The following is a 72089-nucleotide window of genomic DNA, read 5'->3' on the forward strand; positions in this document are numbered from 1 at the left end:
CTACTATCCATAATACAAAAGGTATTTTGGAATATATTCACTCAAATGTGTGGGGGCCTTCCAAAACACTTTCGTTGGGAGGAAAACACTACTTTGTTACTTTTGTTGATGACTTTTCCAGAAGAGTTTGGGTGTATACCATGAAAACTAAGGATGAAGTGCTTGGAGTTTTTCTTAAATGGAAAACTATGATCGAAAACCGGTGGCAAGAAAATCAAGCGGCTTAGGACGGACAATGGAGGGAATATAAAGTGATCCGTTCTTGATGTATGCCAAGAGTATGGTATTGTTCGACACTTCACAATTAGGGATACACCACAATGAGAATAGAGTGGCGAGCGTATGAATCGAACATTCTTGGAGAAAGTTCGATGTATGTTGTCCAATCTTTGGGTTGGGCAAGCAATTTTGAAATGAGGTGTGACATCTGTTGACCATCTTGTTAATCGTTTGCCATCATCTGCATTAGAAAGAAAAACTCCTATGGAGGTATGGTGCGGAAAACCGCTCTGATTATGATTCCTTACATGTGTTTGGATCCACCGCATATTACCATGTGAAGGAGTCAAAGTTAGATCCGAGGGCAAAGAAAGCTCTCTTTTGGGAATCACTTACGGAGTGAAGGGATTTCGTCTTTGGTGCTTAAGCACAAAGAAAATGATCATGTGAGAGATGTTACCTTTAATGAATCGCCACATTGAAAAAGGTAGCGAGATGAAGATATTCAGACAAGCGATACTCCACAAGGTGGAGTGTACTCCAAAACAGTGGAGTTTGAGCGGATGGGGATTTGCCCAGTTAATAAGTCTAATTCTCCAGCCACAATGGAGGAATTAGAGGTTGAAGAGGTTCGACCCAAGAACCATTAAGTACACGAAACCGATTGCGGTTGCAAGGCCAAGGAGAGAAATTCATAAACACGCTCGATTCTTGATATGGTGGCCTCACGCCCTTCCGTTGTTGATGATGATATTCCTATCACTTATCAAGAAGCAATGCAAAGCTTAGAAAGTGATAAATGGAAAAGCGCCATGGATGAAGAAATGCAATCTCTCTGAAGAACAATACTTGGGAGTTGGCGCAATTACCGAAAGGTAAAAGGGCAATCGGATGCAAGTGGGTATTCGCAAAGAAAGATGGATCTCCTAGTAAGAAAGATGTTCGCTACAAGGTAAGGTTGGTAGCTAAAGGCTACGCTCAGAAGGAGGGAATTGACTACAATGATGTATTTTCCCTGTTGTGAAGCATTCCTCCATTAGAATTTTGTTGGCCTTGGTAGCACAGTTGAATTTGGAGCTAGCTCAACTTGATGTTAAGACGGCTTTCTTGCATGGTGAGTTAGAAGAGAGATCTATATGACTCACCGAAGGATACAAAGATCTTGGTGGTAGAAATTGGGTTTGTAAGTTGAACAAATCGCTATATGGATTGAAGCAATCCCGAGGCGATGGTACAAGCGATTTGATAGCTTTATGAAAAGCGAAGTACACAAGAAGCAAATATGACAATTGTGTGTATTTGCAAAAGCTACATGACGGATCTTTCATTTATCTACTCTTGTATGTTGATGATATGTTAATCGCTTGAAGAGCCAAAAGATATAGATAAGTGAAGGCTCGGTTGAATCAAGAGTTCGAGATGAAAGATCTAGGTGAGGCCAAGAAGATTCTCGGCATGGAGATAAGTAGAGATAGAGCAGAGAGGCAAGCTTTGCTTGAATCGAAGCAATATCTGAAAAAGGTATTACAATGTTTTGGTGTAAATGAAAACAAAAATATGTAAGTACCCACTTGCTTCTCATTTGAAACTTAGTGCTCAATTATCTCTGGCGAAGAAGAAAGAGAATATATGGCAAAAGTCCCATATGCAAATGCAGTTGGGAGTTTGATGTATGCGATGGTGTGTCTGTGACGACATTTCACAAGTTGTTGGAGTTGTGAGCGGTATATGCATGATCTGAAAAGGACATTGGCAAGTCAGTGAAATGGATTCTACGGTATCTTGAAAACCGTAGATATTGGTTTAATTTTGAACAGGATGAAGCACTTGGTCAGTTTGTAGTTGGATATGTTGATTCCGACTTTGCTGGTGATTTAGATAAACGTCGTTCAACTACGGGGTATCTGTTTACTCTTGCGAAAGCCCCAGTGAGTTGGAAGTCTACCTTACAGTCTACAGTAGCTGTGTCTACTACAGAGGCAGAATATATGGCAGTTACAGAAGCTATTAAGAAGGCTATTTGGCTTAATGGATTGTTGAAAGACTTGGGAGTTGTTCAAAGTCACATTAGTCTATATTGTGACAGTTAGAGCGCTATCCATTTAGCAAAAAATCAAGTCTATCATTCAAGAACCAAGCATATCGACGTAAGATATCACTTTGTGCGGGAAGTCTTTGAAAAAGGAAAAATTCTACTTCAGAAGATTCCGACAGCAGATAATCCCGCAGATATGATGACTAAGGTGGTAACAACAATCAAGTTTAATCATTGTTTGAACTTGATTAACATCCTGAAAATTTGAGCACCTTCAGGTGTATGGCGCTCGAGAGCGCATTTGGAGGCACTACAAAAGATAGCTTTATCGAATTTGGGGAGTTGAAGGAAGTATGTGAAGATGTGATTATCCTAATCAAATCTTCAAGGTGGAGATTGTTGAAAAGTCAAATTAAAAAAAAAATGGGTGTTGAAAAGTCAAAATTGGGAGGTGCAAGTGGCACCGAAAGAAAAAAGTGATAGGCAAGTTGTTTAAAGTTGAATGGGATAATTGCAATTTTGGTCCCTAATTTTTTAGGCCATTTGCAAGTTAGTCCCTGAACCTCAACTATAAATAGGCCTAACCATTTCTCATTTCAACCATCCCAACCAATCTTTCTCTCTTCTCCCATTTGAGAATTCTTAAGGAATTCTATTTGTTTGTAATATTTTGAAGATAGTAAAGTTATCATCCGGTGTTAGTGCAGGGGCGTAGGTATAATTTACGAACCTCGTTAAAACTCTTGTGTTCTTTTGTCCTATTTTTTTCAATATTTGAGGGTATAATAGTAGTATTTAATTGTGCTATTAAATTACGTTAGAAGGAATATTCGACTAAGGAAAGACTTGGTATTTAAGAGATCCTTGTGATCCACCTCTCTTCCCTGGGAATTGAACTTTGTGTGATTTTTTAGTACAATAATTTACACGCTTCCGACCCTATTGGAACAACAATTCACACAAACTACAATCATGCATTAATCCTCAAAATCATTGATATGCATATAATATATATACACACAATTATAAAATACAAAATAATACTAGTTTGCCTTACATATTTCATGTAAACTCAAATTTATATTCATGACTAAAGACATTATCATAAAACTTCTTTATACGCACAAATACTTAAAAAAAAATCCATAACTACCAAATATAAAAAGAATCTCATATTGTATAAAAGCTTTCATATGCTAACTACTTATGAAAATTCATAGCCACCATATAACAATAAAAAAAAACTCAAATCTATTATTCCTAATATTTGAAACATACATTTCAAAGATATTACCATAGATAATCAAAATTAAAAATTGATTCTAATAGTTGAACACATATTATTGCAATTGAAGAATAACAGTCAAACCAACTTTCATGAAATCAAGAATGCACAGATTCTTAGTTTTAGAAATTCTAGAATAATAAGTTCACTTAATTCCTCATTATCGATTAACAATGAAAGAAGATTAAAGCATAATTGAATTTAGAGAATCAACAAATAATATCTGAAGCTGTATGAATACTCAAAATATACATGCATGCAATTTCTTTAAAATATATAATAATTGACTAAAGAAAAAAACAACCTGCATTCAATGCACTTCAAAACGAAATTTGATTCTCGTTTGTTTTATTACAAAGAATATATAACACAAGCAAAACCTTTATATATATATATATACACATGTATCACATTAAAAAAAGAAACCCAAAGTAATACTGCTGAAACATTAATAATATATTCATATTTTAAATTCAATTGTTAGACTTCAATTCCATTAAAACTTACCTTGATTCCTTCGAGATTCAAAACTTTTTTTTAACAGATTTTCCCTTTAAAACCAACACCTATATAGTTTAAGTTTTCTGACCGAAAGTGAAAAGCCATGATAATTTCATATTAATCCAAAAATTCAACATTGAATGAAAATCAAATTAAAAATAACTCTAAAAAGATTGAATCGTAATTAATCAAAACCTAAAAAAATTATCTAGAATTTCAAAGATTCAACATTATATATAATTGAAATATCATATCTATAAAATCTAAAAAATGAATCAATCAAAAATAATAGAAAATAAATTCATTCTCAATGATTCAACATGACGAGGCTTTAATACCACTTGTTAGAACCGTAAATAATATCTAATATAAAATTAGTATTGTAAATCAAGATTTGTCATCTCAAATCATCAAGAATAAATCAAGAATAAAACTAGATACGGAAGCGTAGCTGAATCCATGAATTCATTGAAATTTTTCTAGATCTTGGGGATTTAATCTTCCAAATTAGCACATAAGAAATTCAGAGAATATTTGCTCTCTTTTCTCTAAGGATGGGATATTAGAAAAAATATCTTGTATGTAATTTAGGGGACCATAACTCTAATATTTATAACTTTACCATATTAGCTCTAATTCCTAATTAGGCCATCATTAATTAAAATTTGATTAGAACTTAATTATTAGAGTATCTACACATATTTATAACATGTAATTACCTTTGTTATATATTATATATTGTATATGTGATGTCCATATTTTCCAACAAGGTTCTCTTTCTTTCTTTTTTTTAACCATTTTCTTTTCCTTTGTGTTGCCTTTGCCTTTTTTTTTTTTTTAGTTTTCTTTCTGGACTTAAATTTTGCCTAGGTTTTACAGATGCACAAAATGAAAGTAGTCCTTCTATTTTGCATTGGACTGTTAGATTGTTTCTATTGTTTGCTTAATATTCTGTTTAATTTAGGGCTTAGGGTCTATTATGTCTGCAGTTTTTGTAATCATTTTTCCTTTCTATATTACTTTAAGCTTTTCGAATTGCTTATTTTTTTTTCAGCTAGGTTTGCTGCTTCTTGATAACTTAACGGCATTTACTTCCTCTGTGAAAGGTTAAAAGATTTAATTTTTTTAGTTGATGATTGGTTACTTGTGTGATTAATAGTAATTTTTGTTTGTAATGATCAATTGGGATTTAAGTTTTTCAAAAAAATTCAGTTTATGGTTTCTGATTTAATTAAAATCTGTTGGTTTTGGTGGATAATGAAGGAAGATGATAACAACTTGGCAGAGCCTGACCATGCTGGACGGCGGGAGCTTGAGCTTGAGGTTGTGATGGGGAATGAGCATATCTCTTTCACTACTTCAAAGATGGGGTCCCTCGTTAATGTTCAGAGCAGTAAGGATCCCGAAGGTCTTCGCATATTTTGTTATCTGGCTCAAGTAGGTTAACATACATTGTCAATCTGCTATTTTACATTGTGTCATTAATCGTGAGAAGATAGCTTTAGTTTCCTGCTTCTACTTGCTTGTTTATTCCCTCTCATGTTCACTGCCTTGCAATGTGAAACAAAGATGATTTCGTTTTTGGTGATGCATGCTCCTTTCTAACTGATTTTTGTTAATGTTGTTTTCTGCTTTGATACTTTGATCTCGTGTTTGCATTTAAATTGCAATGCTGAAAGCATTAAAGCAAGACTGAAGTTTATTTTTGCTCCATTTTCCTCATGCATCTGAAAATTAACTACAAAATTAGTTAGGGTCCTTGTTGGTTCAATGAAAAAGTCATGAATCTATTATTCTTACAACCCTAAGACCTCACATCATGTTTGTTTGGATGTAATCCCATAAGTTTTACTTGTCTATTCAGTAAGCCCAATTTATTACCTTTTTTGGTTAGAGGTGTTGGCGAATCGGCCCGTAATGAAAATCAACTGTATTATGGGAAGGCCTGTAATAGTCATTCTGCCATATGGGTTAAGAATTGCAATTCCATTCAAAATGGAATGAAAATGAAACCATGGCTGGACCAAAATGTCCTCTCTTACTTTCCCCAATTATTTCCCCAAATTGAAACATGGGTTGAAATCAATGATTTGCATAAGCTCACTAGCTTCAGATTGTTTATCCCGATTAAAGGTATATTAAATTTTTCATATTATTTGTTCTTTATCTTCATATCTCTTCAAAAGATTTACTTTTTCTTTTTGAGGATTTTTTGTTTCCCCAAATTTGGCTTAATTTGGGTATGATTTTTTCTCAAATTAACAAAGAAATTTGAAGATTTAAAATATAAATTTGTTTTTTTTTTAACCTTGTTTTCCCCTAACTATTACTCTGCCAACGTGTTTTTAGATGAACCAAAAAATTTGTAGAAATAAAAAACTTTTTATTTTATCAGGTTTTTTTCTTTTTGTTTCCCCCAAGTTTTAATTAATCCGACAATGTTATTTTTTCTAGATTTAAAAAAACTCAAGATTTCTAGAAAAAATTTGACTTGTTTCAGGATTTATTTATTGTTTCCCATTGAATTTTCCTTATATGTTTCTTAATTTGTAAAAATTTCGCAATTGGCCTGTTGCTTATTTTGGAATTATATGTCATTTTGCTTTTATTTTGCAGGTAAGCAATCTGGAAGTTCTACTAGTTGATTTCCAAACATTTTAACATTTAAACATGCATATTGCTTATGTAAAAAATGATTATTTGCAGGTATTTTATCAAGGCTGGATATAAGGTTATCTTTTTGTATTAGAGGTGAATTTTATTTTTGTTGATTATTTATTTGTATGGTTGATTTTTTTTTTTTTTGTGTTCAGTAGATATTTGTATTGATTTTGCAACTTGTGTGTGTAGGGTAACCTACCAGCCGTATTGTAGGTTTCTTCCTGAGGATCCTTTGCTGGAATGCTTTGAGCTCGTTGATGATTTCAATTTTTAAGGTTTGTGGATTATCTTTCTCTCTGTTTTATAATCTAACATTGGTCATGACCCGAACGCATTAAATTGGCTTTGGATAGGTTCTTTTGTATAGTATGAGTTATTCAATTACTTCATTAAAGAATTTTATAAGGGGAGGGTGTCATAATTTGATAGAAAGGTGCTTCTTTGTTTCATGTTGTTTTCTATATATGTTAAGACATTTGATGTTGTTCAGCTTGTTTTAGAGGAGTTTTGTCAAAGCATCGGTGAATTTTTTTAGAATTTTGATGTAAATCCTCTCAGTTTTGCATCAATCGCACATGTATTACTTTTTCATTTCTTTACCTAGCTCAAATTTTTATATGAGCATGCTAGGAAGGGTATAGGTTTATGTATTTAAACATATAAAATCTTTGAAGGCTAAACGTTTTCATTAAATAAGCTTCATGCTTGCCAACATATAGCAGGATATGGCACATTTGTTGTTTTAATGCTACCATAAAGTTTAACAGTTTTGGGAGGTTCTCGGGCTCCAGAAATAGGATAATGCTTATAAGAATCGAATGGATATACCTTAACATATGTTCGTATCTGAATTAGGTTCATCAAGCAAGATTAAGAGGTGATAAGATAGATGTTGTTAACGTAAGTCCCCTTGAAAATGATTTTAAAGCGTCATATGTCTATGTGATTTTGACCATTCAAGTTTATGGCAGGTGTAACATCTGAGAATCCAGGATCTTATGATGATCGACATCCGTAACTTGCAAGCATTTGCACTATACATTCAGCGTCGAAACCTTTTTAGAAATTGACTTTTATTTTAAATCGAGAATGGAGTCGCCATTGATCCTTTTTATTTAGTGTGATCGGGTCACCTTGAAATTTAATCATTTTAATAAAAGGTTATATTTACCAAAATGATAATTTTTTGCCTACAAAGTCTAAGAAAATGGGCTCGGGAGTCGATTACGTATAACGAAGGATTAGTACTCTTATAAAGCCCAAAATTGGTACCTAGTTGATTACTTAATGTTTTAATATAAAAAATTGGAAATTTGAAAAGAATTTAAAATACTATTCCTCTTTGCATGTTGTTATTTGATTAAAACATCGCTTAACTAAATTAAATTTTACGGAAAATGCCTTATTTTGAGTTAATCGAGAAGAAAAGATCATGCCTCGTAAGTTAGGACGTGATGCTTTAAACCCCCGAAAATCAAAATAATCACCATTCGATCATTATCTAAATTTTATTTTTTTTTTAATTTTAAAAAGGATATTCGATTACTTTGGTTCTAGGAAAAAGCCATACTACATAAGTTAGGAGCGCAACTCATCGAATCCCAAAAATAATGAACATTGCCTTGGTTTTAAATACTTCCTATGTGTTAGGTAAAACGAATGTAACATTTAAAGTGATATACACTTAATTCATTTGGGCATAATATAAAATGGATAAATATATTTTAACATGATACATGGCATGGAGATTAGCAAAATAAAGTAAAATAATAGTGGGTAAAAAATGAAATGATGATATTAGAATGAGAAATAAATAAATAAATAAATAAAAGACAAAATAAAAATGTTATGTTAGTAAATAATATTAATACAATTATAATAGTAATAAGAACATCAACTCATAGTGATAATAGCAATAATCATATCATGGTTATTTTGTAACGACCAAAATTTATTGGTATTAGAAAATTGAATTTTGGGGTCATCATTTTTGTAAAATGAATTCATAAATATTTATTAGAAATATTTACGAAGCTAGTAGTGTAGTTAATTAGACTTTAGCTAAGTGAATTAGCTTGAATTAAAGCTAATTTAGTGAAAGGACTAGATTGAATATAGTGTAAAAGTTTAATTATAGATTAAAGAAAAGTCGAAGGACTAAATTAGTAAATAAACCTTAAGTGACAAATGTGTGGTAAAAATTAATTACATGTGTATAAAGCATAATACATACATGTGTAGTATAAATATATTTTACTTATATTATAAGTAAATAATAATAATAATAATTACTAAAATATAATAATAATATAATATAATAATTAAAAGTAAATAAAAGAAACAAAATAGAAAAAGGGAAGAGGGAATGAAAAGAAAAGGAAAGAAAAGAAAAGGAAAAATTAGTGTTTTAAAGTTTGAAGCTTATTTGATAAGTCAATTTAGTCCATTTTTTGTAATTTTGATGTTTTGGAATCTTAGAATAAAGCCCTACTTGAATTATGTTGAAATTTAAAAAGTTAGTGAATTGTTAGATGTTAACTAAATTGAACAAATAGATAAATTATGAGATAAAATGATAGAAATTCAAGTTAGAAGTGGGAGAATGATTGAATTGTAAAAAAAAGATAAAATTTTTGTTATAGGAGGGACTAAATTGACTGAATTGTAGAATTAGTGTTTTATGAAGGAAGTTAAATGTTAAAACTTGTTAAAGATGGGTTAGAATGAAAATATGAGATTGGTTTTTGAAGAAAAAGAATTAGCTATGGCTTAAGGACTAAATTGAAATTTTGTAAAAGTTACATGGAAAATATAATAGTGTGTTATTAAATGATATGTATTGATGATTTTAAATGTTAATTTTTCTGTAGCTAACGTAGCACCGGAAACATCATCAAAGAAGGGAAAAGAGGAAGTGAGCGAAAATAACGAATAAACTCGAGAACCACAGTTTGTATTTCTATTAACTAAGCTTTTAAATTAAATGTTGTATGTATTACTTTACTATGTATGGTAAGTAAGTTAAAGGTGAGTATCGTTAAATTTGAAATGTAATAACTGTTATACGAAAATCCTATTAACAGTATCGGGTTAAGTCGGATATAGTTGGCATGCCATAGGATTGGAAGTGTTCAAGGATATTCTGACTTTGTGTCGATAAGGCACTATAAGTGTCAACTCATCATTCTTGTTTGAATTCGTTCCGATAAGGTACTCGTGTACCGCTCATCGCTATTATTATTATTCTTATTCTTGTTATGGTGTATTCCGGCTTCGGCCGATGAAACACTGTATACTATCCTGGTGTGTGGGTTGAATCCGTGTATCCGTCCAGGTCCGAGTTATGTTAATAGGGGTAAATTACTACACTGAAGACTGAATGATACTGACTGAATTGAATATCTTACTGGTTTTGATTCTAATGATAAATGTTATTATGAAATGAAGACAATTAATTGAATGTTCATGATGTGTTTATTTATTGGATTCTATGGTTTAAGTATAGATGCATAAATTAAGTATTGGTTTATAGAAATACCACTGAGTGTATACTCAGCGTACGGTTTGTTTTCGTGTGTAGGTTATGTACAAAGTAAATAACGTCTCAGCATCCAAGCCAACTCTCGAACTCAAATACTTGGTGATGTATCTTATCTTGAGGAATGGCATGTACCTAGGTTATCTTAATGTTATTTTTAGTATGAATATTACTAGTGTAAGGATGATAAAGGTTAATCTATATAAGCAAAATTTATGTTTATAAAATAGTCACTTATATAGTTTATTTTGAATTGATTTGGATGGTATTTAAGTATAATGTTTGGAAATTCTATGTTAAATAGTTATTGAAAATACATGAGTTAAATCGTTATACTATTGGTTTTAGTGTATATTAGATATGTTTAATCATGTTTTGGACTGGTCGAAAGATTGTATTTTAAATTACTTGCTATTCAAGGTGTGCAGGGTTGGTAAATTTGAACTATAAGGTTCATTTTGAGTCCACACGGCATGTCATACGGGCGTGTGATTAGATCGTATGAGACACACGGCTTGCATATGGGCATGTTGATAGACCGTGTGCCCCCTGTATCTTTAAATATAAAGTCAGGATAGTACACAGGCAAAAGACACGACCGTGTGTCTTGGTCGTGTGAAGGTCACGGGTTTTAAGCATGGTCGTGTGTCAAAATCATGTGAAAATGGCTTAAAAATGGTGAAAAATCAGTTTACCAGACGACCTAGCTACATGGGTGTGTACCCCTTTGATGCTTAAGAAATTGCAAGTCAGAATTGCCCACGGGCTGGCCACAGGGGCATGTGCCCCTAACTTCAAGAAAAAATTTTCAAAGTTTTCCAAAGTTACTGGTTTAGCTCCAAATTATTTCTAAAGCATGTAATGGGCCCCGTAGGCCTATATTAGGGACTTTCTGGTGAAATTTCAAAAGTTTTGATTTGGAAAGCAAATTTATGACTCGATTTTGTATAAATGCTAGCGTATAAGTCAGGCAATGCCTCGTAACCCTATTCCAGTGACGGATACGGGTTAGGAGTGTTACATATTTCTATAATACTAATATAAATAATAAATAATAATAATAATAACAAACAAAAATGCATCATAACAAAAGGAAAATATAAATAACATAAATTTGAGTGTTAAAATAAAAGAAATAATAAATAAAGAGTTAAAATAAAAGAAATAATAAATAAAGAGGCAAAATTAAATAAATGAGGATTAAATTGAAATTTAAGTAGAACTTAAAGCATGAATTACGAAATAAATAAGAAAAAGGAAAATAAAGCACTAAATTGAAACTATAATAAAATTTAGCGCTTAAATTATAAGGAAATAGAATATAAAGGATTAAATTAAAATGGAATATAAAAGTTTAGGGATTGAGAGGGCAATTAATCTAACCCAATACATGCGTCACTCCCCAGAGGGTCAGCAATCTGAGGACCAAACTGAAAATGAATCTAAATTAAATGGTATAATTTCTAAAAAAAAAGCGAAATTAGGACCACATTGCAAAAGGCTCAAAGGCGGAAAGACTAGGGCGAAAATTAGATCCTTCCCACGAAAACACGCAGATCCCAAAGGGTCTGGATCGGGTTGTCTGGTCAAGATCAAAACGACGTCGTTTTGGGACTTCTAAAGCTAAGTCCAAAACGACGTCATTTTGGGAGCCTATGTAAAGTAAAATTTATTAAAAAAAATTCATTTCAAACCTGCTTAAAAATAATTTTCTTTCCTTTTATTTTTTCTCTCAAGCCACCCATATGTCCAGCCATGGGACAGTGGGTCTCCGCCGTGGCCACCGGTCATTGGCGACGGAGATCATAGCCTCCCATGGCTTGGGTTCTCCAAAATGGCCTCTTTTGATCCTCTTTTCGAGTGAAATGTATATTTGGGGTTTAAATTCCCAAAAAATTAACCGATGTTTGGTTGAAGGAAAAGAAACCTTTCGGTTTTTTCCCTTTCTAATGAGGCCCTCGACGGAACCCTAAGGGTTCTAAGGTTTCTCGAGTCGGGGGAAAGGGACTTGTGATGGCGTTTAAAAGGTAAAAAAAAAATATTTGCTTGTTTCTTTTTTATTTTTGCTTCGAAATAAAAACAAATAAAAAAGCTTTTTCTTTTGAACTTTGTTCCTTTTTTTTTGTATTTTCGATTTCCTCTTTTTTTTTCTATTCGATTGCTTGTTGAAAAAAATACATGTGTTTGTTATGGCTTTTATAGCCAAATAGATTACAATATTTTATCGTTTATTTTTTTGCTTTTCTATTTTTTGCTTCTATGTTTTTTTTCCTCTTGCAAGTGGTGGTGGTATGACAATTGGGAGCCGAGTCTTTGCCATTTCAGTGGAACGATGGCAGCGGCAGGCCTTGAGCGACGTGCCTGCTGATGTGGAGAGGAGCAGCGACGATTGGTGAAGTCTTAAGGGATTAAGATTTTCTTTTTGTTTAAGTTTTGGGCTATTGAGCTTTTAGGGATTTTTTTGCATTTGAGCTATTATATTTGAAAATGGACTTTGATATTAATGGACCTTTTATTTGTTTATTTTTTGTTGGGCCAGACGAAATTGGATCTCTACATTCAAAAGAATGATATCAAATTTGATTTGTTTTTTGTTACCAAGGAAATGGAAAAATAGGCATTTGTATTCACATTGATGTTTCTTACCAAACACATCTATCCTTCTTTTACGTATATTTCAGATGATGTAAATTGAGAGTAATGTTCCACTTGAAGTTGGATTTCTTATTTTTTCTGCATGTCGTTAATTATTTATCCTTTGTGTTGTCAAGATCGGATATGAGTTTGACTTTCTAAGAGAAGTCAATGCTATGGAGAGAATTTTCTATTTCTTATGCGAGAATAACATAAAAAATTATGAGTTTTTGAATAACATAAAATGAGGAATGACTTTTGAGACAAAGGGATTATGGATCTCATCTCCTTTTATATTTATGTCGAGTTTTCTTCATGTTTTGAATAACATAAAGAGTTATGAATTTTTTAATAAGATTAAATCAAGGACTATGGTTTTGAATAACAAAGGACTATGAGTTTTGATTTTTATTTCACATATGAAAAGAACTAATGTTAATTTTATGTAAATTTTGAAGGTTTTATTTCACCAAAAGATTGCCATAAATAATTAATGTATTAAAGAGTATACCTTATAATTAATTGTTGTTATCATATTATTTTAAAGGATAAGATAAAATATAAAAATCTGCCTTCCATTAAAATTGACTATTAAAATAAAATGTTATTAGGGATTATAATACCATATGTTAAACTCATTTTATATTGGCGATTGTTACCTCTTTGTAATTGAAGAGGCGAGAGGCTAGATTGAAGCAAATATATTAGGCATTGAAATATTCCTAATACTAATATTATATTAAAATTATTATTAAATTATATTTAATAATAATTATGTTAAAATATGATTAAATTATTTTTTATTTTATTAAAATATATTTAACAATAATCTTATTTAAATTCAATAACAACAATCATCTACCTACAAAAATTCTGTTAATGATACTTTGTCATTTAAGTCTTTTTTCTTATACTATTACAACATCTATTCCATTCAATCAAACAAAAGAATTTTATTACAACTCTGTTCCATTCCATTCAACCAAACAATTGAATTACTGATTACATCTCTATTCAATTACAATCCTATTCTATTACAGTGAACCAAACATACCCTCAGTTTAAAAGAACATTAGATGTCACCACCCAACCCGTTGTGCTGTTTTTCCTTATCCGGAATTGTCATCTTTCGGTACCCACAAGTCCTTCAAAGGTTTTGTGACCCTTAAATATGCCTCCCTATATTCAAACCCAAAATATCACACACATGAAAATTACCCTTAACAAGTGGATATGAAAGTGCTCTTTGGGTGACAAAAATCTTTGGGTACCTAAAGAGAACAAATCTGGATTAGGTATCATGCATGATACAACTCGACATGTCCGGGTCAGGTTGTGACATTAGATGCTTGAAATCTAACCTGACTTTCTTCCTAGAGGTGGAAGAGCTTTAAAAATGTAGTCTTTAGTAGCAAGTCGGATTCGTTGTGCTTGCACTCACATTGATACACAAATCTTGGTTCTTATTCATTTAGTACCTTCCATTGTGCTAGAATTTAACAAGCTACGAGTTTATTGCTTCTACTGCTTTCTGCTAATCAATATTGATCTGTCCTCTGGTATTTTTTGCCATTTCATTTACTGCAGGACTTGAAATGCTTCGTTTTCTCTCTCATCTCACTCCACTTCGAGATCAACCCTATATGAAGAATGATGAATAATCCTCTGCAATACAAGGGTGTCTCTGGTAAATGTCTTAAGTTAAATGTGGTTGTATGAGTGTTTACAGTGAGTTGGTAACTTGTGAAATCCATGCCTGTTAAGAAAGCTTTTATTGTTCAAAATAGGTAAAAGTACAAGGCTCTTGTTCTAAAAGTCAATTACATTTTACTCCCTTTATTAAAAAAAGTAAATTAATCACTGTTCGTTAGATCAAAAATAAATTAATTTTTTTAATAAAAACCATCCACTTCTACTATTAAAAATTGGTCCCTATATGTTAGAATGAAGTACAAGTAGCATGCTACATATAATTATTTGGTTAATCTATTAGTCACACCAATTTTTAAGAGTAAAAATGAATGAAATTTTATTCGAAAAAATCAGTATAGGAACTAATTACTTATTTTTTTAAGTAAAGAGAATAAAATACAATTTGACTCTTAATATAGATAGTTTTAAAATATTTTCTTTTTATTGCCCCACATATTCCTTGGACTATATAAATATTGGTACAGGAATGAAATCCCTCCAAGTTTGATTATATCAGTACCTAATTACCTACCTGCCGTTAACATCATCCATAAAAGTTTTCAACATCCTAATTTGATGTCCCTTTTTACAACTGGTAATTGGCTTGTCATTGTATCATTTTTATTCATTAGATTCTATAGTTAGGTCAACCGAAAGTGTTTCTATGACTTAGATTTTCATGAAAATGTTTTAAAGTAGTTTAATTGATAAGAGTATTATTATTAATATAAGATGTAATTTTGAGTACATTAAAATTTATTATCCTTTTATTTATAGATTCGAGTGGGATTATTGATAATTTTAAGTATTATATTAAAAAAATATAAGAACATGTAAAATTTTTTTAAGTAAATTATAAATTAAGAGGTAAAAATATGCCGTCCTACTTAACCTTATATCTCCTACAAAATAGAATAGGGTCTGTTAGCTTATAAAAAGAAATATATTTATGTAGCAGCATATCTTGTTAATTCAATTACATTGTTTTTATTCAAAGGCATATTTGCAATATAAATCATTTCAAGCGATACCTTCAAAGAGGAGTATCATGTAATATATATATATATATATATATATATATATATATGCTTGATGAATATATATACTTGATGAAAAATCAAAGAATATAAATCTAATCAGTCTTCTATATTATAACACCCATTATAATCGTTAATTTTTTGTTTTTTTTGAAGAATCTACTTTTTTTTATGTTTTATTTTAATAATTATAACAGATTTTCACTTGTAATAATAATATTTATAGTTATGAAATATTTTATTTATTAAATTAGTTCGTATAATAACATATGATTTAATTTTTTAAGTAAAATTATAACTATTTTATATAAGCATACCTATTATTTATCATTTATTAAATGATATAATTAAATAAAATTTATTTTAATTAAAATATTATTTCAATAAAATGGTAAAATTTAATGTGAAAAAATTATTAAATGAATAGAATTAAATATATCAATCTGTTAATTTAATATTTTACTATCAATTTGGAACATCATAAACTTATAAGTTGATTAGTTAAATTTAGTAACTCGTGATAAATTATTTAAATTAATTTGATAACTCATTAATTCATTAAATTTATTATATTTAAGAACTTGATAATTAACCATGTAAGAGAATGTAAAATAAAAATGTATAAAAACAATAATGCATGCACATTTTATCGTCTTTTAACGTTTTTCTTTGGTTCTTACTTTTTTCTTTGATTCTTACTTTCTTTATTTGATGGAAGTTTGCTATATAAATTCTATGATAAGTTTACAACGATTTTTTCCTATAATAGTATGTTGTTATAGGTTATAACAATCTCTTTATAATATGTAAAATTTGGACGAATAATAAAAAATTATAGAAATGATTGATTATAAATGACTATAAAAATATTTATGAATTTTTTATTATTTTAAATTAAAATAAAAACACTTAGTTTTTTTCTTGAAAAACATTCTTATTGGAGCCAATTTTAATTTTCACCCACAAACCATTTAATAAAGTAAAAGCAATATATGTGTATATATATATAAATTATGATCCGATGTATAATATTAAATCTATGTAAACTTTTATTTTATTCAATTTTTATAACACAACGATAATATTATCAAATTATTACTATTTTACTTTGACATATTGTATATACAAAAATCATATTTATTTAATATTATATGTATTAATTTTTAAAATTTATAAAATTAAATTAAAATAAAATTCCATATATATATATATATATAGAAATCATAATTCAATTATTATAATTATAATTACACTAAATTAAAATTATTTAAATATAAATTTGATATATATATATATATATAAACTATTTCAAGGCTTGACGAACCGTACGTACATCCTCTTGAAACTAGGGTTTGGGTTGGGGCAGTGCTGTATTTTATATAGTATATAAGGACATTTGTTCTCTTATTTCGACAAGCGCCGAGACAGAGCAGAGCAGACAGACTAGAAAAGAAGAGAAGATGGAGCAAACATTCATCATGATCAAGCCTGATGGGGTCCAAAGAGGCCTGGTATTGCTTCTACTTCACTCTTTCTCTTCCCCACCCCCCCTTTTGGTTCTTTGATTCTAACTTCACTGCTACAAAAAAGAAAAATTAAAAAAACAACCTTTGGGTCGTGTTTCACTTTTAAGGACAATTAACTGATTTTCGGTTTTCAGTTGCTTTAGCTAAGATTTAGTAGATCTAGTAAACAAAAGCAACATGCTGTTTTTGGTTTTCAACTTAGCTTCACTTACAAAGTATTATCTTAGTCTTATTTTGGTTCTTTTGCATGTTCGATTGTGGGTTAAAAATGATATCTTTTTTGGGTGTTTATTGAGGTTCATGTATTTCTTTTCAGGTTGGTGAAATCATTGGCAGATTTGAGAAGAAAGGCTTCTATTTGAAAGGCAAGATCTATCATTTTGCCCCCTTTACTTAACAAATAGCAAATTAGTTCCTGTATCTTAGATAAAAGAGCAATCTGTCTCGTACCTCCATGATATTTTTTCCTAAATTCCTCTGCTTTTGCCTGTGTTTTATATTATCAAGTGTTTGTTTCTTTGGATTTTTGGAATTGACTCTATGTACTTTGAGGTCTACAGTTTTGAGTGGTATGCAGCTTATCTGACATTGGATGTGCCTAATTTAGGGTTGAAGCTCATCAGTGTGGATCGATCTTTTGCCGAGAAGCACTATGCTGACCTGTCTGCAAAGCCCTTCTTTAATGGGCTCGTAGAGTACATTATCTCCGGTCCGGTCGTTGCTATGATTTGGGAAGGTAAGAATGTTGTTACCACAGGTCGCAAGATTATCGGAGCCACAAACCCAGCTGAATCCGCTCCGGGAACAATCCGTGGTGACTTTGGAATTGACATTGGGAGGTGTATTTGGTGTCTCCCTTTCTTTACTTTCAATTGTTAGGATACTTGCATGTTATTGACAGTGGAGCTAACACTTTTCCATGTGATGAAATGGATTCGTTTCTGCAGGAATGTGATCCATGGGAGTGATTCCGTCGAGAGTGCAAGGAAGGAAATCGCCCTTTGGTTCCCTGAATGCCCTGTTAACTGGCAGAGCAGCCTTCACCCTTGGATCTACGAGTAGAAATCATTTGGTAGAAGCTGTTGACCGTCATGGCTCTGTCCCGGTTGTTTGTTGTTGTTGTTGCCAGCCCTTTGATATTTATGTTACTATTATAGTTTGAAGTGGTGAAAGCTTTGTAGCATTTTGGGTGTATAGGTTAAGTTGGAGTTGTGTTGAAAGCTCCTATTACAACGCCACAGTGGAGGTGAACAGTGTTTGAATAATCAAAGCTATTTTGTGTGTTTGACATATATATGTTTTCTTTGCTTTTACAATGCCATTCAATTGCTATCATTATACATACACATATATGTATATGTAAAAGGGTTTTATCTTCTGGCTCACTTCTGTATAAACTATAAAGCTATATAGATTGAAAAGGCTACACAAAAAACAAGAGTTAATATAACTTTGAGATAGAAAGGAAGCTTCCTGGTGGCCTCACAATTTTATTGGGCATGGTATGGCATTTGGAACACAAGTATCATGAATGGTAAAACAAGACTTGAAGAATGCAAAATGATAAATTTAGCTTTTAAATAGTTAAAATGAAAGTTAAATTTTTAATCATGGTAGTTCGAATAGTAATTCAAGTTTATTTTATGGTTTTCTAAATGTTTTATTGATATGATTCGTAAAATAAATAGTTGATTGTCGTTTAAAAATTGTTTTAGTTGTAGTTGACATTTTTATTAAAAGTAAAGACTAAATTGATAAGTTGACATTTTATTAAAAGTAAAGACTAAATTGATAAAAATATAAATATTGAGGGTTAAATTTATTATTATGTAAAATTTGTGTTTTGAAAGAATGTCCTAGACATGGATGAATATGAGAATTGGGCTAATGCAACAGGCCCTTAAACTACCACTCTAACTGCTGCTATTCCTAGCCTGTGTAATCAGTGTGAACAAATTTATCCATCTCCAGAATATGCAATCACCATGTCTCCACCTCTGCAAGAATTCTTATTTAGGTTTCCACTCTCACCGACCATATTCTCAAAACCTGTTCTTCTCCTCCTCCTCCTCCCTGTCTCTTGCTTCGAAGTTTCCTGAAAGATTTGTAATATCCCAAAGCCAGAATCGACCCAGCGACAGTCATAACAAGACAACCCCGAAGGGGAAGGTGACAGTAAAGGGAAAGAAAGAGAATGTTTGGAGCATTGACAACGACATGGCCAAAGCTGAGAAAGAGAATGACAAAGGAAATACAAAACAGAGGAGGAGGAAGAAAGGTAAGAAAGTGGTTAAAGGCAGAAAGAACAAGCTTGGTCGAGTTTTGGTCTCTGGTTCTATGTTAATGGAAGTTGAAACTGTTCTACAAACTCAGGTATTTTTATTAATTGCTCTTTATATTTATGTCTATTTGGGATTATTTGTTATGAATTTTTTTTGGATATTAATTTGAGCCATAAACTAACTGGAAAAGGGTACAATTACAGTATTTGGTGTTATGCTACTGGATTTTGTTTCAAAATTTCAGCTTGTTTTGAGTTTCATTTATGGAAGTTCTTCACTTTTCTTTTAGTTGCTTTGTAAATTTTCAAGTTTACAATTTTCTTGATATAATAAAAAAAAGAAGAGTTTTTTTTTTTTGTAGTTTTCTTGGGTTCCATAGGAATATATATACACACACATACTAGATTCATGTTTTCTAAAGAACTTGAGATTTGATAGCTCTTAGAATGGGGGAAATGGTTTCTAAATGTTCAGTAAAAATGAATTTATTTGATTTAGTTGTTTGTTTCTTTGATTCTTATGTCTTGTTTTAGGAACCTGTAATAAAACCAGCATGGAACACATTTGCTAGTAGTGTGAGTGGGATATGGAAAGGGGTTGGAGCTGTATTTTCACCTATTACTGCTGAAATGGAGCCGATTGAAGTCGGGAGCAGGAATGAGTACCTATATGACTGCTACATGCTTACTCGTGTTGAGGCGGTTCTACCTCCTACTGGAAAGACATCTGAAATCCATAGGAAGATAAATTGGGTGACTTTGAATCCACACGGTGAAGTTCCAGAACATGTCGGTGTCAGAGTTGGAAACAAGGAAGAGTCCGGGGTTGAGAAACCAACTTTACCTCCGAAAGGCAATGACGGTACAATGAATCATGTTTTGCCTAGGTTTGGGTCTTTTGACTTGACAACTAGTGATGTTATGGAAGAAGATGTCATGGGGATTGAACCCGGTCTCGTTTTCTTTGAGGTATGGAACGAAATGAGCAACCTTCATGTTAAGAAAATGATGTATTTGACTTGTTTTCATTGTTTTTGTTGATTACTGGCATCTTTTACTTGTTGTTCTAATCGATAACTCGCAGGATGGATCGTATTCCAGGGGGCCGCTCGATATTCCTGTTGGTGAAGTTGATGACTCTAATTATTACCTTTCTCCAACTTTTAAATTTGAACAAGTAAGTTTTGCATGGCGTGTTGTTTTCTTTAAGCATTTACGGCAAATTGACATCATAATATTTTTGCTGTCATGAAATTTTAATGGCAACAATCGGCATACGTTATTCAAGCTTGTTCTGTAAATTGATTAACTGAAAGACATCTAATATTTATTTGTCTGTAAACTGAATTGTGTCTACGTTCATTCAAGCCTGTTCTGTTGTGCAGTGTTTGGTCAAAGGTTGTCACAAAAGACTCCGTATCGTTCATACGATAGAGTTTGGTAATGGGGGTTCCGATGTACTGATAATGAGAGTTGCTACCTATGAAGAAGAGTGGGTGAGTCCCGCAAAAATTCAACTTGAAAGGTATTCTGTTTCAATCCGTATTTACATGTTCGATAATTCTTTTGCATGATATTTGCAATGAAACTTATTTCATGATATTATATGTAGTGTGAGTGATCCGGAGTTTGATTTGAAGCCATTTTCTCAACGGAAAAGAACCCAACCATCAGAGCTTGTAGGGCCATGGAAGGTGTTTGAAGTTAGTGCCACTCCTATATATGGTGATGAGACAGTAGCTGCGGAAAGCAACGGTACCCCGTACGTGTACCTTTGCACCGAAACCATAAAGAAGAGGAGCTTGCCGGAGAGTTCAGTGTACTTTAGAGAAGAAGAGGTGCTAGACATGCAGGATGTTACGGTTCTTTGGCTACCTGGCGGTGTTACAAGTTATGTGGATGTAAGTAACGATGGCACTCTTACTATCGGAGTCGGATGGTACTCAGATGAGGGAATCAACCTTGTTATGGAGCGAGATTACGGCATCGATGGGAAGTTGAAGGAAGTTAGATGGAAATCAGAGGTCAAGAGACGGTGGTCTCATCCAGTTTCTTTGTAAATTTATTACTTTTTGTAATGCTAACTTCTCAACAGCAGATGGTTATATGTATTGCAAGCTACATGTTTGAATAAAATGAGATAATGCTAGAAGCTTTGTCATCTTGATGGATCACATTCCTTAAGATGTTTAATGTTGCACCAGGCCTGTCAATTAAAATTATCCAAACTAAAAAATTATTCTAGTTGAATACGTAACCTAAAATGACCTGAACCTGAAATGATTCGAATTGATTGATAGGCAAACTCAAAATGACTCGAAAAATGTTAAAATCTTGATCCATGTTTTGAACAAAAATATATCTAATGGGCTAGAAACTTGCATGACCCAATAAGCCCCATATATTTTACTTTTTACCTAATGGGCCACCGCTAGATAATAGATTGAAATGTTAAAATGGGCCATGAAATGTTAATAAAAACCTTAAATAAATATTTTTTTTAAACAATCTTATTATAGGTTTTAATCATATCAATTTTTTTTGACACAATACCTAAACTATCCATAACTCCTCGCTAACCCATAAATAGGAGGATAACGCGTTTCAGCGCACTCGAATCCACATACTCTTATATTAACATCAATATTCATAATAATTAAACTAAAACTTAATCGATAAACCTTAAACAAACACTTAAACAGAAAATAAAGTAGGTGAAGATTGTTAAGTTTTACCTGTATAAGTAACAAAGGGGGTTAAAAATTCAAAACCCATTTTATAAAAACAAACCAAATTGAAGAAAGAAGGAAAAGGAGACATAAAAGGGATCCACCAAATATCAACCCATCATGATTGGAAGACTTTAGAATATTTGATTGAAATGCTATGATTATTGCATGGAATTCAGCATACATATTGCCTTTAGCTACTTCCTCTCTTATTGCTTCAATTTCTAATCCTTTCATTACACTTTTGAATCTTCAATGTTGAAATCATTTACATGTCGGTTCCTTTGCCTTTTTCTTTTTTCCAATCTTTTCTCCTTTGTTGAAAAATTTGCTTTAACTTAAAATATAGAGGATACGCAAGGTTTTAATTGTGATTATATATAACAAGGATGATCAATGGCATTCGTCTCCAAAAATGATAAAATTGTACTTAAACAACCTTTAAAATTATGAAATGAGTTAAATCGTTATTTGGAGATCTGAATTAGGCAACAACTCCAATATTGGGCTTGAATTTTTTTTGTCCAATTTAGTCCACGAACTTGACCGTTGTTCTTATATTAGAGCTTGAACTTTAGGATTTTCAATGAAATATCAAAAACTAACTAAGTTCATGCCCCAATGTGGGAACAATTATCAAGTTCAAGGACTAACTTGAACAAAAAAAAAAATTCAAACCCTAACGTAGGAACAATTGCTAAGTTCAGGAACTAACTTGGACAAAAAAAAAATTGGACCTTAGTGCTTGAACAATTGTCAAGTTAAAGGATTAACTTGGACAAATAATGTTTAGATCCCAATATGAAAATAATCGTTAAGTTCAAACCCCAAAAAATATTTAACCATTAACACAATAGTAATTTGTACACAGAAAAATATTTAATTTAGATTTTGGCGTCTTTTTAATGAAAGTTTGTAAGTAAAGACAAAATGTTTACTTTGGAAGTCGACAATGGCATAGAGATATCCTTTTTATCTCTAATTCATTGTGTCTTGCTCAAGTCCTTTTCAATTAGTCTTATCTAATTTTGATGTAACTATCAAAGAGTGTAATGTTGGACATGTGTTGTTATCTTAGAAATGAAAACTTGGAACAATTTCCAACTGTTTGATTAATTCAGAGAGAGACTATCTGCAAGTTGTTGTTTGCAAAACAAGAAATTATATAGTTTCAGGCTTTGGCTGAAGTTTATGGCTTCGCATGGTCTGTTTTCTGGTTGGGGTTTCACAGTGTGTTGTAAGCTTTTTGTGCCTTTGCCTTTCTTCCACTCACTTTTCTTTCCTTGTCTTTTGTTGTTTTAACACTGTAAGAAACTGGTCTTCTGTTTGTCTGACTGTTTTTGGTAAGATTAAGTCTTAACTTGATTGATATTGATATTATTGTCAGTATAAAAGGTTGTGGATTCGAGTATACTAAAGTTTATTATTCTCCTATTTAAAACTTGGAAAGGAACTATGAATATTTAAAAATTTCATTCTAGGAAAGCCGCTTGCCCCCTCCCAAAAAATAATAAATTATTATTTTAGTTCCTTGAAGTTTTTAAATTATAAGTTGGTTATATAAAAAAAATACAAGTTCACCCCAACAATGAAAAATTTTCAGTTTAACCCATTTAAAATTCTATAAATTAATTTTGATCCCTAAAGATAAACCATTTTACCAGTAAAAATAAATAAAAATTTTAATAAAAAATCATTTTACTCTTTAATATTCTAAGCATAATTTAAAATGCAATAATCAGTGGGAAAACGTCATCAACAGTCATAGTTTTGCTTAAGCAAAAATGTTTTAACAGATTATTCCCTTTTTAATTTGTCATAAACTATTGATCTTAAGCCACTTTGCACTTTTAATAGCTTTATCTATTTAAATTGGATGGAAAAAGAAGTTAAAATCACCAATGTACAACATTATCCTCCAACAAGGGTTTGCAGTCACTAAATGGTAGTACAATTGGTTCACAGTAGCTAACTGGCTGAAGCATGATATGACTAAGCAACAGGGTATATGCCTCCTTTTTAGTTACTCCATTTTCACCTTTTAACACCATTTTCTAAACTAAACTCTTTAAAATGTACTAGGGTTAATTCTGATCTAAGTTTTATTTGGATTTTCTATCAAAGTTAGTAGTTTGATCAACATGTTAAATTAATAAATTTTGATAGAAAATATTTACAATTTCAATGATTAGATTAAGATTTTTTTAAACTTTTAAGTATAAGAACTAAATATCAAAATTTTTCAAAGTAAAGGGCTGACTCTATATTTTAATCTAAATACTAGTGTGTTTAAAATATATGGATTAAATTATAAACATATGTGTACTATGGAAAAAGTGCTTCTTAAATTTATTGCCATTGTCAAATTTTTAACACGTAAAATTACATTTGTCTCTGTGGTATAAATATAGATATATTTACAATTTGATTTATATATTTTAAGTATGATCTGGACCACGATTTAATGAGTAAATTAATTGGAAGGGTGATGGAAGGATAAAATGAAGATAATTCAGAGGCAGATCCTCTTTTTAACAATGTTCCAATAGCCATATCTTCCTAGGAGAAAGAACAGGGAACATAAAAGATATGGTTTGAACCGACCAACTGCAATAGCCGCATATAATATTCTCCATGATTCCTTATACTTGTATTTCACTTCACAGTATCCTAATTTTTCTCTTCTTTTTTGCTTTTTTACCCAAAACCCTGAAATGAAGTCTGAAAAGAATATTAAATCTCAGCTTAGCTTTTGGGGGAATATGCCTATTTTCATAATATTGTGAGAAAAAGGGAATAAGTTTGGGTGAAATTTAAGTAGACATTCCATGTTGATGTAAGAAAATGATCAGACGCTTTTACAATAATGAAGAAAAATGGACTGGGGTTAGTGGTAAATGGCAGTTGAAACTTTTAGGACAAGATCTAAATGAAGCTACTGTTTATGGAGTAGTTGATTGTTGGTGTTGTGGAGGGAGTTGAGAGGGTGTTTTCAAGGGTAGAAAGTGAAAGGAAATTAAGGGACTGTGGGTGAAGTAACAAGTGGTGAAAGTGAGTGGAAAAGGGTGATGATAGTTTTTTATGTTTGGGCAGGGTGAAGGAGGGGTGTGGTGTGGTGTCCGAGTGGACATGTTTTTTTTGTTTTTGTTTTCGTATTTTGGTAATATTGGAAGCTGATTTGAAAGGCTCCATCGTTTTCCATCTTTCAACTGCAATTTGGGACATTTCTTTTGACATGGATGGAAGTTTTGATGTACCCCACCACTCATTGCCTCCATGACTTTTTTTTTTTAAAATTTCTTTTTTGAAATTCTAAGTCTTTTTTATATTTATTTTACTATCCATGAATAATATTTTTTTTGAGATCTATGATTGTTGGTGATATGGGTTATTAATTAGGAGGAAAAAATGGTGGAGAGGAGTGTATGTATTAGGAGAAGGAGAACAAGAGTCTTCTAGGATTGCTATGTAGGGGTTGCCAGGGAAAAAAGCAGATCGTTGGTCCCTCATGCACTCAAGTTAATATAGGGGGTTACTAGTTTATTGTGTAGTGTCATATAGTTGATAGTATAATATCTTGTATGGTTGTACGAATTGGTCAGGTGATCACAATGTGTTGCAGGTTAGTTGTCTTTAAGGATTGTATTATATGGTCTTGTTATGACATTCTCGTCTTTAGAATGGTCCCAGTGAGAGGTGCGTAGTTCAGTACTTATAGGTTGACTCAGATAGGGTTCACGGAGAGATTGTTCTACAAGAAGAGTTACTTTTAGATCGTTTTTTGCGGAGGATCATTCATGGATTGTCCAATAGCGTGCAATGTGTCATACTACGCACTCAATCAACTCTTATTGACGGTTTCATGACTCACTTCTCCCTATAATATTACCTCTTTTTAGAAAATGACTGATTAAATATATTTGTGTTGGTTATATCTCCATTTGACACATACGAAAAAAATAATGCTAGTGTAGATTTTTCTACTCAACTTTCTTTAAAAAAAAAAAAAAGCTTGTTGTATTGCTTTTTTCCCCTATTACTATGGCAACCTAAACAATATCTATTATATATCTAACAGCAAATGACCTTTGCTTGAAAAAATGAATAAATCATATTTTAAGTGATTAGGAAAACATAATCAAGGCACATTAACCATATATCACTAATTTAATTTGTTTTAATATTGTTAACTTCAGGTATTGGTGGACACTAAATTAATTAATTAGGTGAATCGAATTTTATCACAATTAATACAATTATTATTACAATAATAAGGAAGATGTGTGTTTAAGTATGTTTAAATGCATATTTTTCCTGATTTAAGTATGGAGGCTAATAATCAAATTTGTATAGCCAATTGAGTCTTAGCTCGATTCATATGGGCATTATTATCCATACATGAAGACGTGAATTTGAGTGCACTGAAGCGTAATATCCTCCTATTTATGGGTTGGAGAGGGGCTATGGGTAATTCTAAGCATTATGTTAAAAGGAGCAGATATAATCAGAACCTATAATGAGATTGTTAAAAAAAGATTGTATATAAAAAAACTAATTAATTAGTCATTATTGATGACATGATTTACGTGTTACAAAAAATTATAAATAATTTTAAACTAGAAACATTCATGAAAAGATTAATTTTCATAAACTATAAACTTTTCAAAGATAATTTTGTTGAATTTACATATATAGTTAAAATATGATAACCAGTTTATTTATTTCTTAGAAATATTCCATGATAAAGATTAAAAGATATATATTGTGAATGAGGATTTGGGATCAATTGAATGATTTTATTTTTAAAAATATTTATTATAAGATTTACGACATTTTAATTTTGAGACAAAAATGTACAAATAAAAGCCTAAATTATAGTCAATAGTAGAAATGATATATGTTCCTTCAACCTGCATCTCTCCTACACTTTGCTCAAGTTAAAGAATTTCATAATTATTCTGCAGCTACTTGATAAATAAAACTCATAAAAGTACAGAAAGTTAAATTACATTTTGCTCATTCTATTAAAAAAATGGATAAATTAATCACTGAGTGTTAGATAAAAGAGCAAACTGATCTTTCTATTAAAAATTCAAGCCATTTCTACCGTTAAAAATTAGTTTATGTATGCCAGCATGAAATACACATGACACGCCATATATCATTGTTTGATTATTTTGTCAACTATGTCATAATAATTTTTAACAATACAAATGGATGAAATTTTTAAAGAAATAATCAATTTACTATTTGATTTAATTTACCTATTTTTTAATAAATGAAGCAAAATATAATCGACTCTTAATACTTAAGCCTACATAATACTTTTATCAATAACAAAATTACATCATTTAAAAAAACTATATATATATATATTTACCGGTAAATAAGACTTAAAGAGTCTCCTAGTCTACTATTTGATTTTTTTTCCTTTAGAACAATTTGATCATACTGTGCATGCAAGAGAGAGAGAGAGAGAGAAAGAGCAATTGCAGTGGAAGTCTTGTGCACGCTCAACAAGATGAGAAGGGAATAATTTGCAGGACAAAGTATTCCATCTTACACCGTTTACTAGTTGACCTCAATATATATACTGCGCCCCCGTCTGGTGGAATGTGTGGAGCACATATCCATGAACACTATTAGGACCTACCAAGCTGCAACTATTCATATATATATGTGTGTGTAAAGTGAAAAAGGAGAAGAAGGATTTGAAGGAGAGCTTCCGGTATTTTGTTTGGGGGTTTCAAAAGAGAAATGGAAGGAGAACGGGGAGGAGTCCATAATTATGAGCTACAAGTTTCTTTCTCAACTCCACAACCTATCAACGAAATGGGGTTTGTACAGTTTGAAGAAAACCAGGTTTTGAGTTTATTGGCTCTTGCACACTCTTCTCATCATCATCAAATATCTCAGCCTCTTAATACTACCACCACCACCACCAATTCCACTGCCATGGGCTTCACCACGCATAACAACAACCAGGTAAGTTAGGTTTTAACGATGCAAATGATGAAGCAACTGGGGGTTTTGCTTATCTTTGTATGTTTTTTTCAGGTAGTAAATACTGAAGATCCCAAAGCTGCAAACGATGAGAACAACTGTCCTAGTAAAGCTAATGATGGAAACAACTCATGGTCTGTATTCTTTTATCTCTTTAAGTACTTACTGATAGAAATTCCCACCAAAACATAGATAGATATGCACGCTTGTCTATAGGTTCTTTTCAAGACCTAAGAATCCAAGGAAATCTGATCTGCCCTTATACACATGTTTGCATATTAATTGGTCTGAGAAAAGTAGATATTTTTCCAGAATCTATGGGAGATAAATAAGCCCTTACATGGAAGAGGGTGACTCCAGCTTGCTAATGGAGTACTTTTCGTACAGCAGAGGCATATATATATATATATATATATATTAGTGGGCATGGAGAAGTTAGTGTTTGGTCTGAGAAAAGTCTTGATATGCATTGATACCCGAGTCCGCATGCATGTCAGTCCATATAGATCTTACTTTTGTAGTTACATTACTGGGATTTTTTCACAGAAAAATGTTAAGTAGGTTTGGAACCTTGGCAGGTGGAGGAGCTCAGCCTCGGAAAAGAGCAAATTGAAGGTAAGGAGAAAGCTTAGAGAACCAAGGTTTTGCTTCCAAACCAGAAGCGATGTTGATGTGCTAGACGATGGTTATAAGTGGAGAAAATATGGGCAGAAGGTTGTGAAAAATAGCCTTCATCCTAGGTACTTTCTTTTTTTTCTTCTTCTTAATTTCCTTGTCACTGTGCATGGCAGCATGGGGTAACCCTCGTTTACTGCACTTCCCTATTTATTAATCTAGTTTAAGTAACCTTGGTTATACACCAAAATGCATGAATGGAGGGTTTCTTTAATAACCATTATATTGCAGGTTTAGAGAGTTTATGCATCGTTCTCCTATAAACATCTCACAACTTGTAAATTTACACAAGTTTTTAGTGTGGTAATAGAATAGTGAGATGATTTTATGTTATTACTTCAATTAAATGAATCATAGATATTCTAGGGCTAGAATTAAACAGTACTGTTTAGATGCATCTTCAAGTAGTTTTGAAGATGCTAGAAAATGGGTGAATGTAAATCTATTATACCTACCTCCAGTATTATTAAAAGAATCAAATAAGAATAGAATTAACATTTATTGTATTAAAAAATTATAATAAATGGGCTAATTTAGACTTTATTATAATTTAGAGATTTATTTTATTCTTTTTAATAATACAGAGACTAAATTGATCCATTTAATAATAAAAAAATTAATTTGATACTTTCATACTTTAACCCCAAAAAATGTGTCATCAAAATAAGAATATAACCCCATAATTGATTCATGCAATCACTATTGAACGGTGATAACTACCTACTCTTTCGTGGAGAATGAATTGTATGAAACTATAATTCCATGTCATCCTTATCTCTTTTCAATAGGAAAATGACAAATAAAATTTTTCCTCTTGATTTTTTATTCTTGAATTAGGAAGGGACAAGGATTATATAGAATCTCAGTTCCATATAATCTTTTCTTATATATATAATCTTTCATTAGAATCTATTCCATATTATGAATCTCTTACATTAGGTTTCTTGTTTGAGTTGGTGGGCAGAAGTTATTATCGTTGTACGCACAATAATTGTAGAGTGAAGAAGAGAGTGGAGCGACTGTCGGAGGATTGTCGAATGGTGATAACAACTTACGAAGGTAGACATAACCACACTCCCAGTGATGATTCTAATTCATCTGAGCATGAATGTTTTACATCTTTCTAAATTTGGAATGTTTTCAAAAAAACCCAAATAGTAAATATAATGAACATATGTATATGTTGTAATATTATCTTCCTACAGCTTTATCCAAATAGTGATCATTTAAGGACATCCGTAGCTTACATGGACATTGTGTCTTTTATTATTAATCCACTTGAAGACAAGAGTAGATCCTTTGGTCTATAATATTTTAGTATATCTCTCCTTGACGTGTGTATATATATATATATATATATATATATATATATATATTCTCGATATATGGTATAATGCACTTCGTAGTTGTAAATATTGCTTTCGTACTTATCCACCCATCTATATGGGTAAACAAATGAAGAGAATTGAATGTATGTTAATGGAAATTAAGGTAGAAAATGTTTTTGTATTAGGAGGTAAACATTTTTATTCAAATAATGATAAATTAGTCTATATATGTTAGACTTTTCATCTTTTTAATGCTAAAATTGATATAGCTGATGGAATAATCATGTATATTACACGTGACATATCACATGTATTTTATTTTGATATAGATGGACTAATTTTTAAAAGTAAAAATAGATGAAAGTTGTAGCAGAAGAATTGATTTGCTCTTAGATTTGACATATATAATCTAACTTACCATTTTTTGAGTTAAAAAACAATTCAATTCTTAATATAAAAGTTTTTACAATACTTTTACTGAATTTATGCTTGTAAAGCTATTAAATATTTTTTTTTGGGGTTAGGGTAGATGGGTTGTTTTAATTTTCTTGCACTATGGATTTTTTAAATGGGCTATTAGGCCCAAATTCAAAGGTGAAACATTTGAATCTCAGGACTTTGTAAATGGATATGCTTGGCAAGGTACACTAAACAGTTGATGGGAAAGCATTGGAGCACATCACAAGTAAAATTAGAATTTTATAATTGTCGGATGAGTTTTATTTCAATTGGTATAGGTAATATTATCAGTATAGGAGAACATGAGCTTGAGTACACTGAAGCCCATTATCCTCTAATTTAAGGGTTAGGAAGAGGGCTATAGGTAGTTCTAGATATTATATTAAAATTAACAGATATGATAAGAACTTATGATGAAATTAATGTTAACAAAAATCAATAATTATGAGGCTACATTTTAGTTAAAAATTTTTATTTTTAAGTATGGTTTACTTATTATTAATGGTCAATAACTAGTTGTGCTTTCTCTTTTACATTGACTATTCTCTCATTGCTTTGCTCCATCTTTCCTTTTCAAGCCGACAAGTCAGTACCCTCAATTAATCACATCATTAATGAAATAAGTATTATTTTTTTGAAACGTAAATTTATTAATTCATTCAATGAATGGTATCATACAATTTAAAGAGGAAAAAATAGCAAATATTAGTCGTAGATGGTGAAGGACAAACTCCATCAACACAACAAAAGCTTTAACTTCAATTTCAATAAAACATTATAATACATTGACAATTGACTTTGTCACAACTCAAGCACGACATATCTGGAGTGATTGCAAGCACTTAATATGATAATAAAATTAGCTCCGGATGGTCCAAAGCGGCGAGCAAAAATCGACGAAAGAATCGAGCATTCACCAAACTAGAGAGGATGTTAACAAAATCATCGCTAAAATCACTTGTAAAACTAAAATTACATACATAAGCAAGACTAAAAAATGTGTTACAAGAACAGACAAACTTCTAAAACTGAAAACTTATTAAAGAATAGAAAAATAAACAAAAAAAGGTATAAAACTTAAGACGACACGGGTCTAAATTGACATGTGAAATCATTTATTATTCTGAAATATGCTCAAACCAGAAACAAATTAAAAAGTTGATGAAAAGTCACCCACTTTCCAAGAAAAATTACTGCTGGTCGGTAGAGTTTTAGTAGACAACAGACACCGTCATCTGTCCATCGCAACTTATGAAGATAACAAAGATACTCACAAAATAGATATGCAAACTGAAAAAAGAAAAAACGTGTGTAGTGAATGAGAAGAAGAAGAAAAAAAAGGGTTGATGGGTGAGGAAAAAGGCGGGCGATAACCAACCCAAAAGCTAACACCGCCGCTAAGCAAAACAAAAGAGAAAAAACAAACGGCTTAAAAAAAAAGTTTTTAGGGTTTTTAAATATATTTTTTAATCTTAAATAAAATTATTCATCTTTTTCTTTGCTTAATTAATGAGACGTAACCAAATTTGCCATAGAAGAAACAACAGAAACACAAATACAAGCCGTCGGTGATAATAATATTCCTTTTTTAAGAGATTCCTTAAACCCCCAGGCCAGACCCTATAGGCCTATAGCATGTGCAACACCCATATCCATTTTTTATGGATAATATACACTTCGGCTTCTCATCTATGCCCATATTTATTAAAATCTTGCAGTGTGAACGAAAGAAAGAAAGAAAAGGTCACATTACAGCACACCCATTGTCGTGCCATGCATTAAGGACGATCCGATAACATGGGGTCTCACCTTATTTCTCTTTCTATTTTTATTATAATAAATATTATATTATGCTATTAGTCCAATCAATTTTACTCCCTTCACCTTTTCAAATTTTCAAATTTATAATTTTGATCTAAACACTAGAAGTTAAATCTGTTTGTTTAAACTCAAATATTACTTCTGTACTAGACTTGTTTATGATCCGGATTATTCGTCTAAAATTTGGGAAGATTTGGAAAAAAGTATTAGGCTCAAAAAATGGGTTTTGGTAAAAAAAATTAGATCAGTTTAAAATATGGGTCAGGCTCAGGCTTGAACATTCAAAGCCCAAGTCTGGTTCGACCCATTTTTAAGTTTATAATATTTTAAATTATGTAATTTAAAACACATTAGAAAAATAAACATATACTAAATATATAATACAAACATTAAAATAATATTAAAATGACTATATAAAATTTTCAATAAATAAAAATCTATAAAATTATTAAATATTAAAATAATATAATATTCATATTTAAAAAAACTAAAAATTATATGGGTGGGCCTAAAATGGGTTTGGATTAGTGTTTTGCAAATATAAATGGGTTTGGGTAAAATTTTAAGCCCATATTTCAAGTTGGGTCGAGCTTGAACAAGTATAAAGTATGTTAATATCATGTTTAGGCCGGACCTGATCCATGAGCACCATATTCTGTACTACGCATACAATTTGTAGATTTGGTATATATTATCCAATTGGATAATTCTATATCTCTATATTTTTAAAATTTTAAAATTTTAGTCTTGACACAAATAATAGTTATTAATCTATTAACTAGACTTTTAGTGAGTGTTATATGAAAATAACAAGTTGACATGTTATTACACATATGATAATGTATTTAGCATGTCAGATTTTAAAAATAACATAACTTAATAAATTAATAGTAACAATTTGGTGAGGATTGAAATTTTAAAATTTTAAAATATAACAAATAAAATTCATCTAAATTTATAACTTTTGCAAACTACATACATTAATAATATAATTTAACCAAGAATATGAAGATTAGATTTATGTTGTTTTGTGGTACCAATTATATGTGTGGGTCGCAAATATGTATATGGAGAATAAAGGGGAAAAAAGGTCTCACATGGAAAGCACATGGGTTTTTTTAAAAAGACAAGACCACAAGACACCCTTTTTCTAGTACTGTTAGTCCAATTGTATGAATTAAAAGCTCTAGAATGTGGGAGTTTACTTAACCAGACATGATTTTCTTCTAACCATAACATGCTTCCAGCTTGGCACTGTCTTATTGACTGTTAAAATGAATGTAATAATATTAGTGGGGCATGCTTGTACCTAGGATGAAGTTAGAAATGTACGTATTTGTACTGCTATTTCAGAAGATTTTGGGGGCAAATTGGATATCATATCATTTTCTTTTGTCATCAACTAGAATCGATCCGATCCTTTTTATTTGAGTAGTGATAGCTTGCATAGTTCGTTTACATGAGTTCACACGTGGTGGGCATGCATCATCATGCAAGCGAATCCATACTTAAAGAACATATGTTAATCTTAAAATAGGGTATGTGTTTATGTATATAGAGATTTACCTACGACGCCACATCCAAGAACTTTATCATATAAATAGAGAAATTAAACTCCTTAAAGAGAAGACTCACGAAAATACTCAATAATTTTATATTCAGCGAAAAACTAAGTGTACTCAATGAAAATTCATGGAAACATGATTTTGACTGATTACATGACAATGGGTCTTGTTCATGTTAAATGTTATTATATGTGGTTGAATTTTAAAGACAAAAATAAATGCAAGATCCCTAATTTAAGTCTAGTTGCCAAACATAACTTAAATACAGCCCAAAACATTGGAATCTTTAACCTAAAAAAAAGAAAAGAAAAGTAGCATATGTAGCTTTATGGACCAAACAAAATAAAAATGCATGTTAGCTATCAATTTATGTAGTTTTCTACAAGATATGCAAAGGATCTTAATTTTTTTTAAAAAGGACAATCAAAAACAATTTATTTCCCACATGTACTCACATGATGGGGTATAGCTACAAATTAATTACTGAAAAAAAAATGTAAATTACACCTAAGATCACTAAATTATGATTAAATTTACATTTTAGTCATTCAATTTTAAAAAATTACAAAATGGTTATTGAACTATTCAAAAATTTTCTAAATGACGATTCGACAAGCTAAAATTTTCATTTGAAATGATTATTTAAAGTATCACATCAATTTACCGTTACATCGTTAACATTACTTAAAATGTTATAACACAATAACGTGACTAAAATGTAACCTGAGTCAAATAGAAGTGACTATTTTAACAGTATAACTTTTAATTTTTGTTCCCTCTTGTACAAGTTGAGTTTTTGAAATTTTGATTATTACAATCATTATAACCCCAAAACACAAAAGACCTTAGAAACCCTCCACCAAATGGAGGATGGGGACATCCATGTCTTAATTATAAAATTCCTAAGGCTACCCTTTTCATTTAAAATACCTACCCTTTAACGACCACTCTCCTGTTTTCTAACATTCAATCCTTTTGGTCCAAAATTTTCAGCTATGGCAGAGTTAGAGAACCCAAGTCTGATGCCAAATCTCATAACATACTTGTCTTGTCTTCTCCAAAAAGTAGCTGAGTCCAACGATGTAAACTGCCGGTTCCAGCCTCAGAAAGTTTCAGTCTTTCATGGTCTAACTCGACCAACTATCTCAATTCAAAGTTATTTGGACAGGATTTATAAGTATGCAAATTGTAGCCCTTCCTGTTTTATCGTTGCATACATTTACCTTGATCGGTTTGCTAAAAAAAAACCCACTTTGCCCATCAATTCATTCAATGTTCATCGCCTGCTTATTACAAGTGTCATGGTTGCTGCCAAGTTCATGGATGATATGTAAGTTCTTCGATTTTGAGTTTTCCTTAAGTTTTTTGGTTTGCTTTTATTGGAACTGTAAATCCATTAAAATTCCCAGAAATTCAAACTAAGTGCAGGCAGGTGAATCCTGGTTTTCATTGTGATATGTTAAAGGTATAACAATATTAAGAGTTTTATTTTATTTATTCAAAAAACGAGAAAATTAGTCTTTGTATGTTAGATCAAAAAGTAAATTAATTTTTCTCCTAAAATATTTTATCCACTTTAGCATAAGGTAAAATATGGTATGTCACGTGTCATTGTTTAATTATTCTTTCAACCTATCTATTTGCTGTGTTTACTGATTTGGAAAAAAAATTGATATTTCAGATATTATAACAATGCTTACTATGCAAAAGTTGGAGGAATCAGCACAATAGAAATGAATTACCTTGAAATGGATTTTTTATTTGGGTTGGGTTTTCATTTAAATGTAGCCCCCAATACTTTTTACACTTACTTCACTTACCTACAAAGAGAGATCATGTTGCAACCACCACCAAGTATTGCAGAATCATCATTAAGTCTTGATAGGTCATTAAAAGTCCACTTATGTTTCAATGAAGAAGAATCCTCTCATCAAAATCAACAACAATTAGCTGTTTAAGGACAGCCTTTGTAGAGGTAGATGTAGAGATAGTGACTTTGTTATAAGCAATTTATGCATCACCTGTGCACTAAAAACCCACATGTTGGCCTCTCTTTCTTTCTCTTCTTTTATCATTTTGTTTGTATTGTGGTTTCCTTTTTTGGGTTTTTGGATCTCAAATTGTTTATGTAATGTACAGATGGGAGTTTCTTCTTTACAGTCTGTCTGGGCTATATATCAAAAAGTGTCATTATCAATCAATTTCTCCAATTTCTTTTGCTTCATCATTTTTTTTTTATTCTTTTTAGTGCTGGGGAAATTCCTATATAGCTGTAAATTACATCTTATAATAATCTCATTATACTACTTGATCAACTTCAACATCTTGGACTTGGATTCTCATATGGAAGTTTCCTTTTTCATTCATGTTAACTGCTACTTTTGGGATAAAACTAATATGGAAGTACTTGTTCCTTTATGTTATATTAATCTCTGTATATTAGATAAAAAATAAATTAATCATTTTGTTAAAAATTTATCTATTTATATTATTAAAATTTGTTCTTATATGTCAATATAAATTAAGTACACATGATACGTTACGTGTATCATTAATTTACTCAACTTTTAATATAAAAATAAAATACAATTTAACTTTTAATATTGAAATGTTGCTTTTAATATCTTCAACCAAGCTAAGATTCTCGTAAAAAACCTTTATTGGAAGGTGGCATTGTGCATGACTGGACAGCATTAGGGTAGGGACAGTGCTGTATTGGTGTGGCTACAAATACTAGGTAGAGGATGACAATGTGGTGTATTTGGCACTTGTCATTTATTCATTTTGGAAGGGACATGAGACAAGGAACATGTGCAACCAGCTGCAACAACTATGATGGTCCTCAAGATGGATTCAAATATATATATTATATATATACAAAAGAAGTGTGGCAGCTGCTAATAATGTTTTGTATTGGCCGTACACTACAGGTTGAGCTATTAGGCTGCCAAATATTTGTCTGTCATTGTTAGATATGACAAAAGTTTCATGTGACTGTCAAAAGATAGGTTTAAAATATTTTAATAATATCTTCGTTTGAATGGAGCAATGATCGTATACTTATACTCGTTTGACACAAATTTAAATCGTGTTATTATTATCCCCTATCCTTTAATATTGTATAAATAATAATAATTTAATGATATGATGATGTATGTTATATAACTTTGAAACTGAATGCTATTTGTTAAAGTTCCAAAAGAAATTTTTAGATGGATCAACATGTAAAAGTTGCAAGATTTTTCTCAATTGGTTTGGGGTAAGGTTGGCTGAAATGTGGATCATGGAACCAAAACATACCCATTTTCATGTTAGTTAGCCTAACTAGCCCATAGTCGTTCACCCTAATAATATTGGGGCCTTACCTCAGCAACCGCATAACTTAGCCCAACTGGTCTCGAGCAAGACCACAGCATTTGCCCATATCTAATATTAAAAATGGGTCTCCTTCACTTTTGTGTCATAAGCTTACCATGCATGAAATCAGGTTTCTAGCATTACTCTCAATGGATGGAATAAAGCTCCAGGGAGTGATGTCTATAATGCCAAGTTTTAGTGCAATATATATTTTTTGATATTAGAAATCTGCTGGGATCTTTCAATTCTACTGTGCTTCTCAAGGTACTGATTTTAGACTTATTTCTTACTATTCAACTCTTTATAGTGCATTATAAAGATAATTACCAATGGAATGAAAGTCTGTCTGCCTTTTATCATAAATGTAAACTAAAGTGCATTTATGGAGAGTAGAATTTAGTTGATAATGTACTTCTTGCATTAATGGTTAAGAGAGGAAACATTTATCTTCGAGAGAAGCTATTAAGGTGGATATTAGGAAGGCTTTTAACTGTTAATTGGGACTTTATTTTTCAAGTTTTAAAGGTGTTGGGGTTTTTCGATGTGTACTGTCAGTGGATTTAGTAACTATTAACGGTGGTTTGATAGAAGATTTTTCTAGGGAAAAGGGTATTAGGCAAGGTCTCTTTATTTCTTTACCTTTTCCTTATTATAATGAATGTACTACCCTGGGAGCACAAAGTTTTTCAGTATTATCTAGATGTCGAAAGCTTTAACTAACACATCTGTGTTTTGCTGATGATTTGTTGGTTTTTACAAAGGGAACAACTGAGTCTATTGCTGCCATTAGTAATGTTCTTTGACTTCTTTTATAATATTTTTTGGTCCATAAGGGCTAGTAGAGAAAATCACAACTTTAACAGTCTTTTGTTTGCTGCCAGACTTCAACTTTTGCAGTTGGTTATCCTTAGTATTCAAAATTCTCGGTGTAGGGTTATGTTTCTTCCTACCAAGGTTATTAAGAAAGTAAAACATTTTCTTTGGAAAGGTTCAGCAAAGGAAGCAAAAGTGAGTTTGGACTGGATATGTCATTCCAAGGCTGAAGGAGGGCTTGGAGCTAAAAACCTATTTCTTTGGAATAAAGTTTGTATGACGCAAATTTCGTGGTTAGGGTGGATGAAAGCAAGATTCCTTTGGATTGCTTGGGGTTCATCTTTACATTCTTAAAGGTTGTAGTGTGTTGCAAGTCCAAACTCAATCAAGTCATAGTTGATGCAAAGTTCCTTGACATAAGATTATTTGAGGTAATTTTACTATTCCTTGACATACTATTGGTCCATATATCAAACCTAATTTTGATATAACTATTTGTCAAAAGGAGACATTAGCAATTAATTGAAGCCACCTAGGGTAATTGGGTACTACTTTTGGTTTAGTTATGGTCTGATGAAAGGAATTAAAGTTAAAACTAATCCATGTGGGGGATTAGGTTGAAAGTTTAATAATACCAAAAGGAGGTTAGTTCTCACTTAACACCCTTTTACCAATACTTTAAACAAAACCCAAAGAAAAAGACAGATAGCTAAGCTGGAATAATGTTACAGCCACTGACTAAACAAAACTTAGGCAACCCAATGTTAAAGATTATGTTCTGTAACAACATATGCCTCTTACATACGATCTGATGTACAATAGTTACTCCTTTTTGAAGACGATGTTGAAGAGCTGAATCAAACACCGCCGTAAAAAAGGCACGGAAGCTGCCGCTATGACGTACGGGAACCTGACCGATTCGTCGGGAGTAATGGCGAAAATCGCCGAACCGTAAGTGACGATCATGGAAACGGTGGCAATAATAATTTCAAAATGGAAAGGGAATCTATGAGTGAGATACATGATGACAAGTATGGAAGCAGAGAGAGCGAAGGTATTGTAAATCAAGAAAACATAGTAAGCTGCTGACTGAGATGCATAAATGGCTCTGCCGGCATGGTGTCCGTTGTCGTTATCTTGCCATACACCGCCAGGAGGGTTGACACCAGCTTGGAAAGTAACGGAAGCTATGAGGGTAGCAACTACTAACATAATGTTACGGACATCGCCAGGCTTGTCTCTGCCGTCCTCGTACTGGAAATGCTTGTACCAGCTCTTGCCTGTGCTTAAGTACCGGTTTAACATTTTTGTAGTAAAGTGATGGGAACGACAAGGGAGAAGATAGTTGTGTATATATAGCGGCCACGATGGGATTGAATGGGTCAGTCAACACGGAGGAAAGGTTTTATATATGGGAGAAAAAGGGGGAAGGTTCTCCCCCAGAATAAGCTTTCATCCTCCACTCTTGACTTTTTGGATTAAGGAACTATTTCAATAAATGAAATATCAAGCTGCTTTCGTCACAATTTCCTGCTTGCCAGTGCTCGCCCAAAGTACTTGCCCCATCCAGTCCTTGAAACAAAGCCAATCCCCACAGCTTGTTTTGAGATTTTAATTAAAATTTTCAAGAGTTTAATAATATTTCTTTTCAAAATTTCAAACTTTTTTTTTCAAAAAGTATGGATCTATTAGGAATGAACAAAACCTTGGGGGTGTTGGATATTAGTTTTAAGGATAGTTTGTCCTATAAAGTACTCAAGATTCAACCTAGGTTTCACGGGCATGAGTGAACCTTCTCATTCGGCTCTTAATAAACCTTATAAGACTATTATAGGATGTGATAGTTTTCTTTTAAAATATTCCTTTATTTACAACAATGATATTTCTATAAGCCTTTTTAGATTAATTATACAATTTCTCTCATAATTAATACTAACTTTATATTAATACATGAGTTATCTAAATTAAAACCTCTCATCCCTTCTTCACCTCCGGACAAAGTAGAGAAATTATTTTATGAATCTTTCTCACCATATCATTTATAGTTCATTTCCAATTATTTAATACTATTTCAACAATTTTTTTCATGTCACTATACATAATGTCGAAATGTTTTTTTTTTAAATCGACTTTTATTTTAAAAAACAACAAAAATAGAATCGCCACCAATCCTTTTTATTTAGGTATGATTGGATCACCTCAAGACTCGTTAGATTTTATTAAAACAGTAATCTTTGATCTTACAAATTTAGAAAATGGGTTCGGGAGTTGGTTAAGTACGAGGAAAGATTAACACCCTTATAACACCCAAAATCGGTATACCTAATTGATTACTTGATGTCTTAGTGTCGATGATTGAAAATTTTAAGAGAATTTAGAACACGATTCGTTATTAAGATATTACTTGACTAAATTAAATTAAATGGAAAAGGCCTTATTTTAAGTTAATTGAGAAGAAAGACCATGCCCCGTGAGTTAAGACACGATACCTCAAATTCTCGAAAACTAGAATAATCGCCATTTGATCGCTTTGCTTTTCTTTGTTTTAAAAAGGATATTTGATTATTCAGTTTTAGGAAGAGGCCATACTCCGTAAGTTAGGAGCACTACTCTCCGAATTCCAAAAACAATGAACATTGCCTTGGTTTTAATTATTTCCTAGGCATTATATAAAATGAAATAACCTTTAAAACGATGTGCATTGAGAAAAAAACGACTAGTATGTTGTAATATGACACATGGAATGGTGATAGCAAAATAAAATAAAATGACCATGTAAGTAAGAATAAAAGGATGATATTAGGATAAAAATAAAAATAAAATAAATAAGTATATAAAAAATGCCATGTTGATAAATAATGATAATAATGCAACTATACTAGTAATACGAATATCTTATAACAATAATAGCAATAATAATATCATAATTATTATCATAATAATAATAAATAAATAAAATAATGATAACAATAATAATAGGGATAAAATAAAAATAAAACGATAAATAAAAGGAAACGTAAGTGACATAAATTTTAGGTGTTAAAATAAATGACATAGAAAATAAAGAGGCAAAACTAATTAAGTGAGGGATTAAATTGAAATTTAAACGGAAATAAAGTTATAAATTGCAAAATAATTAAAGAAATGTGAAATAAAGGACTAAATTGAAGGTCCAATAAAATCTAATGTCTAAAATTAAAAAAAAAAGATAAAAAAGGCTGAATTAAAATGCGATGGAAAAGTTTAAGGACTCCGAGGACAGTTAATCCAAAACAGTACACGTGTAATTCCCTGAGGGGTCAACGGTGTAAGGACTAAATTGGAAGAGAATTAAAATAAAAAGGTATAATCTAAAAAAAGAAAAAAAAAGCGAAATTAGGACCACATTGCAAAAAGCTCAAAGGCAGAAGGACTAGGGTGACAATTAGACCCTTCCCTCGAAAACACGCGGATACCAGGGGATCCAGATTGGGTTGTCGAGTCGGTCCTCAAAAAGACGTCGTTCTAGGGCGTTTTGGGGCCTGGATGAAAAGACACCGTCTTGATGACCCTATTTAAGTAAAAATAAAAATAAAAATAAAAATGAACATTTTAGACTTTATTTTTTTTTAAATTCTCACATCTTTCTGTTTCTCTCTAAAGCCCTTCATATCCGGCCATAGGGCTGTTGACGCTTCGCCATGGCCACCAATCATCAACGACGGCGACCGTCGCCTTTGGTGGCAGAAGTTAAAAAAAATTCCCCTTTTTTTAATACCTTTGAATCTCCAAAGCTAGATCCGAAGGCTAAGCCTTCTAAAAGAGAAAAAAGAAAAAGATGTTCGACTTTTCGCACCTCACGCGTCCCTTTTCGTCGAAGCTTCGAAGAAAACCCTAACAGGTTCGGAAGCATCTTGGGTCAGAGGAGCTCTCCGACAACAATGAGTGGCGGGACGATCGATAAAAAAACTTTTATTTCTTATTTATTACGCTATTTTTAAAAAAAATAGAAGATAAAATGGACTACCTTTTAATGTTTTTATTTTTGTTCTTCTATTTCAAAAAAAAAAAAAAAACCTCTGTTACAAATCGTTTTCGGTCTTTATAGCCGAAATAAAATACATGATATTATTATTTAGTTTTGTCTTTTCTCTGTTCCTTTTACTATTGTCTCTCTGTTGTCTTGCAGGTGATGGTGGCAGAGGTCAACGACGATGATAGGAGTCGCACCTTGCCATTTCGGTGAAATAAGGGGAAGGGACCTCGGGCAACGTGTCTGCTAAAGTGGCGAAAGAGCAGTGTCCAAACATCTTAGGGTGGAATTAAAGTTTCTGTTAGTTTAGGATAGTTGGACTATTGGGCTTTGGGTTATTAGGTATTAGGTTTAGCAGATAGGTTGGGCTATTAGGACTTTTTTATCTTCTTCTTCTTCTTTCTTGCTTATTTTCCAATTACTTTTTCTTCTGTATCGCATCTGGTTTGTACTCTAAGCCAAAGCGGTCTTGTTTGTCCATCAGTATTGGTGCATTGACTCTTCCTTGAAGGTATTTCCCCAGTCTTCTTCCAAGCAATGCTCCTTTCCCGACCATCAACTACAAACCCATTTTCGTGGTTTTGGATATTTTTCACACTGGGATCTTGTTTCCTTCGACAATGAAAGTTGCATTAACAAATTCCAGTGATCGAAAGGAACATTCTATTGCCTCCTAATCTACTCCTATGTATGGTACGTCACTAGTTACGGATGCAATGATATCATCTTTAGCGTTTATTGTTACCAGTCGAACCTTCGTTACCAATTTTAGTTTTTAGTGTAATGACGACAGCATTCCCCCAGCTGAATGAATCTAAGGCTTACCCAGCAAGCAGTTATAAGAGGGTTTGATATCCATTACCAAAAAGTCTACCTCATATGTGTTTGGACCAATTAAGAGAGGTATTTTAATCCTCTCCATCACCTTCCTTTTTGTACCATCGAATGCTCTCACTATATTTTGGGCATGTTTTCATGTGCGAGCTATCCTTTAGCAGCCTATTCAGTGTGGATAGAGGCAAGACGTTTAGTACAGATCCATTGTTGGTTAACACTTCTGGCAATGTATATCTTTTGCAGCGGGTAGTAATGTGTGGAGCCTTCGTGGATCCTATACCCCCTAGAGGTATTTCTTTATAATTAAAAAAGATGAAATTGTCGGCACCCAGATTGTTAACCAAACTATCTAGCTTGTTTACAGAGATATTATCAGTGATATAAGTTTCATTTAACACATTCATCAACGCGCTACGATGCGTCTCTAAGCTCAAGAGCAAGGCTAATACTGATATGCAAGCTGGTTGTTTGTGTAGCTGTTCTACAACACTATACTCGTTATGCTTCAAGAATTTCAAGAATTTTTTAGCCTCGTTCTCAGTTACTGGCTCATTAACAAGTGATTCAAGTTTAACCGTCTTTTCTTTCTTATGCTCAACTACCAGGGTTTTTCCTTTAAAGGGCTCGGTTCTTACACTTGAGGGTCATAGCACCTCCCACTTCACGTGAAGAATCCAATATCCTGGTCCTCTTTTGAAGTGCCAACCGAGTTTTTCTCTTCTGAGATCATCACGTTGCAATTATAATTCCATGAAACCCTTTTGCTATCCTTGTAGGGAAAAGCCACGGACTCTTGACACAGCTTGTGTTCTCGCTTCATTACTTCTTGGTCGTGAAATAATCACCATTAGGTGGTTAACCTTGTAGACTTTCTCCATCAATCCTTCCTCTAAGCGCAAACATCTTCTTCTTCTGAGCCTTTGATATCTTCAAAAAATTCCAACTCTTTGTTATCCATCAGACTTTGCATTAGAGCTATGGATTCAGTGACTCCTAGATCTCATGACCTTCTTTAGCGTGGAACTCACAGTAGCTCCTTACTCCTTTGGGCATCTCTTCTAAATTTTGAATGATTAATCCCACGTCTATCAGTTTTTGCCAAACCCATTTAAGTGGGGATTTCACTTTCGCAACATCAGTTTTGGTCCTCTTTTCTCCACTCTCAATTATCGCGTTTACCCATTGGTCAAAATGACTATGTAACGGATTTCCTGCCACATTAGGTCCCGATGGATCATCGAATATTACAATCTCCATTTTGATGAACTTCTCAGTCAACTTTTTAAATACAGTGTAATTCTCAATTGAGTGTCTTGTTATTCCTGCGTGGCACTAGCATTGAGCATTCGCATCATACCATTTTGGAAATAGAGGTTGCATAAGTTTTAAGTAAAATGGAAATATCATATGTGCATCAAAAAAATTCTGATATAACTCTCTATATAACATCGGGATAAGTGAGAATTAGAGTTTTTTCGTGTTTGGCCTTAAGTTAGATTCTTGTCTCGAAAGGACTTCATGGCTAGTTGTCATAGTCTTAGTGACTGGTTTTGAATAACTTTTATTATACACACTTACAATGTTTGCTTCATTTTCTTTCTTTCTTAGGGTTGACCTTTTAGCGTTTTCCCCTACTCTATTTTCTCACTCCTTACTGTATTCTCAATCATTTCTTTGGACACTACTATATCTGAGAAGCTCTTGGTAGCACTACCCAACATATGGTTAATGAATGGAGCTTTCAAAGTATTTATGAAAAGCATTGTTGTCTCCTTCTCCAGAAAAGGTGGCTGAACTTGTGTTGTCACCTCTCTCCATCTTTGAGCATATTGTTTAAAGTTTTCACTTTGATTCTTCTCCATATTTTGTAGTGTAATTTTATCGGGTGTCATATCGGTCACATTACTGTATTGTTTCATGAAAACCTGTTCCAAGTCTTTCTATGAATTGATTTTGGCATGACTTAGTTGATTGTACCATTTGGCAGCTGACCCAATCAAACTATCCTAGAAGTAATGGATTAACAATTGGTCATTATTGACGTATCCCATCATTCTTCGACAGAACATTGTGATATGGGCTTTAGAACAACTAGTCCCATTGTATTTTTTACAACAATTTGGTTTTAGTTTTACTGCGGGTACCATAACGATATTCGATTGGTAGACTATTATTGGTTTCCAGGGTAACTATTATAATTTTGATTAATTAGGGCCCTTTTTATGAAATTTAATGCATATGATGAAATCTAATACTGATAAATGAATGAATGCAAAAAGAGGTATTGATTTTGATTCAATTATATTAGAATAACTTTGCTAGAAAGCATATTTATTTACATAAAACGAATACATTCATATATACAGCCTTGCCCTAACACTCAAAGCTTTGATTTTCCTAAGAAGCCAAGCCAATTCTTGGCCCCGATCTAATTCTGATTCATATCTCAAGCTCAGTAAGTCAGCTTGAATCGCTAGGGTTTGCAAATGGTCAGCTACTTCTCGTACTTAAGTTACAACTTCACCCATGATGTGATCTCTATCCCTGATCTGACCTTGAGAGTGTTGGAGTTGTTCTTTCCAATGTTCATTGTTCATTTCAAGAAGCTCGATTCAAAGTTCACAATTTTACAGTGCGGCCTCGAGCTCTTCTATCTTTCCCTTCAACTCTTTAATCTTAGTCAGCTTGCTTTCAACTCAATCACAGAGTTGCGATTATGATATGGATGCAGTGACCTTTCTAATTCTACTACCCGGGTTCTCAATCCAACCTTTTTATTTTGGCTTTCTAAGAAATCCCTTTTTAGAGCATTTTCTCAGGCTCGAGCATCTTGGAATTTCTTTTCCCACTGATTTTCTCTAATATTTTCTTCTTAGATTTTTAGCCACCATTGTTTCGATGTTTTACTCAACCCAGTAGTCCTCATTGACAGACGTAGTTTCTTATAATCTATTTTTAAACTGTCGAAGTCTTCCTCAGCCTCATTTTTTCCTTTTCTCATTTTCTCGGCTTCTAACTTTTGGACATCGACGTCTAAATCTAGTTGAATATTTTCCTCTTCTAACTTTTCTATCCTCTTCCCTAGCTCCAAACTCTTCTTTTCAAAGTCTTGCTTTACGATCTCTAATTCAGACGAGATCACTTACAAGTGTTCTTCTATCGGTCGAGTGTTTTCTTGACTTGATGAAAGGATATAGTTATTGTCTCTTTTACCTCACACCAATCATATTCCAGGGTCATTAGGGGATTTACGGAAAATTTCTTCATTTTGCGAGTTTGGTTCCAAGCGTTCAATATTTCACGAACCTTCTTTTTGTGATTGTCACCTTCGTATACAAACTCGCATTGAGCTAAACCTTGCATTGTTGATATAAACTGCATCGACCTATACTGTCCCAATACAAGTAGAAGGGCATATCCAACAGCTCTCCATATCCCGAGTAGAGGGACCCAGTCAAAATCTCCACATCGGTATAAAATTTCATCAATGATCATCTAAGGAGCCCTTCATTCAACGTCTTCATCTTGGAGACTCTGGAGAATTGCCATCCACTTTTCTTCAGAAATGTTATCTCGCCTAGGGGTAGCCACGAATTCTTTTAATGGAGAGTAGTTCTTGGAGAATACTCGATAAGAGACCTTTTCTGTGACAGCCCTAAAGTGACCCTAGTCGGAAAGCAGTTTCGGGACCGCTAAACCGAGTCACCAAATTATTTGAATATGATATTTATTGTCCAAAATATGTGAATATGAATGTGTGAAAGTTTTAAGCTTCGATTTAGTAAATTGCATGTGAATTTAGTCAATAGGACTTATGTGTGACACTTTTGAAATGTGATAGGTTAATCTATAAGGATCTATTAGTGCATGTAATCAAAGGGTGGACTTGCATGTCAATTTTCCCCCCCTAATTAGTAGTGGCCGGCCATGAGCATGAGGGTGGACAAAATGTTATGGCTAAAAAACATGTCATGAACATGTTGGGTTAATGCTTTATGTTAGGAAAAATAAAATAAGGAGTATGGGCAATAAAATAATAATGGGAAGGTAAATGATAATGAAAAAAAAGAAAGAAAAAAAAAGCTCTCATGTTGTTCTTGGCCGAATAGAAGAAAGAAAAAGAAGGAAAAAGAGCTTTGAGGAAATCGGCTATGGTGGTTTGCTAGACTAATGTATGTTTGATGATGTTCCATGAGATGCATGCATGTTTTAGTTGTTAGCTTGAGTTCTACCTAGCCCATGGTCTAAATCTTGCTATGTGATGGAGATGACACTCGGCCATGGATGTATCATTCTTGCTTGGTGTTGATGTTGTGTTGATGAGATATCAAGTTATTTTTGTGATCCAAGTTGAGATTTGGATTTTGGAATGAGTAAGGTTTTCGCCTATGGTAATTATAAGGGTGATGGATGTTGTTTCATGCTAAATCTAGATGAACAATGTTAGTGCTTATATCTCGATATTTATGAGTTTCTTTCTTGGTTTTACCTCAAACCCATGAAGTATTTTTAATTGGTGTTGTTAGAGGTTTCGGTCATGGGATTATAAGCTTGTTAGTTTTGATGGTGAAATTTATGCCTTGTAAGGGTAAATGGTTCAAAGGAACATTCGGCCATGATGTAAAAATTATGGTGAAGTGATGTTAAATACTTTGAATATTGAATATATATATATTGTTATAAGTTGAATTTAAGGTTTGCTAAATTGTCTTTGTCGTTGCCGAATGTGTGTATAGTTAAAGAGAATTTGTTTAAGTGCTTAGTTAATTGATATTGAGTTAATGATCTGTGTATTCGGTCATAAAGTTGCACATGAGGAAATGTTAGATTAATGGTATTAAATTGCTTAATGTGATTAAAAATGCGTATGACCATTTTGTATTTGAGCTAAAGGTGGCCATATGACCTATCAAATTCATTGTCATATTCGGCCATAAGCTAGCATAATGAGACTTTAATAAGTTAAATTTGTTTGAATTAGCTCAAGATCTTATAGGACCAAAGTTGGATAAGAGAAAGGAAAAAGTGATCGAATAGCCGTCGAAATCGTTTGACAACATCCGAGGTAAGTTTTCGAGTAATGAAACTTAGATTATGATTCGATTAGATTATGTTATAAGCAAATCAAAATCATGCCCTTTGTATGTAGCTATTGAGCCGAAAATGATAATGCTTGATAAGTGAATTGTGTTTGAATTCTAGTTATGAAAATGAAATATTGATGTGTCATGATTTATTGATATGTGCATGGATATTCGGATTGATAACCGGGCTAAGTCCCGAAGGCATTTGTGCTAGTGACTAATTCCGGGCTAAGCCCGAAGGCATTTGTGCGAGTTACTATATCCGGGCTAAGTCCCGAAGGCATTTGTGCGAGTTACTATAACCGGGCTAAGTCCCGAAGGCATTTGTGCGAGTTACTATAACCGGGCTAAGTCCCGAAGGCATTTGAGCTAGTAGCTATATCCGGCTAAACTCCGAAGGTACTTGGTTTGGGAATGAGCGATCTTGCTGTAAATTTCAAATTAATATGCTCGTAAAATCCCAACGATGAGGTACGTTTCGTATATGCATTTGAGTAGTGATTCCGTTTAAATATTATTCTCTCAGTCGATTAATGAGCTTCCGGCCTTTGGTTAAGTTGATCCCTTATGTATGAATATAAGGGATGGAAATGTGAAATAGGACTGATTTTTGAAAATATGTGTATATGAGATTATCCGTTTAGTTATATGAGTGCTATACTTCAGTTGTGCCTAATTTCATTGCTCAAAACTTACTAAGCATTAAATGCTTATTCCGTTTCTTTGATTCTCTGTTTTATAGATTTTGGTTCGTCAGCTATCGGACTTGGGATTGTCGAAGTCGAAGTCGTCCACACTATCAAAGCCCCCTTGGTACACTTTTGATTGAACTCTGAAATGGCATGTATAGGACTACCCTTTTTGTTGTTGGTCATGTACCCTTTGGTTTTGTATAAATTTGGATAGCCATGCGAAAATGGCTTATATACACTTTGAGCATAGCATTATAATCGTCTTGTATGTTGTTCATTGAGAGGTATGGAAATGTTTGGTAACGATTAGCCATTGGGAATGGTTAATTATGATTATTTTGATGCTATGTATGACAAACTCTAGTTGATTCATGGAAAACCATGAAATAGGTAAGCTTTACCTTAAAAATAGATGCTGACAGCAGCAGTGGTGTGGATTTGAAAAATCACTAAAAATAATAAGAATGAAATTAAATAGTGAATAAATTATTTAATCGAACCTTGATGAATCTACTTTCATATGGAAGAAACGAAACGGTCATATGAGTCGTATTTTAAGAGATATTTAAGTTTTCATGGAACAGGGCCAGAACGATTTCTGGATCCCCTGATCCGACTTTGGAAATTCACTATAAATTAACCAGAGATAATTAGAAGTCATACCCTATATGTACAGATTCCTTTTCGAGTCTAGTTTCTTTAGAAAGAAACGGCATAAGTATTGAAGCCCTGTACAGGGAGATATATAAGTCGTAATGCATGAAGGTCAGAGCAGTTTAACCCTGTAACAGGGGAGACTTTAACTAATAAACTGTACTAATTGGCCTGACCAAAAATTCTAGAAAAAAACTTTTAGATGGATATATGAGTCTAGTTTCAGGTAAAATTTACGAAACTGATTTTCGAGTTTTGTAACTCAAGATATGATTTTTAAGGTGACAGTGATGCAGTTAGCCAGCTAGTCTGGAAATTTTTAAAATGGACTGTAAAAAAATAAGGGAATTAAGTCTGTTAACCCCTCGTGTCCGACTCCGGAAACGGTCTCGGGTACGGGGTGTTACATTTTCTATCTTCCAAAAGTGGCTATGAAACCAGGCTAGCAAGAGTTGTGCACACCTGATAAATATTCCTTCACTCGCTCTCTAGCATGCACTTAAAGATCTGAAAGTTTCAGCCAAACTTGTTGAGACGGGCATGTCCTTTTTGTCAAGCCGATCAAATAGATCTAAAATTGTATCATCTGTGTGCCCTAGTGCTTTGGGGAAGATGACTAGCCCGTAAATACTCAAGGTAAAGACGTCGACCTTTTTTCTCATATTTGGATGTGCCAAAATCTAATCCCGCAAACTTTTCCAAGTGACGCATTTACTATCTCCCTTTTGTTTAATTTAGGTTGTGATCCATTGCTTGCTCATCCCAGTTATGCTCATTAACCTCTTTAAGAAAGTCAGGACGTTGGTGGCTTTAGAATAAGCTTTGTCAAATTGGATCCTCGGGTAACAGAGCAAAGTTGTATACTTTTCTACAGTGGGCATCAAGTCTACCTTCCCAAAAGTGAAGCAGCTATAGGCAGGATTTCAATACTGGGTAAGAACTCAGAATAAGTGCTTATCCACTTTGACATCGAGTAAATAAGGCAAATCACCATATTCACAGTAGAATAACTGTTTGCTTTCGTCACCCCATTAGTCTCATATTTCTTTCAACTCTTGAAGGTTATTCTGAGTTACACTAATGTGTATGAAATCCCATAATTCTGATATGTACCCTTCCTTTAGGCTATCACCTTTCTCTTTTTGTGTTTTCTCGGACCCATTTCGTACGGATACATTGTCCTCCACTTTATCAAAAAATCTCTTTTCCATGACAAGCTCTCTATTTAGCAACTAAACACGAATCAACACCCTTTTCTATAATGAAAATGCAATGCAATCACAACCAAAACAAAACAAAACAAAACAAAACAAGTCAATACATTTCATACAAAGCTAGAATACAAAGCAAGAAGTAAATAGAACATCTATTCGGATGACCACTAAGGTTTGACATGGTTCTACCTAGGGTAGGTTCTTTAGGGCTCATTATATGCGGTTTGGTTCTAAAGTAAAGGTACCTGGACCAACAGATTCCTCAATCCTCACCTTTTATAGGCTCATACAGACTGAGTTCAGTTTAGGGGAATACATTTCCCTATGGCTATACGAAGGTGAAGACCTCACGAAGATATAGATACGGATGTATCCCGAAAGCGATCCTCTATTCTATATGGAGGTGAAGACCTCACAAAGGAATAACTTCTCACTCTCACTTAAGAATGGAAAAATGGAACGATTATGCCATGCAATGTGTAAAAACATACCAATAGAAACTCGAGCCAATAAAACCTACATACTAAATCATTGTGTAACCCGCTATAACAAAGGCATTATTTACCATAAAAATAACATAAAGGATGAAATACAAGAAGGGATTGTCAATTTTAACCGAATTATCAATTTTCAACAAAAGACCAAAAGAAATCAACTCACGGCTTGACTTTCTTATTTTGTTCCCAGCGGAGTCGCCAAGCTGTCGGAACTTTTTTTTTTAAATTGACTTTGATTTAAAAAAAAACGAAAAAAATAGAGACCAATCCTTTTTAATTAGTTGTGATTAGATCACCTCAAGACTTGATAGATTTTATTAAAACGGTAATATTTGGTCTTACAAATTCAAAAAATGGGTTCGGGAGTTGGTTACGTACGAGAAAGGATTAACACCCTTATAATGCCCAAAATCAGTACCTAATTGATTACTTGATGTCTTAGTTTCGAGGATTGAAAATTTGAAGAGAATTTAGAACACGATCCCTCTTTGCATAATGTTATTAAGATATTACTTGACTAAATTAAATTAAATAGAAAAGACATTATTTCAAGTTAATCGAGAAAAAAGACCATACCCCGTGAGTTAAGACACGATACCTCAAATTCTCGAAAACCAGAATAACCGCCATTTGATCACTACCTAAATCTTACTTTTTGTTATTTTAAAAAGGATATTTGATTATTTCAGTTTTAGGAAGAGGCCATACTCCGTAAATTAGGAGCACGGCTTTCCGAATTCCAAAAACAATGAACATTGCCTTGGTTTTAATTATTTCCTAGGCGTTATGTAAAATGAACATATCCTTTAAAACGATGTGCATTTAGAAAAAACGGATAGTTTGTTGTAATATGACACATGGAATGGTGATAGCAAAATAAAATAAAATGACCATGTAAGTAAGAATAAAATGATGATGTTAGGATAATAAGTAAAAAATAAAATAAAATAAATAAGTGTAGCAGGCCCAATTTGCTCGGCCCGCAATAAACTAGAAAAATAAGTGATAAACCGTAATTTATACATATTTTTACCCAATGTTTAATGCATTTTATGGATGATTTCCCATTAAAATTGGTGAATTCGATGCTCCTAATGCTTTAATTTCATGTTTTATACTTAGGAGAGCATAGGAGAGCGAAAGGAACGAGAAACGGGCTAAAAATGGAGAAAATGGGCCAAAGTATGAAATCAACACGGCCTGGACCTCTTCACACGGGCAGAACACACGGCCGTGTCAATTTGGTAGGCTCGAACACGGCCTGAAGTAATCGAACATTGGCGTGTGCCACGGGCGTGTCCCTGCCGAGCCCAAGTTGAGTCCAATTCAGAAAAGGCCAATTTTGAGGGCTTTTAGGCATTCCAAAGCCTATAAATACACTTAGAGGAGGAGGAAAAGGGAGACTGAGAATAGGGGGTAAGGAATTACTCCAAGGAAGCCGATTGATTCATCTCAGAAGGCGGATTCATCATCAAGACTGAAGATCTCTCCTCAATTCCCCTTCAGGAGTTTTGGGTTTTCTTTATGTTTTGTATTCTTTATTATTTTGAGATGTTTTCTTATTTAGTTATGAACTAAAACCCCTAAATACCTAAGGGGAATGAAACCTAAGACGAATCTTGTTATTATTTTCTGAATCGTATGATAAATATTTAACTTGTTCTTAATTATGTGCTCTTAATTCTTGTTTTGATATCCCAAGATACTGATTCAAGACAAGCTCTTATTCAGAGGAGGAATAGACCCTGTCTAAGAGTACATCTGTGATAATTAAGCGGAATTGATTGTGCGTCTAGACATAGGGTGACAAGATTTTGCCGGATTAGGGTGAAACCTAAAAAGGGGATCCATAGATCGAGTTAATGCAACCCTAGGGTGTTAATTAGAGAAAGGTCTTAATTATTCAATCTAGGGATTAGACGTTATTAGTCTTGAATAGGGATAATAACATAACTTAGGGATCTCTACGGAACAAGTTAAATGAATAAATCATCCGATTCGGAGCCAGAATAACAAGTACAGTCTAGGTGGATTTTTCCTTAGGTATTGTCTTAATTCAATCGATTTCCCAAAAGAAATTCCCCAATTCTATTCTCTGTGAGTTCTTAGTTTAGATAATTAGTTAGTTAAAAACAAAACCTTTTTATTCCTAGGCTAGATAATAAAAAGACAGTCATTACTCATACTTTTAGTTCCTTTGGGTTCGACAATTTGGTCTTGCTAAAACTATACTACTGTTCGATAGGTACACTTGCCTACATCGCGATAATAGTTAGTTTCAAGAACGATTAATTATAAATATTTAAAACCTATCACGAAATCACGCGATCAAGTTTTTGGCACCATTGCCGGGGAATTATGATATTAGGAACGCTCAATTTTTATTACTTTAGCCATTTATTCTTCTTGCAAATTAATTTAATTTAATTTTTTATTATTATTCATTAATTTTATTTTTCTTTCTCTTGGTAGGTTCTTATAGTTTATAACTAGAAGAAACCTGTCAGGACCACTACTTTTTGACGAAGAAATCGATCGTACACAAAAACCAAAGAGAAATAAGGCAAAGCCTAAGATACACAAAGACCGAGCAAGAAGATGATTATCAACCCTCGACCGAAGAGATGGCTGAAAACCAAGACAATCAGCTACCTCCTGCAATTGCAGCTAATCAAAATCGTGCTCCACGTACTATGTATGATTATGCTAAACCTTCTTTAACAGGAACTGAATCAAGCATAGTTAGACCTACTGTAGCTGCAAATACTTTTGAACTGAAACCTAACACAATTCAAATGATACGACCGTTTGTTCATTTTGATGGTTTGCAGGATGAAGATCCCAACGCTCACTTAGCAAACTTTTTGGAACTATGCGATACATTTAAAATTAATGGCATTTCTAACGATGCCATTCGTCTTTGGTTATTCCCTTTCTCATTGAGGAATAAAGCTAAACAGTAGTTGAACTCGTTACCACGAGGGTCAATTACTACTTGGGAACAAATACCAGAAAATTTTTACTAAAATATTTTTCGCCGGCTAAAACGGCTAAACTACGTAATGATATCTCTTCTTTTGTGCAGATGGATTTAGAAATACTTTACGATGCATGGGAGAGATACAAGGACCTTTTGAGAATGTGCCCTCACCATGGGTTACCGCTTTGGCTTCAGGTTCAAACATTCCATAATAGCCTGAATCCTTCAACTCTGCAAATGGTTGACGTAGCTGTTAGCGGAACCATTAATAATAAAACAATTGAAGATGCTTATTAGATCATAGAGGAGATGTAATTGAATAACTATCAGTGGAAAGTCATGAGGACAAAGCCAACGAAAATAGACGGTGTTTATAACGTCGATTCGGTCACCATGCTCTTTAATCAGGTAGAACTCTTGAATAAGAAATTGATGGTTTTCTTAGTTCTTCACAAGTTCACCCAGTAATGCAATGCGAAGAAAGTGGAGGTGGAACAAGCCATTCAGAATACCAACCTTATGGCCACAACATGGATAATGAGCAATTAAATTATATGGGTAATAATCCTCGACCTCAAAAAAATCCATATAGTAACACTTATAATGCAGGTTGGAGGAACCACCCAAATTTCTCATGGGAGGCCAAGGAAATCAGCGACCACCTCCGGGCTACCAACAGCCACCCTATCAACAGGAAAAGAAACCAAACCTTGAAGAGATGCTTACAAAGGTTATTTCGGTATCAAAAACCCGTTTTCAGAACACCGAAACGACACTTAAAAATTAACAAGCGTCAATCTAAGGGCTAGAAACTCAGATAGGCTAGCTTTCTAAACTAATCTTCCAACGACCACAAGGTAGCTTGCCAAGTAATACTGAACCTAGTCCAAGGGAACAGCTCAACACGATTAATGTTCAAAATGAAGAAGGATTTGTTGAGCCTGAGCCAAAACCGAGGCAAGAAACGGTGGTAAGCAAAGGTAAAGGTGAGGTAGATTATAATAAAAACAAACCAGTGATTGTCGAATATAAACCTCGTGTGCCATACCCCAACTTGACAAGGAAAGACCGCTCAGATGAAAAATTTGGTAAATTCCTTAAACTCCTAAAAAAATTACATATTAACTTACCGTTTATTGAAGCTCTATCGCAGATGCCAAACACAATGAAATTTTTCAAGGAACTTTTAGCAAATAAGCGGAAGCTGGACGAGGCGTCACATGTGGAGCTAAACATAGTTTGCTTAACTATTCTCCAGAAAAAACTACCCAACAAACTAAAAGATACCGGGAGTTTTACGATTCCTTGCTTAATTGGTAGTTTAGATGTTAATAATGCATTAGCTGATTTAGGGGCTAGTATCAACGTCATGCCTTACAAAATGTTTAAGTAACTAGGTCTAGGGAAACCCAAACAGACTAGGATGAGCATTCAATTAGCAGATAAAAGTATAAGATTCCCTAGGGGTATTATTGAAGATGTGCTAGTTAAAATTGATAAATTTATATTTCCCGTTGACTTAATTATTCTAGACATAGAGGGGGATAGCAACACTCCTTTAATTCTAGGAAGGCCCTTTTTAGCAACTGCTAAAACGATCATTGATGTTGGCACATGTGAACTCACACTCCTGGTGGGAGACGAAACAATCATCCTTCAAGCTCGCAATTCTGGCAACACATCAGAAATTAAAGGTGATCGTTTAACCCATTCTACTAAAATTGACAATATGATACAACCTACTTTGCAGAAAATGAGTCTGAAGGAAGCACATGAGTCATTCTCAAGCAATAGTAGAGGACCTACTCATGAAGAACGAAGACTACAAACAGAGGAGCTAGATGAATGGCGAACACATAAATCAAGAACACACGATAAACCAAAACTACGCCAGAATGAGCTCGATACCTTTCCATACCTCACATTGTCACTGCCAAACCGGATGAAGAAATCCCTTTTATGGTACTTAGTATTTTTCCATTCGGTACAGTTAAGGTAAGTCACCCCAAGTTCGGCACTTTTAAGGTAAACAACACCCGTTTAAAACCTTATTTTGATGAGATAGATAGCAGGAATGAGGAGTATAAACTCCTCGAACCACCATGACCATTCCATGGAGAGGTAAGTCGAGCTTAGACTATAAATAAGCGCTTCTCGGGAGGCAATCCGAGTACTAACAATTTAATTTCTTTAAATTTTAGTATTTAACACCTAATTTACTAATAGAGATCTTGAATACAGGTTTTTCCATAAAGACACAGCCAAGCACACGAGCGTGCTTAGGGCCGTGTGAAAACAGGGCAAAAGATTTCCCCAACACGGGCTACAATAAAATGCCACGACCGTTCGACATGGCCGTGGACGAACCTGCCAAAACAACACGGGCGTGCGACATGCCCGTGTGGAAGAACCGTGGGTTAAGTTGTTAAAATAGTACGGGCGTGCGACACGCCTGTGTCTAGTACCCGTGGTCGAACCTGTTAAATTAACACGGGCGTGGACCTTGCATACACGGGCGTGGGAGAAGCGAACGAGGCTAGACACGATCGTTCAACACGGCCGTGTGTACCCACTCGCCCAAGGAACACGGGCGTGTACTAAATGTCAGACGCGCCCAAATTCAAAATTCGCGAATCACACTAGCTGAAATTAGGGAACACGTGCGTGTTACCTGGCCGTGTGCCCCAAAATCTATAAAAAAACCCTGTACTATTCATTGTCTTCCCCACCCAGAAACCCTAACCCTAGCTGCTGCAAGTCTACACGACATCCCCGCCACGCCCGTACGCAGCATCCAACTCCATTTTTGCTGCTCATTCTCCCTTGTCTAGCGTTTGTTTACTTTTTTCCCTTTAATTGCACTCATTTTTCATGTTAGTTATCATAGAACTATGCATTTTTCATGATTATTTTCATCTTTCTATCACTAACATTTTATTCATAGAATAAGCTGACATCTTTTTCATGTGCAAATTCTTACTCTTTATATGATTTCTCTACTTTATTTGATTAGTTAGAAGTAAATATTCATGATTAGAACAATAGGCATACTCATGCCTTCAGTATTAACATTTTTCATCCGTTACACATGTTGCATTCCATGAAATTCGTTGCCATTTTCACGCTATACAATTGATTGCTTTGATTAACTTGTTTGTCTTAGTAGTTGCTGAAATTATGATTGTTATATATAATTTGTCTTCATTTTACTTTGATAATTCCTCAAGATGAATTAATGGTTTTGATTGTAGGTACCATGTCATCTTCACGAGGAAAGAAAATCGCCGTACCTGTTTCGAAGAAACAGAAGGGAGTGTCATGTTCTGCAGGTCCAACCGTGAAAATTCGTCACCCTCTCCTACAGTTCCCCTGTGGGCCTCAGGAAGTAATTTTCCAAATATTTCAGGCCCGACCTTTAATTACGGGCCACTGCATCGACTGGGCTACCGTAGAACAAGTTCAGTTGGCCAATGCGATTCAGGCCCTCCTAACCACCGACCCTTGAGAGCTTTTTTTGGGATCATCGAGCCAACATACCTCGAGCTCACGATGGAACTATGCTCAACGTTCCATCTTCAGACCGTAATGATGAAATACAATGATCCCAGCACGGTCCAATTTCGCCTAAGTGGATTAATCCGCCAGCTAAGCATTCCAGAGTTCGGTGCTACACTGGGCTTATATACGGAGGAGTTCAATGAGGAGAATGAACTACATGCTCTCACTCGACACAGACACTTCTCTCTCTCAAAGTACTAGCACACTTTGGCCCCTGACGTGGCCTCCTACAATCCTAGCCGCTCCAAGGCATCAGTTATCCCACCTTCCCTGAGGTACCTACACGCCATTTTAGCTCACACGATTATAGGAAGGCGAGAGAGCACTGGCGTCGTCAACACTCACGACGCCTACTTTTTATGGTGTATGTCGCACGGGCACAACATCGACCTTAACTATTTTATCGCCCTCGTAATTAAAAACCATACGGAGTGGCATAGGAAGGGGGTCAACTCCATTGGCCTCTACATGACTAGGTTGGGTCGACATTTCAGGCTCCTCGACACCGCGGCCCAAGAATCATCCTTGACCCTCATTGGCCAAATGTCTCCACAAGGCATCTTGAGCATGCTTAGCATGAGGATGATCGAGAGGCATCGAGGAACCTACCGTCCTCAATATCATCTTACCCAATCTACCGAGGAGGAGGCCTACGAGGACATTCCTGATGATGTCCCTCCGCAGCACGAGGACCCACCATCCCAGCCACTACCACCGTCTCGTCCAGTTCATGCGGCGGCTTTATATGCTGACATCTCTGAGTGCCTCACTCGATTTGAGCAGTAGTGTTTTCAATGATTTGACAACATTGATGCTACTCTATAGCAGATTTGTCAGCACCTCCACATCTCATCGCCAGTCCCACCTCGTGAACCATCCAGCGATGAAGATGTTTAAAAATATTTATTTATTATTTTATATTTTTAATTTTTATTAAAAATACTTTTTATTTTTATTAGATTTTAGAATTTTATTTTTAATTATCAATTTCGGTTATTTCTTTATGAGTAATTATTCTTCCTAATATCCCCTAAAAAGTTTCTGATCTTATCACAGTTATATAGAGCTCTTAAGCTCATCATCGCATAGGAACTAAAAACTCCACTGGGAAAGGTTCTCTACGACTGCCATGTCCTGATTGAAAACGATCATAGCTACCACTAGATATAATTTTCTTTTGGTGCAGGACTTATGGACTAATGAACCTCTACTACTGCAGGAGTATCCTCTTTTACTCTCGCATCGATTACTCTCTAAAACTCCAGTTCGAGGAATTCATCATACAGGAAGTTTCACTTCTCTCCCTATCTTATTTTTATATTCTAATATCTATCATTGTACATTGAGGGCAATGTACATCTTAAGTGTGGGGGGATATTTATTTCATTATCAGAAAAATCCCTAAATGACTGCCTTGTTCTTTTGGAAAGCTCTCATATCGTATTTAGGATAAATTTTGATTGATTTATGATTTTGATTGATATATCTTGAATTAAAACATAGGGATTTATGCATTGATTGTTTAAACTTTAAGACATTAAAGAATCAAGCATGATAAGTTGATTTTGAAGAATTTAAAATCTTAGGTTGTTTCCCCAAAGTTTAGGTATTACTTTGAATTGGAATTCACTAGTTTTAAACATCAAAAAACCATAATTTTTGTGAGATTTTTTAGCCTTTTGAGCATCTATTAATTCTTTCATACTCACTTTTATTATTGCTTTGAGTGCGTCAATATCGAACTGTTATTCTAGAACTTGCTTAATTATGCATGTCAAGACCACACCATTTGATTTGATATGTCAAAATGATTAAGACACTTAGGATTAACCCACTCATGCCATGAAAATCCTACCTCCACAATTAACCCCTAGTAACCCTCTTGAGCCTAACAAGCCATTTCTTGTATTACCCTTAATATTAACCCTTAACCCATTATTGTTGAAATCCCCTAAATTAATCCCTATTTTTGTTGAGATTTGAGTTGAAGAAATTGCTTAGCTATGTCTTGTTCTTAATAGTTAGTCTATGTTATTTAACTTATTCTTAAAAAAAAATGTATACACATTAGTAATTCCATATTCTGAGAAGAAGCCCTGTTGTACGCAAGTGACGATTAACCCTTTTTCTAGTTAGGCAATTTTTCAATTCAATCTCGATTCTAACCCTTTCTTTCAGCTTGTGACCACACCCCCTAACCAAGCCTCATTACAACCCTCTAAAGACCTTTTGATTGATGTATCATCTTAATTTATAGTGGTGGAGATTTGATTTTCATGCAAGCCTATAGTAATGACTTTTCATTATTGACTATTGAGTGCTTCATTTATTATCCTTAAACACCTCGAGTGAGTTGAGTGAATATGTAGTGAGGATGTGAAACTCTGTGATATTTTGAATCAATGGTAATTACTTAGATGAGGGGAGACACCTATATTTGCATGATTAAATAGTCAACTTGGAATGTTTGAAACTTTTATGTTCTTTTAGTTGAATTCTCAATGTATGATTACCTATGGATTATTTTGAGATATTATCGATAGAAATTATAAGTTGAGAATAATTTATTTTGAGTATGAGTTGAGAATTTTACTTAAGGACAACCAAATGCTTAAGTGTAGGGGTATTTGATAAACCGTAATTTATACATATTTTTACACCATGTTTAACACATTTTATGGATGATTTCCCATTAGAATTGGTGAATTCGATGCTCCTACTGCTTTAATTTCTTTGATAAACAGTAAATTATACATATTTTTATCCCATGTTTAGTGCATTTAATGGATGATTTCTCATTAGAATTGGTAAATTCGATGCTCCTAATGCTTTAATTTCATGTTTTATACTTAGGAGAGCATAGGAGAGCGAAAGGAACAAGAAACGGGCCAAAAACGGAGAAAATGGGCCAAAGTACGAAATCAACACGGCCTGGACCTCCTCACACGGGCAGACCACACGGCCGTATCAATTTGGCAGGCTTGAACACAGCCTAAAGTAATTGAACACGGGCGTGTGCCACGGGCGTGTCCCTGTCGAGCCCAAGTTGAGTCCAATTCGGAAAAGGCCAGTTTTGAGGGCTTTTAGGCATTCCAAAGCCTATAAATACACCTTAGAGGAGGAGGAAAAGGGAGACGGAGAATAAGGGGTAAGGAATTACTCCAAGGAAGCCGATTGATTCATCTTAGAAGCCAGATTCATCATCAAGACTAAAGATCTCTCCTCAATTTCCCTTTAGGAGTTTTGGGTTTTCTTTATGTTTTGTACTCGTTATTATTCTGAGATGGTTTCTTATTTAGTTATGAACTAAAACCCCTAAATACCTAAGGGGAGTGAAACCTAAGACGGATCTTGTTATTATTTTCTGAATCGTATGATAAATATTTAACTTGTTCTTAATTATGTGTTCTTAATTCTTGTTTTGGTATCTCAGGATACTGATTCGAGACAAGATCTTATTTAGAGGAGGAATAGACCTTGTCTAAGAGTACATTTGTCACAATTAAGCGGAGTTAATTACGCGCCTAGACATAGGGTGACAATATTTTACCGGATTAGGGTGAAACCTAATAAAAGGATCCATAGATCGAGTTAATGCAACCCTGGAGTGTTAATTAGAGAAAAGTCTCGGTTATTCAATCTAGTGATTAGATGTTATTAGTCTTGAATAGGGATAATAACATAACTTAGGGATCACTATGGAACAAGTTGAATGAATAAATCGTTCGATTCGGAGCCAGAATAACAAGTAAAGTGTAGGTGGATTTTTACTTAGGTATTGTCTTAAGTCAATCGATTTTTCCCAAAAGCAATTCCCCAATTCTTTTCTCTGTGCGTTCTTAGTTTAGATAATTAGTTAGTTAAAACAAAAACCTCTTTATTCTTAGGCTAGATAATAAAAAGACAGTCATTACTAGTACTTTTAGTTCCTTTGGGTTCGACAATCCGGTCTTGCTAAAATTATACTACTGTTCAATAGGTACACTTGCCTACATCACGATAAGAGTTAGTTCGAGAACGAGTAATTATAAATATTTAAAACCTATCACGAAACCACGCGATCAAGTTTTTGGTGCCGTTGCCGGGGAACTGAAATATTAGGAACGCTCAATTTTTATTACTTTAGCCATTTATTTTTCTTGCGATTTAATTTAATTTTATTATTATTATTCTTTATTAACTTACTTTTTCTTGGTAGGTTTTTATAGTTTATGACTAGAAGAAACCCGTCAGGACCATTACTTTTTGATGAAGAAATCAATCGTACAGTTCACAGAAATCAAAGAGAAATAAGGTGAAGCTTACGATGCATAGAGAACGAGCAAGAAGATGATATTGAACCTCTAATCGAAGGGATGGCAGAAAACCAAGACAATCAGCTACCTCCTGCAATTGCGGCTAATCAAAATCCTACTCCACGCACTATGTATAATTATGCTAAACCTTCTTTAACAGGAACTGAATCTAGCATAGTTAGACCTGCTGTACCTGCAAATACTTTTGAATTAAAACCTAACACTATTCAAATGATACAACAATTTGTTCAGTTTGATGGTTTGTAGGATAAAGATCCCAGCGCTCGCTTAACAAACTTTCTGGAATTTTACGATACATTTAAAATCAATGGCGTTTCTGAAGATGCCATTCGTCTTCGGCTGTTCCTTTTTTCAATAAGGAACAAAGTTAAACAGTGGTTGAACTCGTTACTATGAGGGTCAATTACTTGAGAACAAATGACCGAAAAATTCTTACTAAAATATTTTCTGCCAGCTAAAACGTTTAAATTACGTAATGATATCTTTTCTTTTGTACAGATGGATGTAGAAACCCTCTACGATGCGTGGGAGAGATACAAGGACTTACTGAGAAGGTACCCTCACTATGGGTTACCGCTTTAGTTCAAACATTCCACAATGGTCAGAATCCTTCGACTCGGCAAATGGTTGATGCAACTGCTGGCGGAACCATCAACAATAAAACACCTGAAGATGCTTATGAGTTTGTTGAGGAGATGTTACTGAATAACTATCAGTGGCAAGTCATGAGGACAAAGCCAACAAAAACAACCGGTGTTTATAACGTCAATTCAGTCACTATGCTGTCAAATCAGGTAGAACTCTTGTATAAAAAGATTGATTGTTTTCTTAGTTCTTCACAGGTTCATCCAGTAATGCAGTGCGAAGTAAGTAGCGGTGGAACAAGCCACTCGGAATACCAACCTTATGGCCATAACGTGGATAACGAGCAACTAAACTACATGGGTAATAATCCTCGACCTCAAAACAATCCATTTAGTAACATTTACAATGCAGGTTGGAGGAACCATCCCAATTTTTCGTGGGGAGGCCAAGGAAATCAAAGACCACAACATCCTCCAGGTCTTCAGCAACCACCCTACCAATAGGAAAAAAAGCCAAACCTTGAAGAAATACTATCCAAGTTTATATCAGTGTTAGAAACCCATTTTCAGAACACCGATACATCACTTAAAAATCAACAAGCGTCGATCCAAGGGCTCGAAACTCAGATAGGCCAGCTTTCCAAAATACTCTCTGAATGACCACAAGGTAGTTTGCCAAGTAATACTGAACCCAACCCAAGGGAACAGCTCAACGTGATTAATGTTCAAGATGAAGAAGGATTTGTGGAGCCTGAACCAGAACCGCGACAAGAAACTGTGGTAAGCAAAGGTCAATGTGAGGTAGATTAAAATACAAACAAATCAGTAAATGTTGAATATAAACCTCGAGTACCATACCCCAACGCAACAAGAAAAGACCGCTCAGATGAACAATTTGGTAAATTCCTTAAACTCTTAAAAAAATTACATATTAACTTACCATTTATTGAAGTTCTATCACAGATGCCAAACGCAATGAAATTCTTAAAAGAGCTTTTAGCAAATAAGCGAAAGTTGGACGAGGCGTCGCATGTAGAGCTAAACGCAGTGTTCTCAGCTATTCTGAAAAATATGCTACCGAACAAACTAAAAGATCTAGGAAGTTTTACGATTCCTTGCTTAATTGGGAGTTTAGATGTTAATAATACATTACTGATTTAGGGGCCTGTGTCTAACACCCGTGGTCGAACCCGTTAGATTACCATGGGCGTGGGGCTTTCCCACACAGGCGTGGAAGAAATGAATAACGCCAGACACGACCATGTGACATGGCTGTGTGCACATACACGCCGAGGAACACGGGTGTGTACTAAATGTCAGATGCGCCCAAATTTGAAATTCGCGAATCACACGAGCTGAAATTGGGGAACACGGGCGTGTGCCCTGGCCGTGTGACCCAAAATCTATAAATACCCTACACTATTCACTTTCTTCCCCATTCAAAAACCCTAACCCTAGCCGCTGCAACTCAACACGGCCTCCCTGCCACGCCAGTGCACCGCTTCCCACTTCATTTTTGACGCTCAATCTCTTTCCCTTAGCATTTGTTTATTCCTTTCACTTCTATTTTACTTATTTCTAATGCTTATTAACAATATAATTTTCATATCTTTTGAGCTATTGTTCATTTTTCTATCATTTAATTTGCATTCTTAGGTTAGTTATCATACATTTCATGTTAAATCAAGTTATTAGGAACACCTCATACCCATGACATTACTATGCTTATTCTCATGCTATTACCATGCCAATTTCTATCATTAAATTTGTATTCCTAGGTTAGTTATCATATATTCCATGTTAAATTAAGATTAGGAAAACCTCATACCCATTACATTTCTATTCTCATTCTCATTGTTATTATGGTTGAGTTTGCTTCATATTATTAGTCTTGGCTAAAATAGTTAGTTCAAAATTCATGCCTTTTACTTTTTCGAATTTGTTTACCTATTATTATTATTATTCTTTATATTATAGGCTTTTTAATGTCGCCTTTACGAGGAAAGAAAACCACCGTACCTGCTTTAAAGAAGAGGAAGGGAGCGTATTCTTTCGTGGGTCTAACCGCGAAAATTCGTCACCCTCTCCTCCAGTTCACCCGAAGGCCCCATTCCAGATACTTCTGGCCCGACCTTTAATTGTGGGTCTTTGCATCGACTGGGCTGCTGTAGAATAAGTTCAGTTGGCTGATTCGATTCGAGCCAACATACCTTGAGCTCACGATGGAACTATGCTCAACTTTCCATCTTCAAACCGTAATGACGAACTACGATGATCCCGGCACGATTCAATGTCGCCTAGGCAAATTAATTCGCCAGCTAAGCATCCCAGATTTTAGTGCTGCATTAGGCTTATATTCGGAGGAGTTCAAGGAGGAGAATGAACTACATGCTCTCAGTCACCACATACATTTCTCCCCCTCGAATTGCTGGCACATTTTGGCCCCTGGCGCGGCCTCCTACAATGCTAACCGCTCCAAGGCATCAGTTCTCCCACCATCCCTGAGGTACTTACACGCTATTTTAGCTCACACGATTACAAGGAGGCGAGAGAGCACTGGTGTCGTCAACACCCACGACGCCTACTTCTTATGGCGCATGTTGCATGGGCACGTTATCGACCTTGCCTATTTCATCGCCCTCGCGATTCAGCACCAGACAGAGCGGCATAGGAAGGGGGTCATCTCCATTGGCCCCTACATGACTCGACTGGCGCGACACTTCGGGCTCCTCAACACTGTGGCCCAAGAATCATCCCTCACCCTGATCGGCCAGATGTCTCCACAAGGCATTTCGAGCATGCTTAGCATGAGGATGATCGAGAGGTGTCGAGGAACCTACCCTCCCCAGTATTGTCTTGCCCAATCTACCGAGGAGGAGGCCTACGAGGATATTCCTGATGATGTCCCTCCACAGCACGAGGACCCACCGACTCATCCACCATCACCCTCTCGTCCAGTTCATGCGGCGGCTTCATATGCTAACATCTCTGAGTGCCTCACTCGATTCGAGCAGTAGTGTTTTCAATGATTTGACAACATTGATGCTACTCTATAGCAGATTTGTCAACACCTTCACATTTCATCGCCAGTCCCACCTCGCGAACCATCCAGCGATGAAGATGTTTAAAAATATTTATTTATTATTTTATGTTTTTAATTTTTATTGAAACTACTTTTTATTTTTATTAGATTTTAGAAATTTTATTTTTAATTATTAATTTTGATTATTTCTTTTTGAGTAATTATTCTTCCTAATATCCCCTAAAAAGTTCCTGATTTTATCACAGTTATATAGAGCTCTTAAGCTTATCGTTACATAGGAACTAAAACTCCACCGGGAAAGGTTCTCCACGACTGCCATGTCCTGATTGACCACGACCATAGCTACCACTAGATATAATATTCTTTTGGCGCAAGACATATGGACTAATGAACCTATATGACCGCCGGAGTATCCTCCTCCACTCTCGAACTGATTACTCTCCAAAACTCTAGTTCGAGGAATTCATCATGCAGGAAGTTTCACTTCTCTCCCTATCTTATTTTTATACTTTAATATCTATCGTTGTATATTAAGGGCAATGTACGTCTTAAGTGTGGGGGGAATATTTATTTCATTATCAGAAAAATCCCTAAATGATTACCTTATTCTCTTGAAAAACTTTCGTATCATATTTAGGATAAATTTTAATTAATTTAATATTTTGATTGATATATCTTGAATTAAAATATAGGGATTTGTGCATTGATTATTTAAACTTTAAGACATTAGAGAATCAAGCATGATAAGTTAACTTTTAAGAATTTAAAATTATAGGTTGTTTCCCCAAGTCTAGGTATTACTTTGAATTGGAATTCATGAGTCTAAACATCAAAAAGCCATAATTTTTGTAAGATTTTTGAGCCTTTTGAGCATCTAATAATTCTTTCATGCTCACTTTTATTATTGCTTTGAGTGCGTCAGTATTGAACTGTTATTCTAGAACTTGTTTGATTATGCATGTCGAGACCACACCATTTGATTTGATATGTCAAAATGATTAAGGCACTTAGGATTAACCCACTCATGCCATGAAAAGCCTACCTCCACGATTAACCTCTAGTAAACCCCCTTGAGCCTAACAAACCATTCCTTGTATTAACCTCAATATTAACCCTTAACCCATTATTGTTGAAATCCCCTAAATTAATTTGATTCCTATTTTTGTCGAGATTTGAGTTGAAGAAATTGCTTAGCTATGTCTTGTTTGATTATTTAACTTGTTCTTAAAAAAAAAAACTATGTATACATATCTGTAATTTCATATTCTGAGAAGAAGCTCTGTTGTACGCAAGTGAAGATTAACTCTTTTTCTAGTTAGGTAATTTTTCAATTCAATCTCGATTCTAACCCTTTCTTTTAGCTTGTGACCACACCCCCTAACCAAGCCTCATTACAACCCTCTAAAGACCTTTTGATTGATGTATCATCTTAATTTATAGTGGTAGAGATTTGATTTTCATGCAAGCCTATATTAATGACTTTTCATTATTGACTATTGAGTGCTTCATTTATTGTCCTTAAACACCTCGAGTGATTTGAGTGAATCTTTAGTGAGGATGTAAAACTCTGTGATATTCTGAATCAAAGGTAATTACTTAGATGAGGGGAGACACCTATGTTTGCATGAATAAAATGCTCAACTTGGAATGTTTGGAACTTTTATGTTCTTTTAGTTGAATTCTCAATGTATGATTACTTATGGATTAATGTGAGATATTATCGATAGAAATTATAAGTTAAAAAGAATTTATTTTGATTATGAGTTAAGAATTTTGCTTGAGGACAACCAAATGCTTAAGTGTGGGGGTATTTGATAAACCGTAAATTATACATATTTTTACCCCATGTTTAATTCATTTTATGGATGATTTCTCATTAGAATTGGTGAATTCGATGCTCTTAATGCTTTAATTTCATGTTTTATACTTAGGAGAGCATAGGAGAGTGAAAGGAACGAGAAACGGGCCAAAAACGAAGAAAATGGGCCAAAGTACGAAATCAACACAGCCTAGACCTCCTCACACGAGCAGACCACAGGGCCGTGTCAATTTGGCAGGCTCGAACATGGCCTGAAGTAATCGAACACGGGCGTGTGCCACGGACGTGTCCCTGCCGAGCCCAAGTTGAGTCCATTTCGGAAAAGGCTAATTTTGAGGGCTCTTAGGCATTCCAAAGCCTATAAATACACCCTATAGGAGGAAGAAAGGAAGACACACAGAATAGGGAGTAAGGAATTTCTCCAAGGAAGCTGATTGATCCATCTCAGGAGCCGAATTCATCATCAAGACTAAAGATCTCTCCTCAATTTCCCTTTAGGAGTTTTGGGTTTTCTTTATGTTTTGTACTCTTTATTATTCTGAGATGGTTTCTTATTTAGTTATGAACTAAAACCCCTAAATACCTAAGGGGAGTGAAACCTAAGACGGATCTTGTTATTATTTTCTGAATCGTATGATAAATATTTAACTTGTTCTTAATTATGTGTTCTTAATTCTTGTTTTGGTATCTCAGGATACTGATTCAAGACAAGATCTTATTTAGAAGAGGAATAGACCTTGTCTAAGAGTACATTTGTCACAATTAAGCGGAGTTAATTACGCGCCTAGACATAGGGTGACAATATTTTACCAGATTAGGGTGAAACCTAATAAAAGGATCCATAGATCGAGTTAATGCAACCTTGGAGTGTTAATTAGAGAAAAGTCTCGGTTATTTAATCTAGGGATTAGATGTTATTAGTCTTGAATAGGGATAATAACATAACTTAGGGATCTCTACGGAACAAGTTGAATGAAATCGTTCGATTCGGCGCCAGAATAACAAGTAAAGTCTAGGTGGATTTTTCCTTAGGTATTGTCTTAAGTCAATCGATTTTTCCCAAAAGCAATTCCCCAATTCTTTTCTCTGTGCGTTCTTAGTTTAGATAATTAGTTAGTTAAAACAAAACCTCTTTATTCTTAGGCTAGATAATAAAAAGACAGTCATTACTAGTACTTTTAGTTCCTTTGGGTTCGACAATCCGGTCTTGCTAAAATTATACTACTGTTCAATAGGTACACTTGCCTACATCAAGATAATAGTTAGTTCGAGAACGAGTAATTATAAATATTTAAAACCTATCACGAAACCATGCAATCATTCATGTTTTATACTTAGGAGAGCATAGGAGAGCGAAAGGAACGAGAAACGGGCCAAAAACAGAAAAAATGGGCCAAAGTACGAAATCAACACGGCCTGGATCTCCTCACATGAGCAGACCACAAGGTCGTGTCAGTTTGGTAGGCTCGAGTACGGGCTGAAGTAATCATACAGGGACGTGTCCCTGCAGAGCCCAAGTTGAGTCCATTTCGGAAAAGGCTAATTTTGAGGGCTCTTAGGCATTCCAAAGCCTATAAATACACCCTATAGGAGGAAGAAAGGAAGACACACAGAATAGGGAGTAAGGAATTTCTCCAAGGAAGCTGATTGATCCATCTCAGGAGCCGAATTCATTATCAAGACTGAAGATCTCTCCTCAATTTCCCTTTAGGAGTTTTGGGTTTTCTTTATGTTTTGTACTCTTTATTATTCTGAGATGGTTTCTTATTTAGTTATGAACTAAAACCCCTAAATACCTAAGGGGAGTGAAACCTAAGACGGATCTTGTTATTATTTTCTGAATCGTATGATAAATATTTAACTTGTTCTTAATTATGTGTTCTTAATTCTTGTTTTGGTATCTCAGGATACTGATTCAAGACAAGATCTTATTTAGAGGAGGAATAGACCTTGTCTAAGAGTACATTTGTCACAATTAAGCGGAGTTAATTACGCGCCTAGACATAGGGTGACAATATTTTACCGGATTAGGGTGAAACCTAATAAAAGGATCCATAGATCGAGTTAATGCAACCCTGGAGTGTTAATTAGAGAAAAGTCTCGGTTATTTAATCTAGGGATTAGATGTTATTAGTCTTGAATAGGGATAATAACATAACTTAGGGATCTCTACGGAACAAGTTGAATGAAATCGTTCGATTCGGAGCCAGAATAACAAGTAAAGTCTAGGTGGATTTTTCCTTAGGTATTGTCTTAAGTCAATCGATTTTTCCCAAAAGCAATTCCCCAATTCTTTTCTCTGTGCGTTCTTAGTTTAGATAATTAGTTAGTTAAAACAAAAACCTCTTTATTCTTAGGCTAGATAATAAAAAGACAGTCATTACTAGTACTTTTAGTTCCTTTGGGTTTGACAATCCGGTCTTGCTAAAATTATACTACTGTTCAATAGGTACACTTGCCTACATAAAGATAATAGTTAGTTCGAGAACGAGTAATTATAAATATTTAAAACCTATCACGAAACCATGCGATCATTCATGTTTTATACTTAGGAGAGCATAGGAGAGCGAAAGGAACGAGAAATGGGCCAAAAACGGAAAAAATGGGCCAAAGTACGAAATCAACACAGCCTGGATCTCCTCACATGAGCAGACCACAAGGTCGTGTCAGTTTGGTAGGCTCGAGTACGGGCTGAAGTAATCATACAGGGACGTGTCCCTGCCGAGCCCAAGTTGAGTCCATTTCGGAAAAGGCTAATTTTGAGGGCTCTTAGGCATTCCAAAGCCTATAAATACACCCTATAGGAGGAAGAAAGGAAGACACACAGAATAGGGAGTAAGGAATTTCTCCAAGGAAGCTGATTGATCCATCTCAGGAGCCGAATTCATCATCAAGACTGAAGATCTCTCCTTAATTTCCTCTTTAGGAGTTTTGGGTTTTCTTTATATTTTGTATTCTGTATTATTCTGAGATGTTTTCTTATTTAGTTATGAACTAAATCCCCTAAATACCTAAGGGGAATGAAACCTAAGACGAATCTTGTTATTATTTTCTGAATTGTATGATATATATTTAACTTGTTGTTAATTATGTGTTCTTAATTCTTGTTTTGATATCCTAGGATTCTGATTCAAGATAAGCTCTTATTCAGAGGAGGAATAGACCCTGTTTAAGAGTACATTTGTCATAATTAAGCGGAGTTGATTGCACGCCTAGACATAGGGTGACAAGATTTTGCCGGATTAGGGTGAAACCTAATAAGGGGATCCATAGATCGAGTTAATGCAACCCTAAGGTGTTAATTAGAGAAAGGTCTCAATTATTCAATCTAGGGATTAGACATTATTAGTCTTGAATAGGGATAATAACATAGCTTAGGGATCTCTACGGGACAAGTTAAATGAATAAATCATCTGATTTGGAGCCAAAATAACAAGTACAGTCTAGGTGGATTTTTCCTTAGGTATTGTCTTAATTTAATCTATTTTCCCAAAAGCAATTCCCTAATTCTCTTTTCTATGAGTTCTTAGTTTAGATAATTAGTTAGTTAAAAACAAAACCTCTTTATTCCTAAGCTAGATAATAAAAAGACAGTCATTACTAGCACTTTTAGTTCCTTTGGGTTCGACAATCCGGTCTTGCTAAAACTTTACTACTGTTCGATAGGTACACTTGCCTACATCGCGATAATTTGTTAGTTTCAAGAATGATTAATTATAAATATTTAAATCCTATCACGAAACCACGCGATCAATAAGTTAAAAAACCAAAATAAAAAACCAAATAAATGATACAAATTTAACAGTCTAGTGTCCATTTACAAAATTTTTGGCCCAAAACCAAACCAAACCCAAATATTAAAATTAAATACCAAATTAATCCCTAATCCAATAAACCTAGCCCGGATGGCCTAATAATCCTAACCCAATGAACCCAAAGGCCCAAATGCAAAACTGGCCCAGTGGCCTAAATAACCCAAAGGCTAGTTTCAGAAGGGGAAATCCTAGTCTACTGATTAGCGCCGCAACAATGGACTTCGCCTCTAGTCGTCCGATTTCAAAGGAAGTTTCGGGAATGTGCTAGAGCAGCACCAAAGGGTCGGGCTCCCACGAGCAATTTCCCATGCTTGGCTTCCACCTCACAAGGGTCTTCTCCTCCGTACAGCCACGCCTGCAACAGAATACACGAGAAACAACCAAAAAAATACACAGCCAAATGATAAAAGGAAAATATGATTTTTATTTTTTATTTATTTTGTAAATCTGGCTATAAAAGTCCATCATTTGTACTCTGAAAAGGTTAGGCATATTGAGTAAAAAGAAACCAGAAATTATTAAAAGGTGATTTCGAATGCCTCATACTTGCTTTCCCTAAATTTGGTCCATATTTTTTATTTTTCATGTGGGTTTCTGCATAAGAAAGGTAAAAAAAAAAAAAACTTACCTTCAAATGAGCCATTGGAGGCCGTATCTTCTTTGTTGAAATCGAAACTTGAGATAGGTTCTCGAGGCTAAAATCTGACCTTTTGAGGCAAGGTTTAGAATGGGGGAATAGACTGCTATCATCCACCGATTATAATGGTTGAATGGTGGTGGTTGAATGGCAGATCGAAAAGGGGTAAACATCTAGGGTTTTCCCTT

At 34.0% G+C, this 72089-nt stretch overlaps 5 protein-coding genes, 1 long non-coding RNA gene and 2 other non-coding genes across 10 annotated transcripts; 5 read left to right on the forward strand and 3 right to left on the reverse strand.

The window, feature by feature from the left end:
• Positions 1 to 6007: 6007 nt before the first annotated feature.
• LOC108478680 (uncharacterized) lies at positions 6008 to 7877 on the forward strand. 2 transcript variants are annotated; one of them, XR_001870327.2, is made up of 5 exons: positions 6008 to 6173; positions 6747 to 6791; positions 6891 to 6976; positions 7557 to 7601; positions 7673 to 7877. It is a non-coding gene; the product is annotated as an uncharacterized LOC108478680 (long non-coding RNA). The 2 variants fall into 2 exon arrangements; XR_001870328.2 differs by lacking the exon at positions 7557 to 7601.
• Positions 7878 to 16916: 9039 nt separating this feature from the next.
• On the forward strand, positions 16917 to 18444 carry LOC108476583 (nucleoside diphosphate kinase B-like). Its single transcript, XM_017778830.2, has 4 exons — positions 16917 to 17113; positions 17445 to 17493; positions 17736 to 17967; positions 18076 to 18444. The coding sequence occupies exons 1-4, from the start codon at positions 17063 to 17065 to the stop codon at positions 18188 to 18190; spliced, it is 447 nt and encodes a 148-aa protein (XP_017634319.1). The 5' UTR covers positions 16917 to 17062; the 3' UTR covers positions 18191 to 18444.
• Positions 18445 to 18995: 551 nt separating this feature from the next.
• Positions 18996 to 21570, forward strand: LOC108476728 (uncharacterized). Its single transcript, XM_017779017.2, has 5 exons — positions 18996 to 19501; positions 19944 to 20378; positions 20494 to 20586; positions 20795 to 20934; positions 21022 to 21570. The coding sequence occupies exons 1-5, from the start codon at positions 19103 to 19105 to the stop codon at positions 21467 to 21469; spliced, it is 1515 nt and encodes a 504-aa protein (XP_017634506.1). The 5' UTR covers positions 18996 to 19102; the 3' UTR covers positions 21470 to 21570.
• A 5969-nt stretch (positions 21571 to 27539) lies between these two features.
• On the forward strand, positions 27540 to 30126 carry LOC108478982 (probable WRKY transcription factor 12). Its single transcript, XM_017781429.2, has 4 exons — positions 27540 to 28123; positions 28196 to 28275; positions 28720 to 28881; positions 29781 to 30126. Exons 1-4 carry the CDS (start codon positions 27896 to 27898, stop codon positions 29941 to 29943), a joined length of 633 nt encoding a protein of 210 aa, XP_017636918.1. The 5' UTR covers positions 27540 to 27895; the 3' UTR covers positions 29944 to 30126.
• Positions 30127 to 34823: 4697 nt separating this feature from the next.
• Positions 34824 to 37038, forward strand: LOC108478499 (cyclin-U4-1-like). 2 transcript variants are annotated; one of them, XM_017780958.2, is made up of 2 exons: positions 34824 to 35319; positions 35671 to 36190. In XM_017780958.2, the coding sequence occupies exons 1-2, from the start codon at positions 34985 to 34987 to the stop codon at positions 35945 to 35947; spliced, it is 612 nt and encodes a 203-aa protein (XP_017636447.1). In that variant the 5' UTR covers positions 34824 to 34984; the 3' UTR covers positions 35948 to 36190. The 2 variants fall into 2 exon arrangements, 1 of the variants encoding a protein (XP_017636447.1); XR_008276109.1 differs by lacking the exon at positions 35671 to 36190 and adding an exon at positions 36657 to 37038 and having other exon boundaries at positions 35195 to 35319.
• A 1745-nt stretch (positions 37039 to 38783) lies between these two features.
• Positions 38784 to 39716, reverse strand: LOC108477529 (uncharacterized). Its single transcript, XM_017780070.2, has one exon. It carries the CDS (start codon positions 39462 to 39464, stop codon positions 38982 to 38984), a length of 483 nt encoding a protein of 160 aa, XP_017635559.1. The 5' UTR covers positions 39465 to 39716; the 3' UTR covers positions 38784 to 38981.
• A 14485-nt stretch (positions 39717 to 54201) lies between these two features.
• On the reverse strand, positions 54202 to 54308 carry LOC128285952 (small nucleolar RNA R71). The gene has a single exon (XR_008276499.1). It is a non-coding gene; the product is annotated as a small nucleolar RNA R71 (small nucleolar RNA).
• Positions 54309 to 62468: 8160 nt separating this feature from the next.
• LOC128286169 (small nucleolar RNA R71) lies at positions 62469 to 62575 on the reverse strand. Its single transcript, XR_008276714.1, has one exon. It is a non-coding gene; the product is annotated as a small nucleolar RNA R71 (small nucleolar RNA).
• Between the last annotated feature and the right edge of the window lie 9514 nt (positions 62576 to 72089).

The sequence above is a fragment of the Gossypium arboreum genome, chromosome 12 (genome assembly GCF_025698485.1).
Source record: "Gossypium arboreum isolate Shixiya-1 chromosome 12, ASM2569848v2, whole genome shotgun sequence".
In the NCBI taxonomy this organism is placed as follows: domain Eukaryota; kingdom Viridiplantae; phylum Streptophyta; class Magnoliopsida; order Malvales; family Malvaceae; genus Gossypium; species Gossypium arboreum.

What these genes read in the sequence shown, in the direction of transcription:
- LOC108476583 (XM_017778830.2), top strand. Translation starts at nt 17,063, where the DNA reads ATGGAGCAAACATTCATCATGATCAAGCCTGATGGGGTCCAAAGAGGC. An exon ending in ATGGGGTCCAAAGAGGCCTG is followed by an intron (nt 17,114 to 17,444) that starts GTATTGCTTCTA and finishes ATTTCTTTTCAG; the next exon opens with GTTGGTGAAATCATTGGCAG. An exon ending in GAAAGGCTTCTATTTGAAAG is followed by an intron (nt 17,494 to 17,735) that starts GCAAGATCTATC and finishes TGCCTAATTTAG; the next exon opens with GGTTGAAGCTCATCAGTGTG.
- LOC108476728 (XM_017779017.2), top strand. Translation starts at nt 19,103, where the DNA reads ATGCAATCACCATGTCTCCACCTCTGCAAGAATTCTTATTTAGGTTTC. An exon ending in CCGGTCTCGTTTTCTTTGAG is followed by an intron (nt 20,379 to 20,493) that starts GTATGGAACGAA and finishes GATAACTCGCAG; the next exon opens with GATGGATCGTATTCCAGGGG. An exon ending in CAACTTTTAAATTTGAACAA is followed by an intron (nt 20,587 to 20,794) that starts GTAAGTTTTGCA and finishes TCTGTTGTGCAG; the next exon opens with TGTTTGGTCAAAGGTTGTCA.
- LOC108478982 (XM_017781429.2), top strand. Translation starts at nt 27,896, where the DNA reads ATGGAAGGAGAACGGGGAGGAGTCCATAATTATGAGCTACAAGTTTCT. An exon ending in CCACGCATAACAACAACCAG is followed by an intron (nt 28,124 to 28,195) that starts GTAAGTTAGGTT and finishes TGTTTTTTTCAG; the next exon opens with GTAGTAAATACTGAAGATCC. An exon ending in AAAAATAGCCTTCATCCTAG is followed by an intron (nt 28,882 to 29,780) that starts GTACTTTCTTTT and finishes GTTGGTGGGCAG; the next exon opens with AAGTTATTATCGTTGTACGC.
- LOC108478499 (XM_017780958.2), top strand. Translation starts at nt 34,985, where the DNA reads ATGGCAGAGTTAGAGAACCCAAGTCTGATGCCAAATCTCATAACATAC. An exon ending in GCCAAGTTCATGGATGATAT is followed by an intron (nt 35,320 to 35,670) that starts GTAAGTTCTTCG and finishes TTGATATTTCAG; the next exon opens with ATATTATAACAATGCTTACT.
- LOC108477529 (XM_017780070.2), bottom strand. Translation starts at nt 39,464, where the DNA reads ATGTTAAACCGGTACTTAAGCACAGGCAAGAGCTGGTACAAGCATTTC.